This window comes from Schistocerca piceifrons, chromosome X, assembly GCF_021461385.2.
Source record: "Schistocerca piceifrons isolate TAMUIC-IGC-003096 chromosome X, iqSchPice1.1, whole genome shotgun sequence".
Taxonomy (NCBI): domain Eukaryota; kingdom Metazoa; phylum Arthropoda; class Insecta; order Orthoptera; family Acrididae; genus Schistocerca; species Schistocerca piceifrons.
This window is the reverse complement of record NC_060149.1, coordinates 498,426,727-498,498,815: the sequence shown is the minus strand read 5'-3', so window position 1 is coordinate 498,498,815 and position 72,089 is coordinate 498,426,727.

Below are 72,089 nucleotides of genomic sequence, written 5' to 3'. Positions count from 1 at the left end.
AAACACGGATTCTCCATAGTGATAAATCACAGCTTAAAAGCCACGTTCTCTGTAGCTTAGGGGCGTGTAAACATTTCTCTGTTACCTTATGTAGCCACACATATAAATCTTGGTAAAAAAAATCTAGCGTTTTATCCGAATCCATAAGGTAGTACTCTCCTATAGAGAGTCATTGCAATAGTACAGGCTGAGGTTGCATTTCAGCGTCAACAAGTTCTTCTTCAGCGAGTGTTTCTATATTACCGCTGCATCCATACCAATTTCTCCCGATATACAGCCTGTTCGTGACTGTGGAAAATGGTACAATTCCTCTAGAATAAACTTACCTCAGTTGATGTACTGATACGTGACATCATCTTTCTATGTTACATGTAGTGTAAACATTAAGAAACAAGGCACCTTCAACGGCCAATTCCTATTACATCTACTTTGTAATGCTTTATACTAATTATACACAGGAGCATAGGCAGCAGTCAGATTTCCTTTATCTCCAGACAATACACCCCAATACAGAATCTAGGCAATACTAGCTTAAAAGGGTGTACATGTCACAAAGAACTTGATACCGGATTATATGGAATGGAACTGTGTAGCACAGATCTTAACAATAGCACTCTATTGGGGGGGGGGGGGGGGGGAGGGGAGAGAGAGAATGATGTTTTTTAACCCCTTGGCCAAATGCATACTTTGACAAAACGATGGTATTGCATGTCATTTCTATGCTTCGAGACTAAAAAATCTCGAGTCTTCAACACAAATCACAGTGTCAGCATAGCTGCCATATTAGTACCAGACCTTGGAAAAAAAGAAAAGAACGTATTTTAAGGATAATGAATTATTCTTCACAATGTATGTAAACAAAGTATATAAATACATAACAAAAAATAGTATCTCTTAAAACACCATTGCCTTCGTCAAATGAAGCTGTACTGTAGCTACATCAGATATATGACACACAGCTCACGAGGAAAGTGCAGGACCGCATTTAATGCAAACACCTATGTCTGTAGCGAAAGAGTAATTAATACTCCTACTTCTTCCTGGAAGCAGATTTTACACAAGTGAGCATTCTCAGTAGCTCCCACAGTCACACAGTTTTCTGATGCTGCTTTCAGAAGATTTGATGGAGGTTTAATATTAACTGAAGCCTTTGTAGTGATTTTCTCATCTCTGTTCTTAGAAATAGTATCCATAATATCATTAACCATCGCAGGAAGCACAAACGAGCACTTGCAAAACCACACAGGATGTTCAACGAATAAGCTATTCGTTTCACCTCAGTTTCTCAACCCTCCAATACAACAGAAATACACGGTTTCATCTCCATTACCAGTATCAAAAAAAACATTTTTCTCAGTTTGTCAGGATGTAGCTTAATAGTGAAATACCAACCTTTGGGAGATTCCAGTCTCACATTGTGTGTTCTATATATAGAATGAGCTAATCTCATCTCCCACACCTCACACATTGAGCTGTGTAACGATGTTGATTCTGAAGACAAGTGTGGGCATATCTCCATTCCGCATAGGTAACAGCTATATTACAAGATAAAAATTCGACCCACCAATAAACTCTGTCAACATTCTCATACATCAGGTGTGTTACAGAGTGATCTGCTTTCAAAGTTTCCTTATATATAGCCAACTCTAAAGATCCAATATGCCGACACTTCCGCTCATATGATCATGATGTCACTTCTGCCCACAAATTCTAAATTTGCTTATCAATGTAGTCGACTTCTAAACACCTAGCGCAACTGCACTATTTTTTTGTATGTGTGTGTATTGGTTTCGTCTGGTAGGGAGGGGGGGGGGTCCTCAGAGTACAGGGTAGTTCCAGCACAGGTCTGGGTACAGCTCATAGGTGGAGCCAACACTCGTTATGTCCGAGATAGGCTTCATAGTTGGATCAGCTGTGTGCTATGGTTGGGGCAGCATATGAAGTTTGATTCACCAGCTATAGGTCCGAGGTATGTTTTGAAGGCGAATTCACCTGTGATATGACTGGAACTGGCGTCTGAAAGTGGATTCACCAGCGGCACGTCTGGGGTAAGGTCTGGGTGCCACCATGAGGAACTCATACACACGCATGCAGAAAAATAGCACAGTTACGCCAGGTGTTTACCATTACAGTAGTTACATGCAAATTTAGAATATGTCGCCAGAAGTGATATCATGATCACTTGAGCAGAAGTGTCTGCATCTAGGATTTTTAGAGTAGGCTATATACGAAGGGAGATTTGAAAGCAGTTTGCCCTATAACACAGTGGATGTCTAATGGTGTTGGGGAAGTATTTCCCTGGGCCGAACTGTTCGTTTTGTATGATAGGTGTTCCTGTCAGAATGGAGATATTCCCACATTCATTTCCTGACTCAGCATCGTTATGCACTTTAGGATGTGACATGTGGAAGATTAAGTTTGCTAACCCTATGCATAGAACACGCAATGTGAGGTAGGAATCTTTCAAAGGTTGGGTGGCCTTTATCTATTAAGTTTTTTTTTTCCTACACTGGCAACGGAGGTGAAACGATGTGTTTTTATTGTGGTGGAGGGTTGAAATATTGGGATGTAACGAGTAAGCCATGGGTTGAACAAGTTGTGTTCTTTTCCAAGTGTTTCTACTTCTTGCAACGGGTAAGGGTTTTGTGGGTAGTATTTATCAGAGAGTAGATGTAAAAATTACTGAAAAGGTTGCAACCCATATTAAACTTCCATCAAATCTTCTGAAAGCAACATATGAGCACTATGTGACTGTGAGAGCTTCTCAAAACCCTCATGTGTGTAAAATCTGCTTCCAGGAAGAAGTAGTAGTAGTTTTCTTTCCCTGCAGACAAATTACTGCCTGTGTATATTGTGGATCTACCCTTTCTTCATGTACTGTGTGTCAGACTCCTGTTTCAACTACAGTAAGAGATTTTTAACGAAGGCAGCGATAATGTAGGAGACACTATTATTTATGATGCATTTATTATACATCATTAACACACATTGTGAAGAATGAAGCATTATTTTTAAAATGCGTTATTTTCTTGCTTTTTCCGACTTCAAGCACATTAGGACTTCTCTTAACATGATATATATGATTACACTGCGATCTCTGTTGCAGAATCGTGATTTTTTAATGTCAAAGCATAGAACTTAGATTTTGTTTTGGGGTGTATTGCAGGGAGAAAAGAAACTTTCAGTGCTGCCTATTGCCATAGATCATATTACTTTAGTATAAAGCATTACAAAGCACATGTAATCGGAATTGGCTGTTCTAGGTGGTCTGTTTCTTTAGATATGTGCTATATGTACGATGGAAGTGTGATGTCACATATCAGTTTTAGTCAGGAACTGGGTGAATATTAGCAAAAATTGGTATGGATACAGCAAGAATATAAAATCGCTAGCTAAAGAAAAACTGATTGATGTTGACCATCAGCTTGTACTATTGCAGTGGTCTTTTATAGAAGAGTACTAGCTTATGGATTCTTTCTTTTACATATTCGTTGCTGTGCAATGTTTACTTTTGCGCTTGTCGTTTACATTCCTCTAAGTATGTTAATGTTACTATGTTCACAGAGTAAGCAGTCTGATAAGAACAAGAGCAGTACTCAAAGCAGGCGAGCAATAAATAAACATCTTTATGCAGTTGGAACTGTTTTATTATTTATAAAAAATTATAGCAGAACTGCTGACTTTAAGTAGTAGCAAGATAAAACGGTTCACAAAAATCTTGCTATCTCTTCTTCAGAAAAGAAGAGCACTCTTCTGACTTTTCAGTCGTTCTCGGAAATATGCTTAACGATTTGTAGGAGGGAAGAAAGAAAGCATAGTTTTCAAAGTCATTTTACTTCCTCCAGTGCCATTTAAATGACCAGGTGTTCAAACAAGGATATGATGCTGGACAAAGTGAAGAATGTCTTTGAACCACCATCACTTTACAGGTGGATATCCTGAAGGAAGCACCTGTCTGCAGACTCAGACACATTTGGGATGGGGTGGTCTGCAGACAAATATTTTGCTATTGTTCAGAGGGTCAGCCTATCCAGCATTTCTCGAAAACACTTCTCAGAGCATTAGCAGGTGAGAAGACAGGGAGCATATTGTACAACACCCTGGTATCCAACCAGTGACATTTAGGCACCCAGGTGTTATGAGAAAGAAGGACAGCTCTGGACTAGCTGGGGAATGTCTCACAGTATCCACTACAAGTACTGAGGAATATGATTGGTGTTGTCAGCGTCCTTTAAATGTGCAGATGTTCAAGGAATCCCTGTTCTCTTTGTCAGATGTCTTTTTAGTCTGCAGGTGTTCCAGGAATTCCTTCACTCTTTGTTGGTGTTTCAGGTGACAATTAAGAGGGAATTGTGAGAAGCCAGTCAACATAGCAAGCTGCTGACAAAGCTGGGACTGGGGAAAATCCAGGTCTGTAGGTTGGGAAGCATTGGGATGGGCAATTCTGTAGGCAGGTATTTTGCTATTGTCCACATCCTTGGGACCACCCATACAGAACATTTACCGATTTGACAGGAAGTGTGTCCTACCATTTCTGGATACTGCCAATAGAAGCAAAGCAAGTTTCCACCAGTATACGTCAACAGGTGTTTATGCAGTGGGGTGGTTCCTGCTGACAATAGACTGCTTACCTTTGCAGGTACCCAGTGCAAGTCCCCAGGGGTTAACGGCACTCAAAGGCCTGCATTGGTGGCTCAAGGGACAATAGGCCACCAGCCGCCACACTGGTCTCCCAAGGTCGCGACTGTCAGTGCGTAGGCCTCAGTTGACTAGGCAACCACTAGATGGCTCAGACAAGCAGTCTCAGACAACAACTGCAGCGAGAGAAGGCCGCATGGCCTGTTACTTGCATGCTGCAGATTCATTCAGCTGCTGGCTGTTGCGATCACTGGATGGGAGGGCTCAGCACTCAGCCATCTCCCACAGAAGACTCCAATTTCCGGCCGGCCGCGGTGGTCTAGCGGTTCTAGGCGCGCAGTCCGGAACCGCGCGACTGCTACGATCGCAGGTTCGAATCCTGCCTCGGGCATGGATGTGTGTGATGTCCTTAGGTTAGTTAGGTTTAAGTAGTTCTAAGTTCTGGGGGACTGATGACCACAGATGTTAAGTCCCATAGTGCTCAGAGCCATTTGAAACATTTGAACTCCAATTTCCGGTAGAGAGGAGTGTATAGGCGATGTTTTTCATGATCGATAGCTGTGTGGGGACACCGATTTTGTAATATATTTGTATTAGATCTGCAGCTGTACACACAGATTTCTAAAATAGTTTACTATTGACGATCTGTGCAATGTAATTACGTAATTATGAGAATGTAGGTGTTGATCCTTCAGCATGGTAACACGAGGGTTGCCCAGAAAGTGATGTACCACATTGTTTTTCTCAGATGAAACAATGCTACGAATCTGAAATGTTATGTATGTATTATTTGGAGTCTCCTGAGTGAGGACGCCAAGTTTCAGTCACTTCTGACATATAGAGTAGCTGCAGGACAGTTTCAAAATGGCGTCTGTAGGTGATATACGTTACAAACAATGTGCTGTCATTGAATTTCTCACTGCAGAGAAAGAAACTGTAGGGAATATTCACAAACGCTTGTGCAAATGCAATGGTGAATCTGCTGTCAGCAGAAGTACAGTTAGTCACTGGACGCGGAGGGTGAGGTCATCAGACTGCGGTTCGGCGGAGATCCACGTGTTGCAGTGGTCGATGAGACCACCCACGGCTGTCACACCTGACATGTTGCAACGAGCTGATGTTGTCATTCGCGAGGACAGGCGCATTACGACTCGGCATTTGGCCCCCTATCTGTCAATTAGCAAAGCAAGTGTGGAGCCAATTATCCGCACTACTGGATATTCAAAAGTGTGTGCAAGATGGATGCCATGGTGTATAAGGATGGATCACAAATCGCTCAAAAGAAATATTTGTCTTGATTTGTTGGAATGTTTTGAAGCAGAGAGGAGGCCTTCTTGTCCCGGATCGTGACAGGTGATGAAACCTGTGTTCATCACTTCGAGTGTGAAGCAAAACGACAGTCGATGGAATGGCGCCATCCCCACTCCCCACAGAAGAAAGAATTCAAAGCAACTGCTTCCGCTGGTAAGGTGATGATCACTGTGTTCTGGGACACTCGTGGAACGCATTTTGAGGGCGATGAGGAGGTGATTCTGTTGTGGATTGGCAGGAGACCAACCCACTAAATTGAGAGGAAGTCGAAAGGCACGCGTTTAAGCTCACGCAGGCTGGCGTGAGGTCTGGAACAGGACAAAGTAATTAGAACTTAGAAAAAAGGAGGTAACTGGTAGAATACTTAACTTTAATCCGTAAATGGTGAACATCGCTCTTGACGGTACATGTTTTACAGCATCAATAGTAACTGATAATGGCGCCTGGCTAGGTCGTAGCAAATGACGTAGCTGAAGGCTATGCTAACTATCGTCTCGGCAAATGAGAACGTATTTTGTCAGTGAACCATCCCTAGCAAAGTCGGCTGTACAACTGGGGCGAGTGCTAGGAAGTCTCTCTAGACCTGCCGTGTGGCGGCGCTCGGTCTGCAATCACTGATAGTGGCGACACGCGGATCCGACGTATACTAACGGACCGCTGCCGATTTAAAGGCTACCACCTAGCAAGTGTGGTGTCTGGCGGTGACACCACAGATTCACACAGTGAAGCACCGGCTCCACCACCAGAACAAGGATTGATACAGACAGGACACACATGCCCTTGTTTTGCTCTCGAGCGGAATAGTAGGGTGTGTAGATAAAACAGCATTCCTTCGTGTGTGTAATTCTCATTATGTTCAAAAAGGAAATGCTGAATAAGAAAAAAAAGCGGTGCATTAATTTCTGTTACTATTATATCCTCTGAAATTTAATCGAAATTTGAATTTACCATGAAAATTAGAATTTTCCGATAAAATGTGTATTTCCTGCAAATAGAGGTGGGGAGGAGTATGGAGGGAATGGGGGAGGTGTGGGGAGGGGGTCAGGATTTCCCAGGGTGGAGTGGGGTACATTCCAGGTGGTTGAGGGAGAGATAGGATGATTAATTGATCAGTTGATACCGAAATTACACCAGTATCGGATCCACTCCAGTGCTGTTGTGTATGTTGTAAGCATATTACAATCCGCCAATGGGTGTTCGGTTATTTTCGATAGGACAGTGGTATGGTTACATGTGTCGATTTTGTCAGCATATTGGGGATCTATCGATTCAAAGAGTGCTAAAGCAATTCACATTTATGACTCGAAATTCATATTTTTTATTCAATAAAATAATTCAGTGCAATCAAGTAAAACATTCGCTGAATGGTGGATAGGACTCTGTGGGAAATTATCATCATCCCTGGGACTTTCTCACCCACCGCAAAAATGTAGAAATGATTGATCCTTCAGTGAAGAATTTCTTTGCATCTCGTCCATCAATTCCATCGTTTAATTATTCTGTACTGTGCAGAAAAAGTCGATAGAAAACATGAACAGATGTGGTATATGGTAAACTTTTTATAGGGTTTTGTTGTATCTTCCATGAGTTGAGATATTATAACAGTCTTTATCCCACGCTTCCACACGTTCAAATCGCATTATTTCTCCTCCACTTCTTTGTATGTAGGAGACGAAACATATTAGGCAGTGTCGAAATGTTATTGTTGATGTTTCTGTGGTATTATGCTACTTTAGTTCAAAAAAAGTAAACAACTTAGGTCGCACTGCAGAGGCCGGGTGCGTGTCTCAGACTAGCTTGTCAAGATTGTTTTTCTCTTTAAATATCGCATGTGATTTTACCAGCAGACAGATGTTAATATCCGCTAGTGAAAGCTTCGTAATTCCTCTCACGGTTCATTTAATGAAACGTTCCCCTTGCAGCCTTGACCAGCCTGCAGCGATATGTCTACGGGGGTTGGGGCAAGCAGTGAGAACTGGGAGGCAGCTTACATAGGAATCACTATTTTCACGCGCACCTACCTGCACTGGAGTCCAGTGATGGACGGACAGTTTCTCATAGCTCTTTCTTATTTCAAACTGAGCACTTCATGTGGCACCAAGGTGGGCCGTTTAGACATAGGGCAGAAACTATCAGGAGCTCATCACGACAGTACTATGTGATGCACATTCAAGCCACTTCACTGTGCGGTGTGTGTTTAAATATCGGCATTGCAATTATTTGCGTACTATTGTGGCAGTTTGCGTCCTTAAAATTGAGAACAATGGGGTCGGTGACAGTGGAGGTGGCAGTTTTGAGCAGGAAATGACGGCTATATGCTAATGGCATGCGGACACAGACACAGGTATACTCCTTTGGCCTGGTGCAAGCTTCACCAGTGCATATTCCATTCTCTGTAGATGCCATTACTTTCTTTATAAGTTCGGTATAACCATATAGTCATAGGGAACCTGTAGTGATATCGCCTGATAGCCAGCCGCTTGGGTTCTTTGATTTACATCAAGCGATTCTGGTCGCCAATACATCAACATGAGTTCACCATGATGCTCCTCAAACCACTGTATCATGGTTCTGGCTCCGAGTCACGGACAGTTTCTCTGTCGAAAGGTGACATCGCCGACAGGTCAACATGTGAACACACAGGGGTGGGCTGCTGCCAAGCTCAATGTTCAAAGATGTACGATGAACGATGTCCTCCAAAACACTTGTGCGTCCACCAGCATTGTGTTATTTTGGCGGAGATGCCACAATTCGCCATCTGTCCTGCTTTACAGAGCAGACAAGCCTCCGAACCCTATGTTCTGTGAAAAGTCGTGGACGTCCAACCATTTAGCGTCTAGTGGTAGTCTCACTGTCCTTCTACCTCATTCCACAGATGCTCACGACAGTAGCACGTGAATATTCGACCAGTTTCGCCGTTATCGAGATACTCGATCTGAAGCTCTGCGCAATAATAATCTGCCCTGTGTCAAAGTTGCTTTTCTCAATGGGTTTCCTCATTTGCAGCACATATCTTTGTTGGAGTGATCCCCAGTCCGTGTCTGCTCCTCCTACATATTTTTATTACCGCGTCACATGCTCGGAAACCCGCCAGGTGGCATCCAACGTTGCAATGAACGGTGATCATAATGTTCTGGCTTATTAATTTTTAGCGGAAAGTAGTGTTGGGTGTTGAGCATTTTCGAAAAGTGGGCTTATACCTTTTGGTGCTTCTCTGCGCTGTAAATCTATAATTCCTGTTGCTATTGATGTACAGATTATAGATCACAGTCTAAGGATTATGGGGTTCACTAAATGGTTCAAATGGCTCTGAGCACTATGGGACTTTGCATCTTAGGTCATCAGTCCCCTAGAACTACTTAAACCTAACTAACCTAAGGACATCACACACATCCATGCCCGAGGCAGGATTCGAACCTGCGACCGTAGCAGTCCCGCGGTTCCGGACTGCAGCGCCTAGAACCGCACGGGTTCACTAAGGACTGGTGGAGGTGGTGGTAGGCTCATAGATAAAAGCATCACACTGGGGGTGGTGTTGGGTAGGGGGAAGGACCACAGTGAGGGTGACACAGTTTTTTGGGTCATAAATTAGCTATAATGGCAGTTATTACTTTGTGCTAAGAGCATTTGACCATTATGTAATACCTTGGTAAACATGAAGCCAAGTGCCACACTCAGTAGCCACCTTGCCGATGAATTATCTTCACAGTTATTGACCATTAACTGCCATTATCATGACAGTTATTACCTATTAATTACGACATAAATAATGAAAACATGCGAAAAAGTGTACAGTTTGTTTACGTAAGGGGAGCTAGGGCAACTGAGTGGTTGGTGTTCTTAAGGAGAACAGTGGGCCCATTGTCAGACAATGCCCGTACATCCACTACTGTCTCCCAGTTGCCGTACTGGCGTGCAAATTACAGCCTTCTTCGCTAACGAACACAGTCAGCACTGGTGCATGAACCAGGTACCAGTTGCTGAATCCCATACGCAGCGACGTTCGCTGGAGCGTAATTGAAGAGACACTGTTGGTTGCCCCACGGTTTATCTGGGTGGTAAGTTACTGAACAGTTGCACATCTACTCGCACATACACATCTCTGCAGTAGTTGTTCACCCCTGTCATTTATGGTCCATGTTGCATCTCAGTTGCCTCGACGCCAGTTTTAGGTTGTGCATTTTGGCATGTACTGTATACTTTAACGGCGGCAGAATGCGAACTGTTTACAGACTTACCTGTTTCGGTAATGCTTGCACCCTTGGCCTTGAAGGGAATCATCATGACCGTTTGGAAGATAGATAAATCGCTCTATTTCCTCATTACTACAACGACTGCATTGTTTTCCGCACGACGCTAACGCGATTTATCTATCCTGCACTACAAATGCTGTCACCTGCCGTCTGAGAGTGGTTATTTCATACTGACTTCGACAATAGACAGTGGTCACATTAATATGACTGGACTTTGAAAAAAGTGAAAAGTGTAGGTACTGAAACTCCAGTGAGCATCAGGACTGAGTTATGTCTAGGATTGTCCCCAGACGGTGGAATTATACGCAATAATCGAGTGTACATGTCAGTACAGCCATTCATAACCATATTCGTCAATATGTTAAACGTGTGACTTAAGAATAACTGGACAGGCATTGAGCAGTATTGTAACATATCTGTAAGGGTTTCCTGCGGGGGTGGCTACAGTAATATGTTATATAAATTTCGGATGTCAGTTTCTGTGCACAATCTGCAACAGTCGCTATAATATACGAATAGTTTTTAGTTGAGTTATTTATTTTTATCGTATGTCAGGTTCGTACAAATACACTGCGTCTAACACGTGTGCCTCATTTCTCACGGTATCGACTTACTCAAAGGTATGGGCTCGCTATATTGAACTATATATCCTAACATCCTATAACAATTTTAGAAGTTTTTCTCTTATTGTTAGTTGAGGTGACCAATAAATACGATCAGACATCCACAGGAAGGTAACATTTTAGAAAGCTTTTCATATTTTTACTTAGTAATCGGGCTCTACATGGCTTTGAGATCTGTAGATTCTTTCATGGAGCTGAGTAATATGCAGCTGATATTTATATTCTTGATACAGCATGAAGTCTTGAATGTATTATATATGTCTCTGACAATTGCTAATGTTTCACAGTGTCGTGCCACGACAATGTGTTGTCTTCACTTCAGGTTTCCAAACCAATGTTAATGTGTCTTTAGATTCACACTACCTGGGCCTAGCTCTGAACTGCACCTGATTTTTGGCGTATTGCCTGTTGATTACCGTTTCGAGCTCTTCGGCCACAATTGTTTAGTGACTTTTCTGGTGTTTATCGTGTACGAGTGGCTGGCTTTGTTACTGATTCACTCTCCCCTGATGGCGTAGAAACTAGGGGGTGAATATTCGAAGCTGGGAAAACGTCGGAGAAGTGAATCAAGAAACGTCGACCGAAGATCCAGAGCCGAAAATTAACAGGCAGTACATCATTAGGTGTCGAAAAGACTCGATAGTTTTGTTAGAAACAATTATGTACTCAGGAATTTTGTCGTTATAGTTCTGTTGCAATCCTCAGGATAGCGAGTGTATCATGCTGTCACAGGGTTACTGAAAAATACGATCCAGTTAGGAGGGTAGCTGCAGTGACATTGTACTTCCAGCGTTGTAGGAACATATCGTTTTGTGGAATGGAGTTAGCAAACATTTCTCTTTTACAGACAGAAAGTGAGTGCCCTGATACTGAATGACTGAGGTGACATCTGAATCGTCGACTCTTGGACTGCAGCACGATTAGGCTGTTGTTTACCCATCTTGTTGGAGTAATGGCAAGACAGCAGCTTAATTGCGCTGCTGTTCAGTGAAAACTTTATATCGATACCGCTGATGAAACTCAAAGTTGTACAACGCCCGCAGGTCAGAGCGTATCCTTCTGAGGCATGATGTAGGTACATTAATCTTCCAAAGTACTTTCTCATGCTTGCGGTTCAAGTGTGCAACGGGTTATTTGATGTGATGTTTGGGAAATTTGTATGTACTTCTAAAAACGCTTCATAATCTATATTATTTCAAGCGTTTCATTGATTGTAGTTTAGTATTTTTCCTGTAGTCATTCTAAAATAGATGTGGTTTTGCGGGCTCGTCCAACTGTGTATCGATTAACACTTGCAACATTGCCAAAAATGTGTATGAGAAGTGTAATTAAAAAATCCGTAAATTTGCCAACGACGATGCAGAAGACTACATATAAATTCAGAGGACGTTAAAAAGGAGAGGCTTAACAGTTTGACGCCTCATGTGGCGAGAAATGTGTATGGCTGCTTCGAATAATGGTGAGTACTTACTTGTTACCTATGGAACATAAGTGAATTATTGGTAGACTGATTCAGTATATGCGGAATTAATATTCGGTTGCGTTATTCTTGTCCTTTGTGTCATATCATATACGTAATCTGTCATACACAAATAATTTGTTTATTGTCACCCATTATGTTGTCTATTTTTAGATACGTTTATGTGAACAAAGTGTACAAAGCGATAGCTACAAACATTAGTGGGTTCTAAAGAGTCTATTCAGAAACAAATTGAGCGTAGGAACCCATGTTCGGAAAAGTCATTCAGCGATACTGCTTCGAGTTGGTAGCAACGGTTGGTTTGTACGATGGCGTCTATACCGCATTTGCAGTTAGTGGTCTCTCCAGTGTTCATATCCTTACCAAGGTGCTGACGGCCGTCACTGCACTCATCACCCAGCTCATGAGCGCCGAACCCGGGCAATACTGTGCTGTCATACACACTGCCATCACAACACTCTTTCACACTCTTACATGAAGAACGTACCACACCCGGCCCGTAGCGCAAACCCGCACACACTATCACAAAAATGTTTCAAATGGCTCTGAGTACTATGGGACTTAACTGCTGTGGTGATCAGTCCCCTAGAACTTAGAACTACTTAAACCTAACTAACCTAAGGACATCACACACATCCATGCTCGAAGCAGGATTCGAACCTGCGGTTCCAGACTGAAGCGCCTAGAACCGTTCGGCCACTCCGGCTGGCACACTATCACAGATCCTGTTCTGGAATGCAGACTCGATCCACAACAAAAGGGCAGAATTTGCCGCGTTCATGGAGCGGAAGGGAATCCTTGTCGCGCTACTGAGCGAGACTAAACTTAAACCGCACAAACAATTAAACTTTCCCGGCTAGTGCGTCTATCGTACCGATCGACCGGGCGACGCCGTGGCAGATGGAACTGTAATCGTCATACACAAAGACATTGAGCACACAAACATAGAGCTCCCTGAACTGCAAAAAATCGAGGCTACGGCCGTCAGAGTCAAGTTCAACGGAGCCTACACCACACTGATATCGGTATACAACAGTCCTGCAGGCATTTCAACACGAGATATCAGCACACTACTCAACATCTCACTGCGAGTAATAGTCGCTGGAGATCTGAACGCAAAACACCCAGAATGGAATTCACGCGTACGAAATCCGGACGGTAAAAAAGTGTATGAACATTCACTAGGCAGAAACTACATTATACTAGCTACTGAACCGACGCACATTCCGTATCAGAGGGGACACAGGCCAGACGTGTTAGACATGGCCCTCATCAAGGGCATTACATCGACACTCAACACTGCCGTTGAAAACTATCTGCCCTGAAACCACCAACCTGTAATACCATACACTGAGTAAACACTGCAGCACCTGGAACAACGCAGGATGTTGGACTACGGGTGTGCGAATTGGACATTGTTCAAGGAAACACTCGATAGCCACATCCCACCCACACACGAAATTAACGAAACAGTACAAATTGGCGAGGCAGTAGAAACCCTCACTAACGCCGTCCAGGACGCAATGGCGGGCACCATGCCTGGTCGCATCTCACAACAACACAGTGCGGCCCTGTCCCAGGAAATCCTGGGCCTAATCTCAATGAGGAATCGCCTCAGAAGACAATGGCAGCGCACCAGGCGTCAGTATTTCAAATGGCACATTAACAGGCTACAGGGCATCATACACGACAAAATACAAACACATAGAACACAACAGTGGAACCAAAAACTCGAAGGGCTGGACACCGCACGACCTGGCGTGTGGCAACTATCCCGACACTTCACCAGGGAGAAAATGTACGCCCCAACGATTCAAGGGCCTGACGGACCTGTATACTCAGCGGAAGAGAAAGCAGAACTAATGGCCCGCACACTCGCAGCGTCATTCACACCGAACCTGGTACCATCAGATCCAGTGTTCACACTTGCTACTGACCGGGAGGTTACGCGCATTTTAGCCCAACCATCGCGCGACGACATTCGACATGCTAGCACAGCCGAAGTCTCCTAGGCTATAATGCATTCAGCTGCTAGGAAAGCCCCTGGTCATGATGGCATTCAAAACCGTGTTCTCCAGGAGTTCACGGATAAAGCCACTGAATACCTAACACACATAACGAATGCCACATTAAAACACCAACACTTCCCCGCCTTTTGGAAGACGGCCCATGTACATGACACTTATTCGACCCCTGATGACGTACGCAGCTCCTGTCTGGGCATACGCTGCGCCCACACGCCTGCACCGTCTGCAGCTCATACAAAACAAAGTACTCAAAATCATAAGCAATGCTCCACGATACACACGCATCGCGGACCTTCACGGGGAATACCGACTTGAAACTCTTACGGAGGCAATCGATAAACTCACCACAAGACTATACAGAAACTCCAGACATTCACAGAACCCGTTTATTCTGAATCTGGGGAACTACGACCACAACCATAGATGGAAGCATAAGTGACCAAAAGACATACTTGTAAGGACCTAACATCTATGGCCAAGCACACGCAAACACAACGGTACAGGTGAGCCCCTGTTACTCAGACGCCATTACTGGATATCAAGCTGGAACACACTGCCGAATAACTAGCACCACGCAGGGAAGCCGTGCCGTACACTGCATGCAGACAAGCTCCACACCCCCCCCCCCCCCCCCCCCACACAGTGAGATGATCTATGGCCGATCTCCCACTACTATATAACGATCTTGATTGTTCCAGGAGTGCAGCGGCTGCAGCAAACTGGGATACATCGCCATCGCTTGCCACGGTAATTACGCATGATACCCGTACTAACAAATCCAACCACTGTCGCAGAGGTTTTTTTCCCACGGCACGATCCTTGGCACTTTTTTCCCCACTGCTCTTCAAATTGCTATCCTTATTCGCGTTTCGTCCACTATCTATCACCTGATGGACCGTGTTAATGCGTAGTCTTGCCAAGATGCACGGATAACATCACAGCCCAGCATCCTATGATCCATTTATTAGATAACTAACATGTTGACGGAGACGACAGTAGAACTTTTGGTCCGGTCACCACGTTGTTGCGGGCGTGGAGAGGCCCCATCTCTCTTTCCAGTGTACTTGTGGCAGGCACAGACGCGTTAGACGCCATGTAGGTTTCTGAATAGTGAGATGTTAAGCTCACTGTCCGCTAGCGTACAAACACGTTTGTGGGCCAACTGGTGACCTAGTAAGAGGCGTTGACTCTTGCATCTTCAATGCTCCGTAGCAGGCCAGCCACAGCGTTCCAAACTTCAGGCGTGTAACGTGTGCGGAACGCCGGTGGAACAAGGCCCGGTCATTCTCGGATTTGCTCGTTCCTTCCAGAAAGTACCGGGTACAGCTCGACAATTTATTTAGTTTTGCGGTGTGGCATTTTTGGCCGGCACAACTGTGTTCAGTTCGGTGGGTTCGTGGTGTCAGCGCTATTTACCCTCCGCTATTTCTTCGTGACTTGGACGTTCACAGGCCCAGAGGCTCTTTGCATTGTAGCGATCTATCTTCTTAAGCTATAAAATCAATGGGAGTGACAGAAGAGAGGAATGAGAATTCTCGATATATATTATGCAGTCGCACAAGCGACATCTACATTACTTTCCTCAGGTAGTTTCCACGTCTCCACAATGACGTTGTAAAGGTGTTACAAGATTTACACCAACATACTGTATGTATATGAAAGATGTTTCTTTCGATTGTCAAATTTAGTAAGTTATGACCTGAGCGATAAGATCGATGACACTGTCTGTCCGTATGCAGACAGTTTGTATCAGAAGAAAATTATATACCTTCAACTTGCCAAAAATAAATCATCTATACTTAACACTTGATTTGCTTTTGATCTATGTTGTTGAGAAATGTGAATTATAAAACCAAGTCGTACGCTCTGCGACTGCATTGCCATTTAAATGCGGCTCATTCGCGCTTCTCCTTCATTACGCTCACACAATTGGATGGGGGTAGGGGGAAATACGTCAGCCAGACTGAGAGCTATGGCACAGCCCACGATCATGTGGCTTTAGAAAGAGCTCTTCATATAGACATGACGGTTACCACAAGGCACTGCACGGGATCCACAGGTAAGACAGTTAATTTACTTGCAAATATGTGTAGCGTACTCCATGCCCAAGTTTCAACTAGGTTCGTTTTTGCTTCTAGATGATGTAGAAGAATATCCCCCAACGAAGACGTCTCAACAGGTGTAAATCACGATAGTCATCACAGATTTCATCCAATATTCAAGTGGAATCGAACGTGTCAGAGTCGGGATGTAGTTTGGTCGTGAAATCAAGCCAACTTTAATTTTTGAAAGCCCTCGTCATTTTTCTAATAATGCCATATTGTCCCATGTGATGTGGTATATCTTGTGTACTAATTCACTTGCGACTCCTGGCAGTTTGTATCATATTACTCAAACACCTTCAGTGGTTTCAGGAATTCACAAGATCAGTGCAGGCGACTTCCCAAGAACAAACCTTTTAACGAAACGACATCGACTCACAAGTTGCAACAGACCATCAAGAATTTAATGTACAGTAATTGTCGTAACCCGACGTGGGTCGAAAAATACTTATCTAGAGGCTCACGCTCAGATCAGTGGTGGCTCGATATTTAAGGTCGTCTGGACCTTGGTACACAACCAGCTGCGTATAACAGTGAGACAGTGACTGATTTTTGAGATATCTGTGGCTGGGGACAATACACAATGGCTTCCATGTTAGGCTAAGGGCGAATATGTGGTGATAAAAGAAAATGAGACTCTGGCTAGGCTTACTGGTCTGTTTTTTATTGCTTCTTCACCGTATTTGCAATGAACATGCAAAGAGCACAGACACTTGTTTATAACTTCAGTAAGTGGAAAACATACGGAAGGCTTACTAGATGCTCGAGTCAGTTACCAGAACAAGTGGTCGCCCCGGCCTATAACACTGTTAAGGTTCAGGTATACACAGTAACGTATTAAAGGTAAGTAAGGCGAAGTTCTGCAAGTCCTTCCTAGTGTAGAGACTTAACTGAATACAATTCTCACTCACTTACTTTCTGCTGCTGGCTTAGTTATCCGAGGCTGGCTGAACTCTTCTCTGACTAGAACGCTTCTGCTCGCTGGATCTATACCTTGATCGACCTACCAGGAGCTCTATATGCGGAACTTGTTGCTGTTTGCTTGCATATGGTACATTACTGCGTCACTTTTTCCCTCGCATTCACCATTAGTGAACGTGAAATCCACAATTCCCTAGTCAATGCGACCTTTTAATGGACTGACGAAACAGACTTCCACTGTTGGTTTCTACCTAGGTTATAGTGCTTACTGCTAATATTCATACCTAGAAGATTTATGTTTTCTTTCTGACAACCCTTTATGATTAGTTCATTACGTTTCCCATGTACTAAGAAGATTTATCCTTTAATCTTAGCCGGCCGAAGTGCCCGAACGCTTCTAGGCACTTCATTCTGGAACCGCGCGACCGCTACGGTCGCAGGTACGAATCCCGCCTCGGGCGTGGATGTGTGTGATGTCCTTAGGTTAGTTGGGTTTAAGTAGTTCTAAGTTCTAGGAGACTGATGACCTCAGATGTTAAGTCCCATAGGGCTCAGAGCCATTTGAAAAATTTGAACTTCAAATCTTAGACGCTAATTTTACAGCTATTTTTATACAAGTTAATTTAATGACTACATGGACTCACATAAATAACTGGGTTACTGTTTTATTTTAACCTACATATAGACGTATATAAAGTTTTACGTTGATTTAATAAACACGTCTGTAACACACATATGTACAATAAGTAATCAGATTTTCTCCATCTTTCATTTGCGAAACTTTATAGATGCTGACGAAGTACTGTGGTTGGGAATAGCCCTACTTAAGGGTGAGGGGGAGGGGGCACTTCTTATAAGATTTTCCCGTGAGTTGGATCATCATCAGACGCAGACGGTCGTAACACTTCGCTTCTTTCCACTTGCCGCACTTGATGCTGCATCTGAGTTGTCCAAGCATCACTCCTACGACTGCGAGGGTAGTGGTGTTTATTAACACATAGCAGGAAATCTGGGTTTTCCAATTGAATCCCTCAGTCTCTGCTATTCCTTAAATTGTCACTAATTATTTTCTAATCCATGCATTCACTGTCTTATCCCTCCTGTTTGAAAACACTACCAGTGACCGGGTGTTGCCATGTCTCCCAGGACCGATAACAATGTCTCCCTCACTCTCAACTTCTGAATTCCTATTCGTTAACACTTTTAGTCAGTATTAGGAAAGAATTTATACTGTTCATCCTTGTCACATGTACTCAGTTTTACCACATTCCCACATGTCTAAAGTTAAATGAACCACTTTAATCTGTTCACACGTACTGTTATGAAATTCTTGTTTGTTAATAGGAGTACAACATTTGATCATTTAGTACATCAGTCTTACGCAACCTCCAAAGAGGATCTTGACTTATTTGACCACCCTCTCCTCACACGTTCATCGTTTAACGATACGTTGTCTACTGCGTTGAGTTCCTTGGGGTTTTGAGTGCGATAGTAATATTTCTTACTAAAGAATCTACTGTTATTTATCTAGTCGTAACTTTTCACAGAAAGCTTAAGAGAATGGCCACATAAAACACAGTAAGAAAAGCACATGCCAGGAATGTAAAGCAGATACGAGGCTGAGATTCATAGGAAGAATATTAAGGAAATGTATCTGAATCGAGAAATGAGTGGCTTACGAGGTGTTTACTAGAGCATATCTTCAGTATTGTTCATGAGTCTGAGATCTTTACCAGGTAGGTCTGATAGAATTGATCCAACGAAAAGAGGCGCGTTGTCTAACAACCACCGGTTGCTTTTGGTTTTTTTTCTTCCGCATTGAGCTCTTCCACATTCCTAATAACTGTAGCTGGACCTTCTTTTATGTGTTACAATCGATCAGCTACTGTGTTTTGCGATCTCTTCTTGTATTGTATTTATGTATCGTATTCTGCCAGTTTAATTCTGAATTTCATTAATCTTGGCGATAGACAACTTACACGCACCAGCTATTTTACGGGTCTGTGATAAGTACATACCGCGAATCTTCTTCTGTACATGTCTGGTCGGTAGTGCTTCACTGCCCACGCTATCGCTAAGAACTTTCGTTCAGTTGAACTATATGCTCTCCTGGCGCGGTTCGTCGTTCTGGATGCAAAGACTGCTGGTAAATCCTGTCCTGATTCTCCATGGCTTTCTAATTCACCAGTCGACTACCTGCTAGCGTATTTTGTGATGATGAACTGTTTCGTAAAATCAGGATATTGTAAGAGCGGCGGGATAATTATTTTCTCTTTTAATTTCTGGAAAGCTGTTCCCTGCTGAGTTGACTATTCATAGTTTTCTTCTTTCCTTGGTAATTCATGTAATGGTTCCTCTATCTGACTGAAATACTTGAAAATGACTGTAAAATGGCATGCTCCCTAGAAAGACCTTTAACTGCTTCTTGATAATGTGACTTAGATATTCTTTTATCGTGGCCACCTGCTGTGGGTTAGGTTTTAACTATTCTGTCGTAATTATGTGCCGTAAGTAAGTTACCTACTGCCATAGTTCCGCACAATAGGCAGTCTCCAATTTTTAACTGTGCTATCGGAACCTCTCAGTCACTTCTCGAAGTCTGGCATAATGTTCTTCTAACGTAACTCTGAGCACGAGCACATCATCTAAATACACAAACACCATGTGTTCGTGAAGTCTAGGTGGTACATTGTTCATCAGTTTCTGAAAAGTGATACCACTATCTGTTATTGCCATCCGGAATCTTCTGTATTCGTAAACCCCTCCTGGCGTAGGGAGGGATGTTTTCTCACTATCGTACTCGTTCAACAATATCTGGTGGCAGCCCTTTATACACTATTACCTGGAGAAGTGTTTGGCTTTTCGTAAACTACCTCAAATCACATCAGTATTGGGAAACAGAAAAACAGTATAAATATACTCGTCATTCGGCCTCCGAGAGTCCGCAACTATTTTCCGTTTTCACTTCACTGAACAGTCCATCTTTTTCAAAGTCATCGCTAATGGGAAACAGCGCACTTGTGCTCGGTGTAAAGATACATTCCCCTAACATTACATCTGTCTTGTTTTGGAGGAATACCTTTTGCGCCTTTGGTGGCTGGTACGGCCCAATATTTATCAGAGTTCCTTGTTCCTCCAGTTTCAAACTAATTTCATGCTTCACCGTCTCATTGTACGTTAATCTATCTGCATGCAGGTGAAATCATCATGATTTGCAATACACAGTTCAATAACCGAAAACCTTTCGTCTTTGCTTTAATGATCCACTCTAATCATTTCCAGTAATCTGGTAATTCGTGACCTCTTCTCTCCATCTAGTGAGAGTATACTACGTATGCGGCGCTCCTCGCCTTCTATAGTGATATGTACTGCTTCCGAGTTCACTTAGGGACAATCCAGTATAACTTCTTTTCGCTACGGTCGCAGGTTCAAGTCCTGCCTCGGGCATGGATGTGTGTGATGTCCTTAGGTTAGTTAGGTTAAAGTAGTTCTAAGTTCTAGGGGACTGATGACCTAAGAAGTTAAGTCCCATAGTGCAAGTGCCTCCATGCTTGGTTACAAATGCTGTAGTCAAATAGACTTCCGTTTGCAATTGGCGCTTCTCCTTGCCTCCTTTCGTCAGATCTGTGTTTTGCTGTTTAATCCTTAAAAGATCTTTTCGTCTCGTGGACCTATTCATATAACGTCACACAAACTCTCTTTCCTTACGATTGCTGCTTATCTTTGTTCCTTGTTCCCTCAGATGCAGCACCGAAGCGCGGGGTAGCCGAGCCGTCTCTGGCGCCTTGCAACGGTTCGCACGGCTCCCCCCGTCCGAGGTTCGATTCCTCCCTCGGACATGTGTGTGTGTGTGTGTGTGTGTGTGTGTGTGTGTTGTCCTTAGCGTAGGTTTAAGTTAGATTAAGTAGTTAGGGACCTATTAACTCAACCGTTTGGTCCCATAGTAAATTACCACGGATTTCCTAAATTTCTATGTTCGACTATACCTAGACTCCTAGTGATACCACTGGTGTCGCATTTGTCTTCATGATCCGTTGATCCGTTTCTCTCGACTGCCTAATATCCTTTTTATAGGAGACTTCTCCTGTCTGCGTGGCTCTCTTCCTGTCCACAAAATTCCACGGTTCCCCACCTATCCTGTCAGTGAACGTAATGGCTTACCGTTGACCGTAGCATCTTCGTTTAACAGTCTATGATTACTTCTGAACTCTCGTAGAAGTCTCTGCCTAAGATTCCTTCATACGGGACGTGCAATTCGTCCTCAACTCTATGAAACTTACGTTTCATACACACATCATCATCTGTCCTCAGCTTTAACATTGCAGCTCCGAGTGTCTCTGTTATTTGGTTAGTGATTTCTTTAGGTTCTATTCTTACCTCGAAGTTACTGATACAGTATTCTTCATTGCTGATTTCCTTACAATGTTCACCTGAGCGTCACTGTATATTACGAATCTCGTGGCTCCTGCGGTTTCCTGCGAGCATCTTATTTTTTGAAATTATTCCTGCACTTGTAACCAATTAAGTACAACTATACGGCACGGTCGACTTCTTACTCATACCATTATTTCTTTTCCCGATTTCGGAATCTTCTTACTTTCTAGCCTAGCATCGACAATCACCGTCCAGATTTTTTACAATAGCAAAATTTCGTGTGTCTCGCCTTATCATATGGCCTTGGATGCCCTTGAAGATCGCATCGATGACACACCGTTGGTTACATGCTTCCAATTCCCAGGTGATGACCTCAACATTGAGATTCACCTATACTTCTCGACGGCAGTAGAAAATGGTTCAAATGGCTCTGAGCACTATGGGACTTAACTTCTGAGGTCATCAGTCCCCTAGAACTTAGAACTACTTAAACTTAACTAACCTAAGGACAGCACACACATCCATGACCGAGGCAGGATTCGAACCTGCGACGGTAGGGGTCACGCGGTTCCAGACGGTAGCGCCTAGAACCACTCGGCCACTCCGGCCGGCGACGGCAGTAGAGTTTAGGGTGTACATTTTTCTACTCCACATCATATCCGCTGTTCGCGTCTAGTTTCCTGACCTCTCTATCTATAGTGCAATTCCTTGCCTGATGGTTTGAACTGGCACACTAACTTTTCTTTACAGCAGGTGATGGATGCTTCTTCTGTTCAACATCTACATCATACTCCGCAAGTCATCTAACGATGTATAGCGGACAGTAACTATTTCTCCCTTCCACTCGTGAATGGCGAGTGAGACGAATGATAGTTGGTAGGCCTCTGTATTAGCTCTAATTTCTCTAATTCTCTCGTCCCAGTAATTTCGCGAGATGAACACTGAAGAGTCAAAAAATCTGGTAGACCTGCCTAATATCTAGTAGTGGCCCTACGAGTACGCAAAAGTGCCGCAACACGAGGTGGTATGGACTCGACTAATGTCTGAAGTAGTGTTGGAGGGAATTGACACCATGAATCATGTAGGGCTGTCCACAAATCCGGAAGACTAAGAAGAAGTCTAGATCTCTTCTGAACAGCACTTTGCAAGACATCCCAGATATGCTCAATATTGTTCATGTCTGGGGAGTTTGATGGCCAATAAATGTTTTTAAACTCAGAAGAATGGTCCTGGAGCAATTCTGTAGCATTTCTCGACGTCTGGGGTGTCCTGCTGGGAATGCCCAACTTCATCGGAATGCACAATGGACATGAATGGATGTAGACGAGGCGATCAGAAACGATTCTTATGTACGTGTCACCTGTCAAAATTATATCTAAAGGTATCAAGGGACCCATATCACTCCAACTGCACACGCACACACCATTACAGAGCCTCCATCAGCTTGAACAGTCCCCTGCTGTTCATGAGGTTGTGTACCTACCTCTACACGCCCATCCACGCGATAGAATTTGAAACGAGACTCGTCCGACCAGGCAACATGTTTCCAGTTATCAATAGTCCAATGTCTGTGTTGAAGGGCTTTGTGTCGTGCAGCCATCAAGGGTACACGAGTGGGACTTCGGTTCCGAAAGCACATACCGAAGATGTTCCGTTGGATGATTTCCCCACTGACACTTGTTGATGCCCAGCATTGAAATCTGCAGCAGTTTGCAGAAGGGTTGCCTTCTATTATACTGAACGAGTCTCCTCAATCGTTGTTGGTCCCGTTCTTTTGGATCTTTTTCCGGCCGCAGCGCTACCGGACATTTGATATTTTACCATATTCCAGATATGCACGGTACACTTGTGGAATGGTCGCACGCAAAAATCCCACCTTCATCGCTACCTCGGAGATGCTGCGTCCGACCGCTCATGCGTCGATTACAATACCACGACCAAACTCACTTGAATCTTGATAACATTTCATTGTAGTATCAGTAATGGATCTAACAACAGCGCCATGCACTTTTCTTACATACATCAAAAATGTTTTGCATCACCTCGGTTCTGAGAGTTCCGGAACATGTACAGCCTGACCAGGTTGCCTCCAAACACGTTTCCGATGATTGTCTGGTTTAAGGCATATGCGACACTCATTGGTGAAGAGAACGTGATGCCAATCCTGAACGTTCATTTGGCATGTTGTTGGGCCTATCTGTACTGATCTGCATGGTGTCGTGGTAGCAAAGATGGATCTTGTCATGGACATCGGGAGTGAAGTTGTGCGTCATGCAGACTATTGCGCACAGTTTGAGTCGTAACACGACTGCACGAAAAGCATTATTCAACATGGTGGCGTTGCTGTCAGGGTTCCTCCGAGCCATAATCTGTAGGTGGCGGTCATCCACTGCAGTAGTAGCACGTGGCCGGCCTGAGCGAGGCATGTCATCGACAGTTTATCTCTCTGTATCTCCTCCATGTCCGAACAACATCACTTTGGTACACTCCGAGATGCCTGGACACTTCCCTTCTTGAGAGCCCTTCCCGGTTAAAGTAACAATGCAAATGCGATCGAACCGCGGTATTGACCGTCTAGGCATTGTTGAACTACAGACAACACGAGCCGGGTACCTCACTGCTGGTGGAATGACTGGAACTGTTTGGCTGCCAGACCCCCTGTGTTCAAATGGTTCAAACGGCTCTGAGCACTATGGGACTTAACTTCTGAGGTCATCAGTCCCCTAGAACTTGAACTACTTAAACCTAACTAATCTAAGGACATCATACACATCCATGCCCAAGGCAGGATCGAACCTGCGACCGTAGCAGTCGCACGGTTCCAGACTGTAGCGCCTAGAATCGCTCGGCCACCCCGGCCGGCACCCCCTCAGTCTAATAGGCGCTGCTCATGCATGGTTGTTTTCATCTTTCGGTGGGTTTAGCGACATCTTTGAACAGTAAGAGGGACTGTGTCTGTAAGTGATACAGTATCCACAGCCAACGTCTATCTTCAGAAGTTCTGGGAACCGGTTGGATGCAATTTTTTTTTTATCTGTGTATATAAGCGTTTCCGATCGCAGCGCCGTATTCTTCCTATTTACTACCTCTGTACTTGAAAACGCGTGGCTAAAGCAGTTTCTTTGACGTTTCAGTGTATGTGGAAATAAATAATATGCTGTCTGACAGTTCCCAGAAAGTACTCTTTAGATGTTCAATAGTAAACAACCCCTTGGAGCACAACGCCTCTCTAGGTTCATGAGCTACTGGCGTTTGTTGAAAATCTCTTTAACGCTGTTGCACTCACTAACCGATGCCGTGACGAACCGCGCCTCTCTTCGTTGGAACTCTTGCACCAAGTCTACCTGGTAAAGATCTCAGTCTGTTGAACAATACTGAATGCTTGGCCGAACAAACACCTTGTAAGCCACTGCTTTCTTGAGTCATATACATTTCCTTACTATTATTCCCATGAATCTCAGCCTGGCATTTACTTTCCTTACCTTGAATGTGCTTTGTCATTTTTATGAGTCTGTTTTATGTGGTCATTCTCTTAAGCTCTCTCTGGATAGTTACACCCAGATATATAACGGAAGATATTGTTTTCAGTAATCTGTCATCAATAGCGTAGTTGTACAACAGTGAATCAAGGTCAACTGTCACATGTTTCACTATTCATCAATGCTATGCAGGCCATTTTGCCAATCGATCCTGGCTTCTGGCGTTGCTACTTTGTTTTAGACAACCGCATCACTGCGAACAATCTTGAAGAGCTTCCGACCCTTTCTGCCAGATCATTTATATACATTGTAAACAAATCTTTCCCGTACTCCTGAAATCAACATTACATCTGTCGATTTTGTTCCGTTGAGAGCGACATGGTGAGTTTTGCCTGCAAGGAAGTCGGGAAGCCAGTCGCAAATGTTGCCATATAATCACTAAGCTCTTTTATTTTTCACTAAATCGCAGTGCGGGGCGGGTTCAGATGCGTTCCTCCAAGTCAAGGACATGGCATCAACCTGAGCGCAGTTGTTTACAACCCTGTGGATCTCGTGAAGGAAAAGACCGAGCTAAGTTTCGAAAGTTCTCTGATTTAAGAACTCATGTTTATTTTTATAGAGGATAGTTTCTCCATAAACGTCATAATTCATAAGCGTATAAGACATTCCATAGTATTACAACAGACTGCGTCAACCATACATGTATATAATTGTGTGCATCTGTCCTATGATCCTGCTTCAAAATTATCCAGTCGCTAGCAACCTTTCATCGCTCCAGTAATCAGCGGTAAATTACTGACAGAAGGGTAGTAAGGTCTTTGGCATAATTTTTGTACAATTTGACAGGTATCTCATCTGGTTCAGATCCTGTTCCACTGCTAAGCGATTGTAATTAATTCTCTATTCCGCGATGTGTTATCTCAATATCTGCAATCTGAACAACCTTAATATAAGTGAAAGTAAGAACTGTGTTCCGATCTTCCGCGGGGAAACAGTTTCGAAAGACCAACTTTAGTATTTCTGTAATCTCTCTCTTATCTTCCGTTTCGGTGACAGTATGGTCACTAAGTGAATAAAAATAGAATTTAGAACCTCTTACTGATTTTGTAATTTTAAACGCTCTCCCCTTGCCCTCCCAACTTTTATAATCCTCTCACCTTCCATTCCCTGTATATATCAAATGAGTATCGCAGTTTTGATGTGTTGGCTGTTCCTTTCCGTTTCAGGCCTTTCGGCAACACTTCTTTAAGGATTTTTCTGGTGTTTATCGAGTATGAGTGGCTGGCTTTGTAAACGATTCACCCTCGACTGGTAGCGTTGAAGTAGAAAGTGAATATTCGAAAAGGCAGCTACTCTAGCTGGTGAACTTCAGAAAAGTCAATTAACATACGTCAGCCGAAGATCCTACGACGAAATCCAATTGGCAATACTTCAGTAGGTGACCATGAAAGCCTCAGTAACTTACTACTCGAGAATTTTGTAGGTAAAGTTCGTTGCGACCCTCAGGATAGCAAGTATATCACACTGTCATTAAGATACTGAGAAACGCGACCCAGTTTGGAGGAGAGCGCCACTGACAATATATCATCAACATATGCGACCCTTGCTGGGATAGCAAAAATGACACGTTTATCTTGTTTTGTGTCCTGGAGGTATAAAACACTTTTCTTTTCCAGTCAGAAAGTAAGTGATCAGATACTGAATAACTAATGTGACAGCTCAGTCCTGAACTCTTGGACTGCAGTCCGATTAGGCTGTTGTTTATCCATTTTCTTGGAGTAATGGACAAGCAGAAGTTTAATGGGGTTGCTGTTCAGGGATATCTTCTATGGATACAGCTGATGTCACTCAACATCGCACAGCACCTGCAAACCAGAACGTATCCTTTAGAGGCGTTATCTAGCCACATTAATTATACAGATTACTGTTTCACAGTTGCGGGAGAAGTATAATAACGTATTATTCGTTGTGACGCTTTGAATCTATTTTTAGACTTCTAGAAAATAGTTCATAGCCAATTATCGTTTCAAATTTTTCGTAATTACATCTATACTCGTTTGCAGTTTAATAAGTATACATTTCACCATGAACAAGTCCGCACACACAAGTCCGGCTCTTCAAAATCGAGGGGATAGGTGTGTATAAACAGAGAAATCATCTATACATAGAAGGAAAATTTCAGCCTCTCAGACACTGATCAACCAATTAGATGCTACGGTTTTGCCACTTGAAAAGAATGTACAATACTTAACTGTAAAGGCTGACGGAATTGAACAGAAAGCAGATGACTTACATGTAAAGGTTGACAGAATTAGGCAGAGTGTATACAAGGCACATCCTGCGAAGGAGCTGCTTAGTATAAAGCACAATGTCTCCTAATCATAAGGTCATTGTGGCGTGTAAGGCTGTTTGAGAAAAACTACGACTTTTAATTTTGGGACATTTGGATCGAGAGCAAACACTGTGAGAAACCTTTAAACCATTTATTGATGAAGTCACAGTGAAATTACACAATGACAACACGGCTGCTGATGTCATTAACCACCACAGCGATAACAGGATAGACAAAATATTCGATTTCAGTGGTGAAAACCCATACATGCTTCACATGCAGCCTGTAACTTTAAAGGAAACAACACTACATATAGGTGATAAGGAATTTCAAAGAACAGATGGTGTAGTGAATCTCATTTTCCTAAATCCAGCAACACTTGTAAATTAATTACCCAAAGAACTGTAGATTTACGGTGAAATGCTGCTAATGACGACCTACACAGGAAAGTGTGAAACCTATGCAGTTGATATACAGAACCATTATAAAAACTATATTAGATGCTCGATATAGGTCTTGTGATGGGACTGACAGCCAGCAAAAAAGCCAGCAATCGACGCCTACAGTGTGTATACTACGGCAATACCAGTGAGCTAATAGATCGACGGCGAGGGTGCATGGCATCAGCTGCTGCCGGTAATACCGCTAATTCGAACAAGGTTGAGTCAATAATTTCAGAGCTCAGAGACAGAAGTATCATGGAATAAGTATGTAGACAGTAGTTGGCGAACTGCACAAACCAACACGCAAATCATAGGCATGTTACGTTTAGAGATCTGGATGACTTATGCAGGCTGATCTTGTAGATATGAGAGAGTATTCAAATGCAAATAATGGATTCAAATACATCTTAATGGTCATTCACATACTCTATATTCACCTCGGCATTACCTTTTCAAACAAAACCAGACAAGAATGTTTCACAGGTGTTTGAGCATTTGTTGTACACAGGGACTAATCGATGTCCTGACAACCTGCAAACTGACCACAGTATACAGTTCCACAATAGCTCTTAAAAGACAGTGATGCGGAAGTATGGAATACATGACTACTCAACATTTGCCCACCTGAAGGCGAGTATGGTGGGACATCTGAACAGATTAATAAAAAGTAATGCATTTTAACCTCTGTGGTTGATACAAATGGACAGACATCCTCTCAGAAATAATTGCAGAGTATAATCGAACCAAACATAGCACAATAAAAATGAGACCATGGATATGGTATACTATCGTATTAAAACGCTGGCTCGACATAAGCAGAAATTTAATGTAGGTGAGCTGGTACATATCTCAAAACACGACAGCATTTGAGAAGTCATAACTACCCAACTCGACGAGAGAGCTATGTACACTCTTTGACATAAAACTCGACCGGCGGCCGGCCGCTTCTGAGGCTAAGTCCGCGCCGATCGCGACATGGGACAAAAAAACTGGCCAACTCGGTAATTCTCTAAGTCCGGTTATCTGCACAATCTGGCAACACTGTAGACTGCAGCACTTCCTGCAGGAAAACTTGTCCCATGATAGAGAAACCCTACGATGGTTACGCCTGTGGTCTAGCGGTAGCGTGCCTTGTTTCTGTTCCTAGTGTCAGTGGATCGAGAGCAGCTGGCATAAAATATGTTTATAGCCTCTTCTGTCTGAATGCTGAAGACGTGAATGTACGAGGGTCGGTCAAAAAGTAATGCCTCCCATTTTTTTTCTACTTAAAGAAATTAAGTTAAGTGAAAAATTTGAATTTGGCGCCATTCCTCAAACCTTCTTCTGCAATCCACTGCAGTAGTAACTTTCTGTGTCAACAGGTGGCAGCACAGCAGAAGTTTGTAAGATGGCCGACATCGATGTTCGTTTGAGACAGCGTTGTGTGATTGAATTCTTGAATGCAGAAGGTGAAACGCCCATACGCATTCATGAAAGACTGAAGAAGGTGTATGGTGTTGTGACAGTGGATGTCAGCACTGTTACACGATGGGTTCGTCGTTGTAAGGAAGCTGAAGGGCAAACACCGTTGACTGACGAAAAGCGGAGCGGCAGGCCGGTGAGTGCAGTGACTCCACACAACATTCAGCAAGTTGATGACATCATTCGTGGTGACCGTCGGGTGACTGCAGATGAAGTGTGTCGCATTATTTCTCTTAGTAAAGGCAGTGTGATCACGATTATTAAACAATTGGGGCACTCAAAAGTTTGTGCACGGTGGGTTCCAAGAATGTTAACCGATCAGAATAAAGAGGCAAGGAAAACAATAGCCTCCCAACACTTGCAGCGCTTCCGTTTGGAGGGAGATGAGTTTCTGAAAAAAATTGTGACCGGGGACGAAACATGGGTGCATTTTTTTGAACCCGAATCAAAGAGGCAGTCAATGGAGTGGCGTCACACAAGCTCGCCGAGGAAGAAAAAATTCAAAACTGTGCGATCGGCAGGGAAAGTTATGGCAACAGTTTTCTGGGATACAGAGGGTGTGATTCTGGTTGATTTTTTGGAGCAGGGATGCACAATAAATTCTGTTCAATACGTCACAACCCTCAACAAACTTAAAGCACGTCTTCAGCGAGTTCGCCCAACAAAATCAATGGCAGATGTTCTTCTTTTGCATGACAATGCAAGACCACACACCAGTCGTCACACCTCTGACGAGATTGTCAAAATTGGATGGGAAGTTTTGCCTCATCCCCCCTTCAGCCCTGACCTGGCACCATCAGACTTCCATCTGTTCGGGCCACTAAAAGAAGCTCATCGTGGGATTCATTTTGAAGATGAGGAGGCCGTCAAAACATCCGTGCGTCAATGGCTTAGGAAGCAGAGCTGTGATTTTTACCGTGCTGGGATACATGCCCTTGTTCAAAGATGGACCAAAACTGTAGAGATGGGCGGAGATTACATTGAAAAATGACAAAATGATCCTCAATGTTGTGGTTTTCAACCTATGTAATTGCATTTAAATTTCCTGACAATTAAACATAGAAAAAAAAATAGGAGGCATTACTTTTTGACTGACCCTCGTAATGGTAGCACATATTCAATCTATTTCGTTTTCTGACACACCGATATCAAAATTTTATCCAGTAACCATTTTGCGGCAGATTTCCTGCAGACTGTCCTCCTCTGGACGCCGTATGCGGCAAAGCTCCGGGATCCATTTGCTGGCTACTGGCAGCGGCCGTGGCGACAGCAGCGGCGCTGCACTCCCCCGTTCTTTATCGAAAGCGCCTGCTACCGCTCATAGCTTTTGATGATTTAAAACGCTTTATTATTAAATGTTGCTCCACAGAAAATTTCTACAATTTCCATTCACGCTCAAAAGCAACGGGGACAGACGCCCTGATTAGTAGGCGGGTATTATATTACATTAATAGGCAAGAGCTGAGTATGGCCCGAAATTAATTTTATAGACTGGGACGAAATTAAACCACCTCACTACATTCGATGAATTTATAAATGCTTCATACCTCGTTTCTTTTCCTTTCAAACTCAATTATTTGTGCAACTTTTGGTCAATGTTCCGATGTTTTCGCCAAGCCAGAGTGAGCGTATGTGGTGTAAGGTGTATTACAGTTCTTGTTCAATTCCTTATGGTAGCTCTATGCGATAAACTGTGTGAATACCTTGCAATGCATGCTCTGTAGCAGTGCAGGAACACTGCACATTTGGAGTTCCAGGTATGGGTTCTTGAAGTATTTAATGTTGATCGGAAGTGATAGTTAAGGTCATCAGATTTAAACCAGAAAAATTTGTCGTTTTGGAGGTTTCAGAGAACGGAAAGGAATTGCTGACGCCGGTGTTAGAAAACGTCTACAGTTAAAAGCAATTGCAAAAATTTAGAAGAAGGGAACTATATTAATCAACATGTGCACTTCATAAACAACTTCCTGACATGTTAGACCTATATGACGAACAAAGCTCAAGTTTATATCGTTGACAGTCGGTTTGAATCTTTTCAGGATCTATTTTACAGTGAAGCACCTTGACATTTGCAAAGCAGACATCCATGATATTAACTTAATTTACTAAGTCGAAATCGGACGAAGATTGATGTTTAAAGGCATTCTTCAGATTTCGTATAAGGAATTTTTACTAGCAGTTTGCAACTCCATTAATTAAAATGGAAAATAAAAGGTTGTAGTCAGCGGCTTCCACCGAGATTGGAACTGCTATGTCATACAGTAAGAGCAACGCAACGCACAAGGGAACCTCTTTTTTTTCAATTTTGCTTTTTTTCTTTTACTGTTTTTGACGATTACCCCTTTTTTTCTCTCTTATTTTAAAGCCCCTTAGGAAAATGGCACTAAAAAAAGAAACTAAGTGCCACCGCCACTTTTCATCCTATAACAAAAAAAAAAAAAAATCTTGTCCACTTGAGGCGTTGGCTCCTGACTAAACCTCCCCCAGAGAGCTGCCTATATACCAGGGGAATTATGGGAACTCAAGGTTAGGGCTATCCTTACAAACAAAACAAAATCTTCCTTTTTCTGAATTTTATTTTTATTTTTTTTGTTTATTTTTGTTGTGTAATTGATCAGACGCCTTCTGCGCCCCGCTGGTAATGTGTTGAGTCACGTCTTCTCGAAATTGATGTGTTCCGTTCAATAGTTCAGAAATGATCATTGGTTGAAACAAGAAACCTTCTTCACTCTTGGGTTAACACATTCCAGCTACGAGGAGGGTCGTGGAAAGCATTCCGAAGGAAGTTGAGGTATGTCCAAATATCGAGAACAGAGTCTACTGTTTGTCCAAATAGGTAGTGAATGGCATGTCCGCGAATCCAGTTCACAGCATTGGTCTTAGTCCGAGGATAATAGTCACGTCCCGGAACTAATAATGAAAGGGGAGGAACTAATAACGAAAGGGGAGTATTCCGATTCAGAATGTCCCGCGTTAGAAAAGCCACAATAACCTCTGAGCTAACGACACATTGGCGACAACAGACGGACTATAGTCACTGCGATGTTGCCTGAGCCTCAAAACGCAACCTTAAAACACACAAACAGGTGTTACTTATGTGAAGAACGCCGTTCTTGGAGTCCAGAAATTAAGTATACTTTCTAAATGTCTCATCTTACAGTGGATTATATCGTATGAGTCTTCGATGTGGAAAACGAATGTCAAGTGAATTTAGCGAGGTAATGCCGGCCTACACCCGGAAGTAAATGCACTATCAGAGTGTTGACAAATACTTGCTACGACGCTGCCATTTCTCGGCTCTCTTACGAGGCAGCTCTTCAGCCAAATGCTTGCCGTGATTCTCCGATACGGTTCTTCAGAGTGGAGACGCGCGCGCACGTTTGGTTTTCATGCGGCGTTCTCCCCTGATGGTTTCTGACGTCGCCTTGTGGGCTATGTATACATTTGAGACATTCAATTATCATTAATCCAGAATGATACAAGTTTCAGCTTCCGGCGTGGAAGAAGGCTGTTGACGCCGACTTTATATCATTTCAACGTAGGGAAAGCAAAACGGGTCTTTGAATGTTTCTCATTCAACATAAAGCATGTGAGATAATTTTCCGTAACGTTCATAATTATCTAAAAATTCAAACGAAGTAAAAATATATGTGAAGCTTATTCGAATTGAATATAATGTAAGATACCAAACGCTTTGCACCTCGATGTCGAATTTGTCCACGTGCAATCTTTTGCAGCATACACATAGAATGTCATGATTACCACGAGAATGAAGAAATATGTTGGTACGGATGGAAGCAAGAAGAGACGCAGTCAACAAATATTCGATTCCTCATGGCATTCATTTCATTTGAGACGTAAGAAGAGGTAAAGCGGGATATTACTTTCGTTAACACGAAAGATATGCCGCACATATTGATAACGAGGAAGTCTGCGTCTTCATACGTTTCCTCCTTGAAATCTGCATTCTCTATTATGTACTAAGTAGCCTGACCATTGTTTCAGTAATGTTACCCTCTTGTTTGACCCCGTAACGATGAACAGATTCCAAATGCATGTCTCTGCATGAAAGTAGCTGTTCGAACCCTTCCTGGGTTGCTTTTTGTGTTTTATTGCTTGGAATTCCTGAACCAGACCACTGTGCCTTCCCCCCTCGTGGGTTAGGTCTCAAAACTAAACCGCTTTTTATCCAATGGCATAATTTATTCAGACAGCATCAGCACAAGACTATCAAACAAAGCCCTCCATTTACAGTTGCAACACTCTAACCAGCACTGACCGAAGTGTAATCCACGGTCATGGTCCGAAATTAGCAGCTGTCGGCTACTGTGGCAAAGTCCGTACTACACTTTCGATTCTGCAGCACCATTTTATCTGGTAACACTGTGTAGTTGCAGAGTTGTGCCAGCATGGCTGTCCTCACACTGTCAACTTTATGTATCTCACTTCTCCTGTAGCGTTGATCACGAGGAGCCGAAGTAAATGGGTGTATTCTGCATGACGTAACATTCAGTATTCCCTTCTTTCATACCCACTCCTCATGTGCATCGATACCAAATAGGAATGTGAAAACTCTTGCGAGTGAGAGAATGACAATAACAATCGTAACAAGAACAATCAAATAATGAATGATGTTTATTCCAACGCAGAACGGGAATGGCTTTAAATATAAAAATCTATATCTATATCCACATCTATTGATCTTTGAGTTGGCACAATGCAAATATATTCTTAGCATTTAGTTACTGAATTTAGTTCGGGATGCTTGCAGAGAAGAGGAAAAGTCGGTACTTCTCGCTAGTGTAATATAATGTGAACCAGCAACTACCCTTCCCATAGAACACGACTCAAGCAGGTCCCCAAGTAGGTACCAAGGCACTGCTGCATTCTGTTCCCTGACATTGCTCTGATGACGGTTAATGCAGATAGTTCCGATTATGAAATACAAAACGTATTGCAGGTTAGTTCCTAGGATAGTAAAATTAAATTAGCGTTGTAGGCGGCACATGAACGTGACGACTATCCATATTACTCATCAATATAAAAAGACAATATTATGGGAATTTAGCAGGATTACTCAACATGAATTCTGAAATTGGGAGACTGACCGCACAGGTGCTAAACGTCGTCAAGAGTATACGATGTCCTAATCGTATTAGGAATATGAAGATCGTCTTCGACAACCCGCAACTTTCACATTGCTATCTCCACCCTACTCCAGACAGCCCTCGGTGGAGTCGCACAACGTTGCCGAAGTATTGGAAGGTCTTCAAACCGACAACAGACCATATATTGAAAAATACAAGCGAGTTCTCTTGCAGTGTAAGCTTATTGTAACTAACCTAAAAATTATTGGAGAGGAACATTGTTCTATTCAAAAAAAGTAAAATGTTACACACTGTTGACGTCAAACGGACATTACCTATGTCCTGTCTTGTGTCCTACTCATCTATAATATCAAGTGTACCATCAAAATTATTATATATAATGGATGATAAGGTAATGCATTGATACCAGATGGTGGGTTCACAACAGTACTGATGCGAAATTAAACAGAAGTTCGCAAAAGTGCAGTTGTGCATTTTCGTACGTTTTCACCTCGAGATGTACAGTCGTGCTCAAAAGTATCCGAACGACCTGAATTGCATTTCGCCTGATTCGCATGCAACCGGCATTACGCAGCTGTCTAGCAGGTCCTCTAATCGCTCCTTGGTACAGTCGTTTGACTATTGAAAATGGTTCCAATAAGTCACCACTAGAAAACACTGCTCTGTACCGCAATAACTCAAGATGAAAAGTAATACCACGATACTACAAATATCAGGGAACACCTTATCGCAGATAAGACAGTCCTTAAGGCTTGTAAGCTCACATTTATTACAATAAATGACATACCTGAAATGTAAATTTGCAATCTTTTGGTACCCTTCAAGCGATAATAACTCAGATTATTCAATGGAAATGACAAGTAAAATCAAGTGAACTTTGAGGCTTAATTCCGTGCACACCAGGAAGTAACTCGTCGATCACAGAGTTGCCAAACATACGTTGCCTTGTTGCCAAATCTCAGTTACAGTACCAGCAGGAAGAAGACGAACCGATGTGATCCTACAGCGGGCTGGAAAGTGACCATAGCTGGTGTCTCCAAGTCGCGGTTGCTACGGCCTGGAATACGTAATGCGTGTGATTCGCTTACTGTAACTAGGTTTAGGGACTGGAGCGTAGTTACTAATAATACTCAGAATTGACTGCAAACTAAGCATCATAAATCAGTAACTCTCATTGTTGTTTTTATATTTCTTTCGTAAGTGTACTCAAAACTAAGAAACTCATTCACAGGCGTTTTCGTGCCTCGCCGATAGTCGAGCACAACACAGAAATAAAAATAAAAAAGAATGTGTATATATATATATATATGTGTGTGTGTGTGTGTGTGTGTGTGTGTGTGTGTGTGTGTGTGTGTGTGTGTGTGTGTTTGTGTGTGCGTGAGAGAGAGAGAGAGAGAGAGAAATAAAAAAGAATGAGAGATAGTGTAAAAAATTGTTCTAAAGAAATTGAATCATGGTATTTAAAGAAATCTTTCATTATAATGACACATTCCACATCATTACGAAATGTCGTATTCATGATCTATGGAACAATAATTAATCTAATCTAATCTAATCTAATCTAATCACATCATATTGATGACTAGCCATAAAGAGTCATGAATTACCGAAATTTTTGCCAATACCAGTAACCAAATCTAAACTTGTATATAAAAGACGACAATTTTTGTAATAAACCGTGACTCCTATCAAGACCCTTTCGTCCGTGTTATCTAACCACGAAAGATGTCTGATATACCTCAAGTGCTTGAAGATAATTTAATGCCTTTTGGTTACTATAGAAGTAGTTTCCCAAGAACAGGTTCTTTCCATGTCTACGGAATCCTTTTCATGTTAATATCAAACAACAGCAATTACTCTTAGATTACATTAAAACTAAAGTAATTGACGAAGACGTTACTTGATGACAAAAATGCGCTGCCTTTCTTCATTTACTTGCACCTAGAAATGGCTATCGAGTACTGACAAACCAAAAGACAAGAGATCTCACTGCCTGCCGATAAACGTCGCTGTCAGTTCTTCCACATGATTTGGTCGACACGACCTGTTTCAAGTTGTGTATGACACAGAATGTTTTAGAAAATCTATTGTTTCCCTTTGAAATAAACAGAAGTATTTTCATTCTAAGCTGTCCAAGTACAAAATTTTCGCAATATTAGTTCAAATTTAATATTCGCTTCTATAATGTAGGGAAGTATTTCACAGTTTCAAAACTCGCATCCGAAACATTGACCTTACACTTAGTCGCTGACCATAAATTCTAGCTCAGAGTGACACCAGTTTAAATAACCTCATGTAGCGAAGACTGTTTGCCAGTGCTCTTTCTCACCGGAAAATACACAATCCACTCATTTGGCACCATAAGTACACTGTAACAGTAATTTCTGTGTGAAATTTGTCAGTAAGCTTTTGCCTTCCAACCGGCGAAATACGGCAGAGTACGGCCGGTAAACAATTCACAAACCACGATTTAGTGCCGATAAGACGATTTCTTTAAACATTAACGAAGCTGAGGGAATTTAGTTTCTGCTTAAGTCGTCTTAAGCAGCAACGTTCACAGATATCTCAAATAGGAAAAACCTCATTATCCAGGTACGAAGGTTGTAAAACAAACTTCCCACAGTTTGTGTTAGGTTGATCTTTTCGTCTGATAACACTGTTTAAGTATTTTGTCTAAGAGGTATCACAAGTAGTGTTCCTGTAGCTGTGGGAATCATTGGTTGAAAACGATTTTAACACAAATTGGTACAGTGCTGCTAAATATTCAAAATTATTATTAACCTAAGTCTGAGTTCATCCACAAACTGAGGCATATTTATAATATTGAAGCTAGACTGTGTATCCTTGTCTTCCTTGAGTGGTCATTGGAAGGTGTTTACATACACGTATACAATACTATGAAGACTTCGAACGCTATGGTTAACGTTGCTCTCATAAACTACTTTTGTTTTTTTAATTCTTCTGGGCCTTCAGCGTGCAATATGTGTTGTAGATACAGTCTTAGACCAAAAAATTGACCGCCGAGTCGTTCACGTAAGGTGGACAATACAGTCGTGCTCCTCTCCGAATTCTATGTCTGGCAACATGCTCGATCTGACAACATTTAGACTGCGGCACTTCCCACAGGAAGTCTTGACTCCAGTCTTAGTACATTACTCTTGACTACGACCGTAGTCTTGAGGTAAAACGCGAGACCAGCTAATATGATATAGTAGATTCGCTTGAATTACACTCATAGCTTCAGCACCGAGAGGAAAGGGGCGATAAAAATTTTGTCGATATGTGCTTTTGGTCGCCAGACGTCATATTAGCTGGTCTCGCGTTTTACCTCAAAATTACGGTCGTGTTCCAGCAACGGTATAAATAAAATGATAGTAATAATAACAGTAATAATCGAATTATCCGGCAACTTCACACTTCCCAGTGGATTTCCTCGAACTAAGAAATTTGCTGAATTTGTGAAAAATCAAAATGGCTTCACATCCAGCCTATGATGCCTAGATGAGTCTTTACATCCTGCTGACATGGGAATAGCATAATCTCTGCGTCAGAAGCTTGCTTCTACTTAACGATGTAATAGACTCGCATTTTTTCCACCGTGATTAATTTTGTAAGGTAAGCACATCATCCATTACAGCACACTCCAGGGGCTGGGAAATGTGGCCACAATGGTCTGGTCGAACGAACTATCACAGGTGCAATGAGTGGGTTCAGGCATTTACTTTTAAGAGGCACAAACAGATTTATTTTACCTCTGGTAACCTCAAGAGAAAGACGTTATAATCCAGAATCCGCATTAAACATCACGTTCCTTCATTACCAACTGGGCAGAGCCGGTTTACGTTGGGAAATGACATAGCGGAAGTCATGGTAAACAGAAATTCAGTCGCCAGTAAGCTTACTTACATTAGCAAATTTTATTTTATTTGATGAACCGATAGCCATTTAAAGGGACAGGGCTCTTATTTTATTTGTACTTGATTGAACTAGAGACGTTGAAAAATTTGGTGCTGGACTGTGATTCGAATTCGAATCTCCTCTTTCTAGGATCTGAATCTCTCGGAACAGTATAGTTCAATCATTTCGTTCCTTTTCCTAAGACTGCAATGTTCTCTAGGTCTCCTCCGGAGGTAAGTATGAGGGTCTGAACCCTGATCCAGTACAAAAATATTCATAATTTCATTTCCAGCTCTATCAAGTGCACACCCATCTGCTAGTGAAAATTAACGCGCATTTTTAATGTCTGTTCATGTGTTGCCAACAATCGCAACAGGTGTCGTTATTTCTGAACAAACACGCACACATCTTACTGTTCGTGAGTAGGAAACTGATACTTAAGCTATATTCGTGGATGCACGGTAGGTGTGCAGTTCGATTGTCGCTTAGGCACAAATGTTTGTATCCTTATTTTAGATTCAGACACCTAGCGGCTCGTAAGAAAAACCGATACGTAACATTTGATTTTTCTTAGCTAACAATCCTAATCTAAGAGTAATTGCTGTTGTTTGATATTAACATGAAAAGGATTCCGTAGACATGGAAAGAACCTGTTCTTGGGAAACTACTTCTATAGTAACCAAAAGGCATTAAATTATCTTCAAGCACTTGAGGTATATCAGACATCTTTCGTGGTTAGATAACACGGACGAAAGGGTCTTGATAGGAGTCACGGTTTATTACAAAAATTGTCGTCTTTTATATACAAGTTTAGATTTGGTTACTGGTATTGGCAAAAATTTCGGTAATTCATGACTCTTTATAGCTAGTCATCAATATGATGTGATTAGATTAGATTAGATTAGATTAGATTAATTATTGTTCCATAGATCATGAATACGACATTTCGTAATGATGTGGAATGTGTCATTATAATGAAAGATTTCTTTAAATACCATGATTCAATTTCTTTAGAACAATTTTTTACTCTATCTCTCATTCTTTTTTATTTCTCTCTCTCTCTCTCTCTCACGCACACACAAACACACACACACACACACACATATATACACATTCTTTTTTATTTTTATTTCTTTGTTGTGCTCGACTATCGGCGAGGCACGAAAACGCCTGTGAATGAGTTTCTTAGTTTTGAGTACACTTACGAAAGAAATATAAAAACAACAATGAGAGTTACTGATTTATGATGCTTAGTTTGCAGTCAATTCTGAGTATTATTAGTAACTACGCTCCAGTCCCTAAACCTAGTTACAGTAAGCGAATCACACGCATTACGTATTCCAGGCCGTAGCAACCGCGACTTGGAGACACCAGCTATGGTCACTTTCCAGCCCGCTGTAGGATCACATCGGTTCGTCTTCTTCCTGCTGGTACTGTAACTGAGATTTGGCAACAAGGCAACGTATGTTTGGCAACTCTGTGATCGACGAGTTACTTCCTGGTGTGCACGGAATTAAGCCTCAAAGTTCACTTGATTTTACTTGTCATTTCCATTGAATAATCTGAGTTATTATCGCTTGAAGGGTACCAAAAGATTGTAAATTTACGGTTTTCAGCCCAGGAAAGTCGTTGCAGGTGGAAATCGCAACTAATCTCGACCTTTAAATAGCGGTTTACGAGTTCTAGGCATTATTGCCCTCGTAAGAGGAAGCTCAGACCCATACCACTTGGCCAGCTCTGTGGTAACGTGCTGACCTGTGGAAAAGCGTCTGTTATGGTTCGCAGTTCCAGACTGCAACGTTTTTATCCCTTCTGTGAAAGAGCTACAAGCAGTCGGATCAAACATCAATAACGAAATCGCAAGAAAATACTTTCGGCTCATAGCGCAAAGTTGAAAAACTTACAATGCTGCACAACGGGTAACGCCTCTTTCCGCTGCTGACAAGCGAATTTTGGGATTCTAGGAATACGTAACTATATTTATGAAATGCCACATTTGCATACCTCTTGAGTATGACACAGCATACCAATTAAACACAGACCCAATCAAAATCTAAGTGAGTAGTATTTTACTAATTCGTGTCGATAGAGGCACGTTTGTGTACAGATACTCGGTTTTATTAAAACATACTTTCGTCGTAAGGTTGTCGTGGTTAGTTTTATTGCATTTCTTATAAAACAGTGCACAATTTTCGTAAGGTTTCCTTTAGTGTTGTTAAAACAATAGTAAACATGAGAGAGAAATTAATCATCAACGATATATGCGAATTCTCTGATGTTACCTATGACAGTATGACAATGCACGTGCAGTTTATTGATTACATGCATGTAGAAAACTTTGTCTGAGTTAAAGCTTTCAAACAAAGTTTGAAGAAGAATAAAATCTCACTACCACACGACAGCTAATGTAGAAAATACTTTTCTGACATATTATGGCACGATGCGCTCTCCCTACACATCTTCGAGATGCATCTGCTGCCTGCTGTCTATTAAACCTGAATAGAACAAAATGTCACAGTAGTTAGCCCTTCTTCCACATGCGACTACTTTGGGTTGAGAAGTGGAGAGAATTATGTTCAAAGTTCCATTAGATTGACAACTTCAGCAGACAGCAGAATTGCGTTTTAGAAAATGTAACACTGAATGTATTCGAACTCGCGACATCTTATCTACGCTACTAGCTGACACGTAGCTACAACAGCTCCAGAGCTCGACAACTATTCCTCCAGAACTTTTGGATTCCACAGCACTGTGAGATTATGCTAATGGCCAGGTCTTGACTTCTGAGAGACAAACAGTTACAGCTTTTCTTTTTTTTTACTGAACGACGTTTTCTACAAACAGATAGCGCAATAGAATAGCTCAAGTGGAAAGGAACACTTCCTATTTAAACTTCTGCATCCTACACTGTTGGCAGTTCTGTGTAGGTGGCAGTTACGTGATTTTATTTCGGTGATTACAAAATAGAGTGGAATGTATGCACTGGGTAGCCGAGGCAGCTAGTTCATGGTGATTCGCTCAACCAAGTAAATGAATTTACTGAACATGGTGCAAATTACTACAGGACGCCTGTGTGTCAGAATTCTCATCCAGTGTGGTGCAACGGCGTTACGATAGAAAAATGAGAGAAGAGGATTTCGTGGTCTGTTGGACGGATGGTAGGTTGTTATACCTATGGTCTGGGTTCGATTCCCACTTCTGTCAATGATTTTAGATAGGGGGAGACAGATTCCATTCTATCCTGGCTACACCAAGTGAAGAAGATATAATGGTAGTGTGGTCTGAAAATTCACATTAAAGATGATTTTCCTTTTCTACCAAGTAGACGGTAGGTTGAACCACAATAAAGTCTGGAGTGGCGACATGTAGAAACTCTATCACCAGTAACCTTTCTTATACTAGTTATTTATTTCAAGTGACGAAACAAACGCTATGTATGGTCACAGGACACTTATTACATCTTTTATCTGAGCTTCTGTATGTCGATAAAATTGGTTCTGAACTGGGAATGCAACTCAGACCGCCCTTAACACGGAATTTGATCCCTTCGTGACAATACAGCTCGGTTACAATTTGTTGTTTGTTCAAAACTACAGATTCCTCAACATCTCCACATATTACGCGTGAATGGGATCGAATCCTGGCCCGGCACTAAAGATTTAACTATGTATTATCAAGCTCTAGCGTGAGAACACCTATCTGCTGGTGGATAAGAATTTTGATTTGTAATGTATTTTCATTCGTTGTCAACACTAACAATATCTGACGTTTTTAGCTCCCAGTGAGACACAGAACTAGTTGCGAGATGGCAGTAAATTCAAGATGTTATTCTGACCAGCTGGTGGAGAAAAATTCTGTATCTGACGTCTCTTTGTGTGTAGTCAACTACGATATGTGTGGGGCTCTATTCCCAGTGAGCGCTGAACTATTGGTCATATTACTTCTAGTTCAAACACGCTCACATATCACTGCTGGCGCAACAAACCCACATTCAACGTTCGTTTTCTCTACAATATAACAGCGATAGGTGCCGGGTTGGAGTCCTGGGAAGGAAAAAATTAATGTTTCGTCTCGTCATTTCAGTTAAAACATCTAGCTACTGCCGCGAAAATCCGATATGTCACATATGTAACAATCCGATTAGGTTCTGGGTTCGAATCCGTATCCAACACAAAGCTTTACCTCACGGTATTTCAAGTAAGTTACTTGTGAAGAAGCAATATTTAACATCTCTCGTAGTTCGTTAACAGGGACAATAGATGCTGGGTAGGAATTCGCGTCTGTTACACAATTTAAAGTTGATATTTGCTAACTGATACTGTCTAAAATCGAGGTATATCACTCTCTGTATGCCTAATCAGGAATGACTGTTAGTTTCCGTCAGTAACGAAATCTTTGCTTAGTCTGCATGAGCTGGGTTTGAATCCATATGCGGAACAAGACGGTTCGTCGTGTCATTTGAAGTTCATACATATTCTCAACTAGCTGCTCGTGAATAACTTAAATTTTTAATGTCATTTTGTGTTAAATAATAAGTACGGTATGTTACTTTGAAGAGGAAATCATGAATACGACGAACTTACTACGTGCATTACCAATCTGACGTAATAATGAGAGTGGTAACATTTCAGGTATGTCATTTATTGTAATAAATGTGAGCTTACAAGCCTTAAGGACAGTCTTATCTGTGATAAGGTGTTCCCTGATATTTGTAGTATCGTGGTATTACTTTTCATCTTGAGTTATTGCGGTACAGAGCAGTGTTTTCTAGTGGTGACTTGTTGGAACGATTTTCAATAGTCAAACGACTGTACCAAGGAGCGATTAGAGGACCTGCTAGACAGCTGCGTAATGCCGGTTGCATGCGAATCAGGCGAAATGCAATTCAGGTCGTTCGGATACTTTTGAGCACGACTGTACATCTCGAGGTGAAAACGTACGAAAATGCACAACTGCACTTTTGCGAACTTCTGTTTAATTTCGCATCAGTACTGTTGTGAACCCACCATCTGGTATCAATGCATTACCTTATCATCCATTATATATAATAATTTTGATGGTACACTTGATATTATAGATGAGTAGGACACAAGACAGGACATAGGTAATGTCCGTTTGACGTCAACAGTGTGTAACATTTTACTTTTTTTGAATAGAACAATGTTCCTCTCCAATAATTTTTAGGTTAGTTACAATAAGCTTACACTGCAAGAGAACTCGCTTGTATTTTTCAATATATGGTCTGTTGTCGGTTTGAAGACCTTCCAATACTTCGGCAACGTTGTGCGACTCCACCGAGGGCTGTCTGGAGTAGGGTGGAGATAGCAATGTGAAAGTTGCGGGTTGTCGAAGACGATCTTCATATTCCTAATGCGATTAGGACATCGTATACTCTTGACGACGTTTAGCACCTGTGCGGTCAGTCTCCCAATTTCAGAATTCATGTTGAGTAATCCTGCTAAATTCCCATAATATTGTCTTTTTATATTGATGAGTAATATGGATAGTCGTCACGTTCATGTGCCGCCTACAACGCTAATTTAATTTTACTATCCTAGGAACTAACCTGCAATACGTTTTGTATTTCATAATCGGAACTATCTGCATTAACCGTCATCAGAGCAATGTCAGGGAACAGAATGCAGCAGTGCCTTGGTACCTACTTGGGGACCTGCTTGAGTCGTGTTCTATGGGAAGGGTAGTTGCTGGTTCACATTATATTACACTAGCGAGAAGTACCGACTTTTCCTCTTCTCTGCAAGCATCCCGAACTAAATTCAGTAACTAAATGCTAAGAATATATTTGCATTGTGCCAACTCAAAGATCAATAGATGTGGATATAGATATAGATTTTTATATTTAAAGCCATTCCCGTTCTGCGTTGGAATAAACATCATTCATTATTTGATTGTTCTTGTTACGATTGTTATTGTCATTCTCTCACTCGCAAGAGTTTTCACATTCCTATTTGGTATCGATGCACATGAGGAGTGGGTATGAAAGAAGGGAATACTGAATGTTACGTCATGCAGAATACACCCATTTACTTCGGCTCCTCGTGATCAACGCTACAGGAGAAGTGAGATACATAAAGTTGACAGTGTGAGGACAGCCATGCTGGCACAACTCTGCAACTACACAGTGTTACCAGATAAAATGGTGCTGCAGAATCGAAAGTGTAGTACGGACTTTGCCACAGTAGCCGACAGCTGCTAATTTCGGACCATGACCGTGGATTACACTTCGGTCAGTGCTGGTTAGAGTGTTGCAACTGTAAATGGAGGGCTTTGTTTGATAGTCTTGTGCTGATGCTGTCTGAATAAATTATGCCATTGGATAAAAAGCGGTTTAGTTTTGAGACCTAACCCACGAGGGGGGAAGGCACAGTGGTCTGGTTCAGGAATTCCAAGCAATAAAACACAAAAAGCAACCCAGGAAGGGTTCGAACAGCTACTTTCATGCAGAGACATGCATTTGGAATCTGTTCATCGTTACGGGGTCAAACAAGAGGGTAACATTACTGAAACAATGGTCAGGCTACTTAGTACATAATAGAGAATGCAGATTTCAAGGAGGAAACGTATGAAGACGCAGACTTCCTCGTTATCAATATGTGCGGCATATCTTTCGTGTTAACGAAAGTAATATCCCGCTTTACCTCTTCTTACGTCTCAAATGAAATGAATGCCATGAGGAATCGAATATTTGTTGACTGCGTCTCTTCTTGCTTCCATCCGTACCAACATATTTCTTCATTCTCGTGGTAATCATGACATTCTATGTGTATGCTGCAAAAGATTGCACGTGGACAAATTCGACATCGAGGTGCAAAGCGTTTGGTATCTTACATTATATTCAATTCGAATAAGCTTCACATATATTTTTACTTCGTTTGAATTTTTAGATAATTATGAACGTTACGGAAAATTATCTCACATGCTTTATGTTGAATGAGAAACATTCAAAGACCCGTTTTGCTTTCCCTACGTTGAAATGATATAAAGTCGGCGTCGACAGCCTTCTTCCACGCCGGAAGCTGAAACTTGTATCATTCTGGATTAATGATAATTGAATGTCATAAATGTATACATAGCCCACAAGGCGACGTCAGAAACCATCAGGGGAGAACGCCGCATAAAAGCCAAACGTGCGCACGCGTCTCCACTCTGAAGAACCGTATCGGAGAATCACGGCAAGCATTTGGCTGAAGAGCTGCCTCGTAAGAGAGCCGAGAAACGGCAGCGTCGTAGCAAGTATTTGTCAACACTCTGATAGTGCATTTACTTCCGGGTGTAGGTCGGCGTTACCTCGCTCAATTCACTTGACATTCGTTTTCCACATCGAAGACTCGTACGATATAATCCACTGTAAGATGAGACACTTAGGAAGTATAATTAATTTCTGGACTCCAAGAACGGCGTTCTTCACATAAGTAACACCTGTTTGTGTGTTTTAAGGTTTCGTTTTGAGGCTCAGGCAACATCGCAGTGACTATAGTCCGTCTGTTGTCGCCAGTGTGTCGCTAGCTCACAGGTTATTCGTCGTATTGTGGCTTTTCTAACGCGGGACATTCTGAATCGGAATACTCCCCTTTGATTATTAGTTCCGGGACGTGACTATTTTCCTCGGACAAAGACCGATGCTGTGAATTGGATTCGCAGACATGCTATTCACTACCTATTTGGACAAACTGTAGACTCTGTACTCGATTTTAGGACATACCTCAAAGACCGTCATTATGACGTTGTCCGCCGCCCAAAATACAGACAATTTTTCTCGAACTTCCTTGGGAGTGCTTTCCACGACCCGCCTCGCAGCTGGAATGTGTTAAGCCAAGAGTGAAGGTTTCCTGTTTGAACCAATGAACATTTCTGAACTATTGAACGGAACGCACCAATTTCGAGAAGACGTGACTCAACATATTACCAGTGGGGCGCAGAAGGCGTCTGATCAATTACACAACAAAAATAAACAAAAAAAAATTCAGAAAAAGGAAGATTTTGCTTTGTTTGTAAGGATAGCCCTAACCTTGAATTCCCATATTTCCCCTGGTATATAGGCAGCTCTTGGGGTAGGTTTAGTCTGGAGCCAACGCCTGAAGTGGACCAGATTTTTTTTATTTTGTTATAGGATGAAAAGTGGCGATGGCACTTAGTTTCATTTTTTAGTGCCATTTTCCTAAGGGGCTTTAAAATAAGAGAGAAAAAAAGGAGAATCGTCAAAAAAAGTAAAAGAAAAAAAGCAAAATTGAAAAAAAAGAGGTTCCCTTGTGCGTTGCGGTGCTCGTACTGTATGACATAGCAGTTCCAATCTCGGTGGAAGCTGCTGATTACAACCTTTTATTTTCCATTTTAATTAATGGAGTTGCAAACTGCTACTAAAAATTCTTTATACGAAATCTGAAGAATGCCTTTAAACATCAATCTTCGTCCGATTTCGACTTAGTAAATTAAGTTAATATCATGGATGTCTGCTTTGCAAATACCAAGGTGCTTCCCTGTAAAACAGATCCTGAAAAGATTCAAAGCGACTGTGAACGATATAAATTTGAGCTTTGTTCGTCATATAGGTCTAACATGTAAGGAAGTTGTTTATGAAGTGCACATGTTGATTAATATAGTTCCCCTCTTCTAAATTTTTGCAACAGCATTTGACTGTAGACGTTTTCTAACACCGGCGTTAGCAATTCCTTTCCGTCCTCTGAAACCTCCAAAACGACATATTTTTCTGGTCTAAATCTGATGACCTTAACTATCACTTCCGATCAACATTAAATACTTCAAGAACCCATACCTGGAACTCCAAATGTGCAGTGTTCCTGCACTGCTACAGAGCATGCATTGCAAGGTATTCACACAGTTTATCGCATAGAGCTACCATAAGGAATTGAACAAGAACTGTAATACACCTTACACCACATACGCTCACTCTGGCTTGGCGAAAACATCGGAACATTGACCAAAAGTTGCACAAATAATTGAGTTTGAAAGGAAAAGAAACGAGGTATGAAGCATTTGTAAATTCATCGAATGTAGTGAGGTGGTTTAATTTCGTCCCAGTCTATAAAATTAATTTCGGGCCATACTCAGCTCTTGCCGATTAATGTCATATAATACCCACCTACCAATCAGGGCGTCTGTCTCCGTTGCTTTTGAGCGTGAATGGAAATCGTAGAAATTTTCTGTGGAGCAACATTTAATAATAAAGCGTTTAAAATCATCAAAAGCGATGAGCGGTAGCAGGCGCTTTCGATAAAGAACGGGGGAGTGCAGCGCCGCTGCTGTCGCGACGGCCGCTGCCAGTAGCCTGCAAATGGATCCCGGAGCTTTGCCGCATACAGCGTCCAGAGGAGGACAGTTTGCAGGAAATCTGCCTCAAAATCGTTACTGGATAAAATTTTGATATCGGTGTGTCAGAAAGCGAAATAGATTGAATCTGCGCTACCATTACATTCATGTCTTCAGCATTCAGACAGAAGAGTCTATAAAAATATTTTATGCCAGCTGCTCTCGATCCACGGACATTACGAACAGAAATAACGCACGCTACCGCTTTTTTTTATGAAAAGAGTGTTCAGTTATGAGTAGGTGGAGACAAGGCGGGCAGGGGTCGGAACCCGAGGCCCGGCCGCGATGTCTCCCCCCTCCCGTCCCTGAATCACTCCCTCAAAGTAGCTTTTATATTTATTTTTATTTTATTATTAAGATTTTTTTTGCAGGAACAGGGTAAATTAACAAAAGATCTTTATTGGTACAAACTTAAATACAACAGAAATGCCATCCTTCCAGCGAAAATAACATAAGACATTATACTCGTGCCAGGCGAGCAATTTTTTTTTGTTTTTATGAACAAGGTGTAGCAAAAAAAGAATAATAATCCTGATGTAAGCAAGAGGTGTGAAGCAATATACAGTGGAGTGAGGGAAAAACCACTGTGTTCTGGTATAGTGCATAAACGAAAGGAGGCGCGTGTCCATGTGCCTACTCCACTGTGGGTTACAATATATAAAGTAGCGCGGGGAGTCTCAGCTGTCAGTAGGGGGGGCGGGAGTATTGTCGGCGTGTGGCACCATCCAACTGAGCGGGGGTGACGTAAAGATCGCATGTAGGTAATTGGCGAAGGAGGCGCGGTAGCGCGGTCGGTGTTCGACTTGACTGTGGGCGCTTTGTAAGTACTGCCAGAAATCAAGGCGTGATTTGTCGCCATCACTATACATGTAGGTGATTGTCCATCCCTTGACCCATACAATCGCATGATTTTTGGCGGCGGGGAAATAAGTATTCTCAGGATGGATAAAAGTCCATGGGTCAATCGAGTCCGGCGGAACACGGAGGTAACAGGCAACGAACTGTCGGGCCAGTTTCCAGACGTCACTGGTGGCAGCACAAGTCAGTTGATGGACATCGTCATCGACGAGGTGGCAAATGGAACAAAGTGGACAGTCCAGTAGTCCGATGGCGTGAAGGCGATGATTTGTGGCGAATTTTTCATTTGCGACTTGGTACCATGTTGCCCGGACGTGGGAGGGAAGAAAAGGCTGGTGGATATGACGCCAAACCGTGGGCCACCGCTTGGACGGATGTCTCACTTCAATATTGTTGCTGGATATGGAACGAAGCAGTGGGGTGTAAAAATCTTTAGGTTGAGGAGAACGCGTGGTCGGTAAGTGTGTGTGAGCGTAACTGAAGTCGACGATGAAATCAGAAATGTGCGCCAGATGGTGCTTGATGTGTCCTACTGGTACTGGTGGTGTTATGGTTGCGGGTACAAGAATTTCCAGCAAGCTGCGCGTAAGGGAGGTGCCCCCGTACCACTGCTTGTGCATGGTGGACATGTACAAGGACGCCGCTCGGAGTCGCACGTTGACAAGGCCGAGGCCTCCCGCTCGCGTGGGAAGGGTGAGCGTGTCATGGCGGACCTTAAAGAGCGTACCGGCCGTAAGGAAGTATCCGAAGGCAGCCTGGAGGCTGCGTCCAATTGTTGATGGCAGCGGAAGGACCTGTGCGATGTGGACCATTCTGGACGCCACATGTTGATTGAGGAATTGGACACGTTGTAAAGAATCGAGTCGTCGGAGAAGATTTTGTCTCACCGTCGTGCGGATAGTTTGCAGTGCACGCCGAAAATTGATGGCAGCGGAGCGGCGCACGGTGGAGGTGAAAATAATACCAAGGTATCGTAGTTTTTGTATACACGGGAGAGGTGCTAAGTCGGCGTGTGAGAGGCCGCGTCCAATGGACATCACCGCGGATTTAGCCACATTCATGGTACTGCCCGCTGCAGTGCCGTATGTTGATATCAAATCAAGTACCGTGTGTGTTTCACTCCGTGAGCGGATCAAGAGGAGGAGGTCGTCCGCATACGCACGACATTTAAAACTGTGCTGTCGCAAAGTGAGACCAGAAAGGTGGCTAGTCAGACTCCCGATGAGTGGCTCCAGGCTCGTGGCATAGAGTAGGATCGAAAGTGGGCAGCCTTGCCGTACGGAACGCCGGATCGCCACTGGTCCCGCTACACGGCCATTAACCTGAATCAGCGATTCAGCTGTGCCGTACAGGCGCCGGATAACGTCGATAAAGGCTGGTGGAAAACCCATACGGTTCATCACTGAGAAGAGAAAAAGATGCCGCACTTTGTCGAATGCGCTGCCAAAATCAATGGCAACCACCGAGGCGCGGAGTTTGCACGCCGCTGCCAGTGCAATTAAATCGCGACATTCTCCTGTGGCCGTTTGTATATTAACTGAGCCGCCCGGAGTTGTCTGTTGCGGGGATAGAATGCTAGGCAGGACCTTGCGGCATCGCGTTGCCAGTAGGCGTGTAAAAATTTTATAGTCTGCGTTTAGCAAGGTCAGGGGACGGTAATGTACTGTCGTCATGCCTGGTGTCGGTTTGTGGATGGGTATAATAAGTCCCGTGACGAAGGACGGCGGTACGGCGTTCCCCATCGTCAGCACTTCGTGGAACATCATTGTCCACCGTAACGCCATTAGTGTGAGGAAAGCGCGATAAAATTCTATCGGCAATCCGTCGACACCAGGTGACTTATTCAGAGCGCCTTTTTTGATGGCATCGTGGACTTCGTCACGCGTAATTGGCTCCATCATCTCGTCCGCTTCGTCGTTGGTGAGGGTGCGAGTTACGTGTAGTAACACAGACTCCTCAGCGTGGTTGTCGGTGGTCTCCTCCTGGTACATTGTGCGGTAGTGGTCGACAAAGGCACTGACGATTTCGGCCTGGCAAGTGACGTGCTGGCCGTGACAGGTGTTGATCTCGGTGATGAGTTGTTGTCGTCGATGTTTCCTATCGGAGGCGATATGATGCATGGTGGGATGTTCTTGTTCCGCCGAATCTTGACATCGGGTTCGCACCATAGCCCCCTGCAGTCTACGGCGTGTCAACGTTACAATTTGCGCCTTAATCCTGCTGCGTTCCCTCTGGGTGTCGGGGGTGGGCGGTTGGGCGTCCAGGTCGCGGAGAACGGCGTAGAAATAGTCGGTAGTGTGCTGGCGCCACGCAGCTACTTCCTTTCCATACTGAATCAAAGTACGGCGAATGGCAGGTTTGGCACATTCCAGCCACCAGGTCAAGGTCGTGCAGTATGTAGGTAAGCGACGTTCACAGGTGGCCCATGTCTCGGTAACACGTTGAAGACATTCGGGATCATTAAGATGGGTGGTGTTTAGCTTCCACGGTGCACGACTACGCCAGACCACTTGCTTGGGGAAGAGAATGTTGCAGATGTAGGCGCAGTGGTCCGAAAAGGCCAGGGGCCAAAGTTCCGCACCTTGGACTGCAGGTGTGAGTTCCCGAGAGACGTAAATTCTATCAAGGCGGCTCGCGGAGTGACTCGTCTGGTAAGTATGTCCAGGTGCGTCGCCGTGCTGAACTTCCCAAGTGTCGCGGAGCAACAGATCTCGGACGACAAGACGCAGTTCTTGACAGGTGTTGTAGTGGGGCACTTGATCTTTAGGGTGCAAGACACAATTAAAATCACCCCCAAGCAAGTAATGGTCGCAGCGTCCAAGAAACAAAGGAGCGATTTCTTCTGAATAGAAGAGGGCCCTGTCGCGTCTGCGGGTGGAGCCTGACGGAGCGTAAATGTTGACGATACGCGTCCCCATGACGGTGACGGCCATGCCTCTGGCAGATGGAAGGTACGTGAGATCGGTCACTGGAATGCCTTCTCTGGCGTACATGCCTATGCCGCGTCCCAGGTGGTCACCAGGAGAAGGATAAGTGTTATATCCCGCGACGTCTGGAAGTGTGGCCAAGTGTACTTCCTGTAGTAGTGCAATATCGACGTCTGACGCCCATATCATCTCTCGCAGCAGTTGAAGTTTCACGGGTGAGCTAATGGTGTTAGTGTTGATCGTTGCTATTCGGTAGGTTTGGAGCCGTACCCCGCCGTGGAGGGGTACTCCACCGGCGGAGAACGATGAGGGGCGAGGCAACGGCGAGTCGTGCCGTACGCCACCTGACGGCGTTATCAGCGGCGTAACGATGCTTCCGTCTGGAGTAACTCTGTCCCCAAAGTATGGTCCGGGTCCTCATCGACGTCCTCACTCCACACCATTGAAGGCGCTGTCGTGGTGATGGTCGTATGTTCCACGTCGGTCGTAGGGGCGGAGGACGTCTCGGCGGCAGTCGCAGCGGTGGAGTCCATTGGTTCAGGAGCACCTGCGCGAGCCAATAGAGTAGGCATCGACACAGCCACAGTCGGCGTCATGTTGTCGTCATTCGTGTCGTCGTGTAGGTTCTCCGAGCCCTCGTCGGGTCGGACGGCCTCTGCAGCATCAGGGGGAGGTGATCCGTCTCGTTCCGAGACCGTATGGCGCCGCCTCTTGCGCCTCTTAGGTGAACGTTGTTTGCGGGTTCGTCCCTCCGTGTCGGAAGACGGAAGAGAGTCGCGTCGCTCCGAGAGGAAGGCCGTCGCGGGAACGTCAATTGACGGGGCGTCCATATGGTCGGGCGGGTGGGGGTCGGAAGTCGTTGCTGTTGGTGGTGGCGCCGGAGTAGCGTCAGGTTTCGAGCGCGACGTGTCGGCCCCGGTGGTATCCGTAGCAGCTGGAAGGGTCACCGGTACGTGGGCCGACGGGTGGCGGCCGGTGGGAGGAGAAGTGAGCGCCGATGCGTAGGTGACCGGTAAAACCGTCGTCGGAGCCGGAGGTGTCACGGTAGCGGCTGGCAATTGGGTGATTCGTCGCTGAAGACACTCAGATCTGAGGTGGCCTTCTTTGCCGCACCCGGAACAGGTCTTGGGTTGGCCGTCGTATATGACAACCGCGCGGCACCCGCTAATTTGCAGGTAAGATGGCACGTGGCGATGGAGATCGATGGTGATCTGCCGTACACCGTTAAGAACGGGGTACGTTTGGAATTGCGCCCAGCGTTCGGCAGTGTGGCCATGTACAGTTCCATATGGGCGGAAAGCCGCAATAACGTCGTCCGCCGGGAGCTCGAACGGGAGTTCGAAAACTCGTATGGTGCGCATTTCTAAGCCGGCATGGTCGACGGTGACCGCTCCGACATTACCGTCGGCGTGGCAAAAGCGTAAGCCATGCTTGGTGTCACGAAGTATTCTTTCACACACCGCGTCATTGACGACTTTGACGTACACCGTACTGCTTAATATGGACAAATGGATGCCCAAGATATCGGAAGCTGGGATCTTAGCAACGTCGCGTAGGAAGCGTTCCACTTCCAAGGCCTTTGGTCGTGCGTAGTCGTTGCAGGAGGTGAATCGTAAAGTTGAGTTTCTAAAACGGTTGGCCATGGTTCTAGTGCACGTAAGCGACACGTAAGTGACGGCCGCGGAAATGCAAACAACAGCGAGCGCGCGCGCTTCGCAGGCGGAAATAGCAACACGCCCGCACTGCACGGCGGCGAAAGCCGGACTGGCTAGACCACAGGCGTAATCAACCTACGGTTTCTCTATCATGGGAAAGGTTTTCCTCCAGGAAGTGCCGCAGTCTACAGTGTTGCCAGATTGTGCAGATAACCGGACTTAGAGAATTAGCGAGTTGGCCAGTTTTTTTGTCCCATGTCGCGATCGGCGCGGACTTAGTCTCTGAAGCGGCCGGCCGCCGGTCGAGTTTTATGTCAAAGAGTGTACAGTCGTGCTCAAAAGTATCCGAACGACCTGAATTGCATTTCGCCTGATTCGCATGCAACCGGCATAACGCAGCTGTCTAGCAGGTCCTCTAATCGCTCCTTGGTACAGTCGTTTGGCTATTGAAAATGGTTCCAATAAGTCACCACTAGAAAACACTGCTCTGTATCGCAATAAGTCAATATGTAAAGTAATACCACGATACTACAAATATCAGGGAACACCTTATCGCAGATAAGACTGTCCTTAAGGCTTGTAAGCTCACATTTACTACAGTAAATGACATACCTGAAATGTTACCACTCTCATTGTTACGTCATATTGGTAATGCACGTAGTAAGTAGTAACACCTGTTTGTGTGTTTTAAGGTTGCATTTTGAGGCTCAGGCAACATCGCAGTGACTATAGTCCGTCTGTTGTCGCCAGTGTGTCGTTAGCTCAGAGGTTATTGTGGCTTTTCTAACGCGGGACATTCTGAATCGGAATACTCCCCTTTCATTATTAGTTCCTCCCCTTTCATTATTAGTTCCGGGACGTGACTATTTTCCTCGGACAAAGACCAATGCTGTGAATTGGATTCGCGGACATGCCATTCACTACTTATTTGGACAAACAGTAGACTCTGTTCTCGATTTCTGGACATACCTCAACGACCGTCATTAAGTCGTTGTCCGTCACCCTAAATACAGACAATTTTTCTCGTCAATTGCCACAGCCTCCACCATTCACCAGTCCTCTGCAGGTAATTATGCAAACAGATACTATCTTCTGGTGTAGATATTTCTTATATACAAACACATCATATAGCGAGCCGACTTTCGCAACTTCTCTGATTGAGGAATCCATGTTGATGTTTATAGAGCAGATTGTCGTTCTCCAGTAAAGTCATAATTTTTAAGCATGAAACTTATCCCATAATTCTACAACAGTTTGACGTCAACAATATAGGCATTCAATTACGGGCATCTTTTCTATGGACCGTCTTGAAAATGGGAATGATCTCCGCATATTTCCAGTTAGTAGTTACCCCTCGTTCCTCCAGCGATCAGAGATGAAGTACTGCTAGAAGAGTAGCAAGCTCTTTCACATAATCTTTGTAGAATCTTGTATGAATTTCATCTGATCCTGATGTATTTCCGCTACTAAGCTGCTGTTGCTTTCCCCGGACAATTGTGCGGTAAGAGAGACCATGTTCCGATCGTCTGCGGTGAAATAACTTAGAAAGACCAACCTCATTATTTCTGCTATCAGTTTGTTATCTTCCGCTTTGGTGCCTGTATTATCACATTGAATGCTGTAGGTTCTTCTCTGGCGCTGAGTTGTATGGAATTGATTGTAATGTTCTTAACAGCATAATATAGTCTTGAATGACGATTCACTGACATAAGTCTGTGGGTGTTACAAATGTTCACCAGTGTACTGCTATGACGATGTATTGTCCTCACCGCAGTCTTCACACCAATGTTAATAAGTCTATAGATTCACTGTATCTGTAACTGGCTCTCAATTGCGACTGCTTAAAAAGATGCGCCGGCCAACCAGAGTCTCTTGTAGCGAGGCCATGTGAATTCCGCATCCTATGGTGGCGTGTATCCACCGGAGAACGGCTACCGAGAGAAGAGATTGTTAGCGTGTGGCACGCTAGCGGGGGGTACAAAAGTGGTGTCCCTCGCCTCGCTGTGAGCGGCGCGCGGCGCGCCGTGTTCAGTCTGACAAGAAGACGTAGGGCCGCAGTTTTGACATACTGTCTGTTGGTTTCCGCCTCGGGCCCTTCGGCGACATTTCTTTAGTGATTTTTCTGACATGCATAGAGCATGAGTGGCTGGCATTGTCAATGATTCAACCTCCGATTCTGGCGTCGATCTGGAAGTCTATATTCGTAAACACCAGCCGCTCAAGCTGACAATACGTCAGGAAAGATAATTAAAAGACGTTAGCGAAGATTCAGAAACGAAAGCCAAGAAGAAGTACCTCAATAAGAAGTCACATTTGTCTCAATTATTTGGTATATAGGAATTTTGTCGTTAAGGTTCTTTCCAACCCTCAGAGTGGCAACCGTCACTGTCTCATTGAAGCGCACGACCCAGTCTGGAAGGGAGTTCTAAGGATAGTATACTGTCGCCGTCTACGACCCATGCTGGGATAACCAGAAATTACAAATTATTCGTTGATTCGTGGAGTGAAGTTATCAAACATTTCTCTTTTCCAGACTTAGAGTAAGTTAGCAAATGCTGAATGACTAGTGGGATATTTGAATCTTGACCTCTTACACTGCAGCTCGATTACACTGTTGTTTGCCTATCTTGGAGTAATGCCTACACCTCAAATTACTCTTACTTTTCTCTTCATGGATAACTTCCTATGGATATCTCTGGCACCACTAACATCGTCCAGCGTCCACAATTCAGAACGTATCTATTTGAGGTATGGTCTACTTACATAAATCTCACAAATAACTGTTTCACAATTGCAGTATAATAACATATTATTCGTTGTGATGCCTTGGAAACTTGATCGTACTTCTAAAAAAACACCTCATTACCTATAATTATTTCAAGTATTTTTTTTTAATTGTAATTTAGCAAGTTTCCGCTGGTCATTGTGATGCAGACGTACCTTTCTGGGCTCCGGACATATTTGTGTCGATCAATAGTTATAACGATAACACAGGTATGGACAACTAATGTAGTTCTAAAATTCGCAACTGTGTCAACGACGATGCCAAAACTGTATACAGATACAGTGAACGGCGTCTGCGGATGTCAACAAGATGGGCCTTCAATTAAATTATTTTTAGAATAGACTAACTCTTTCAATTTTAAAAATAAATAACTCATTAAAACACAAATGTTTCGACTGTTCAACTGGGATATGAGAAAAGTTTCGGCAAAATATTTTGAGAGGCGTCCCCAGACGTCAACGTCATAAATCATTTCTGTCGCTCTCAGAAAGCCATTTTCCTAAATAATCACACTTTTAAGCATCTGTAACAAATTGCGGTGGTGCTGACCATCGCTAACGTGACCGCCCGACAAAACCAGTTGTCAAAGTACAGTGTTCAAGATGGATTCCCAGTCCACCGCCGCTCCGAACTAGCTGGGAGATCGCGGTCTCAGAACCCCAGGGCCTCAATGAAACACAATATTTCTTATAGAGGCGCATAAAGTTTTCACGGACATTACCGACAGTGTGACCAAAATGAGGTATTCCTTCCCTCCCCCCTCCTCATTGCCAACATACTGAATTGTGTCTGTACCCAGTCACACTGACCCTGAGGCTTACACGTAAATGTGTAGACATGTTAATCCTTTAGTCATTTGCTTTTACTGCGACGTGGTTTATCTATCAGTTACTCACTCACTAAAAATTTCACCCACGACCAGAGTGCTGCAGTGATTCCTCACACATATCTGTCGCTACATTCAAGTTTTACCACTATTTGGTAGCTTAGACTGTTTAGTAGTAACATGTAAATGTAAATCCCACTCACAGATTAAGCCTTTGGCCTGCTCCGTCTTTGCGAATTGCCAACAAGGCAGTACGGGAACAAATCTATCGTCGTGGAACGCTTAATCATCATGCCACCAATCACTCTAGCCTGTATTACCACCAGATGAATCCTCATGATACTATTGCTTCATTATTCAAGCATCTCTTAATTAGGGCATCTCTTAATTAGAGCATCTCTTAATTGGGGCTAAATAGACCTCCTCACGTATCTCCCCACTACATAAAAAGACTCGGGAGGTCCTGGGAATGTAACTTGTTGCAACCTGCACCGAAAACAACGACAGTGACCGTTCGACAACAAAGTCGCTTATTGTTCACTACCATAGATAGAAAAATTTAGTTTGTTGGTTATAGGTGCTCTTAGATACAATGTGCGACGTGGACGTCCACGTACTGAGGCAAATTTTAACAGCGGACACTACAGATGGAACATGCTGCAACACACCAGGAAAAATTTAATATATGAGAGTTATCTTGACAAGACGTGGTTCGCAACATGCTTACCTAGAGGTTCAGACTCAGATCTGAGGTGGCACGCTATTTAAGGACATCCGACCCTTGGTGCGCGATAAGCTATGTACAAAAGTGAGACAGCGACACTGTAAAGCTGAGATTTTTCAGGAGCCTGTCGTTAGAGACAATACAGACTGGATCTGATGTTAGGCTAAGACTGTAGATATAATGATGGCAAAGAAATTAAACTATGCGTTGGATTACTGGTGTGATAATTGTTGCTTCTTCACGTGTTTGCAGTAATCATGCAGAAGAACGCAGACAGTAGTTTATAACTTCTGTAAGTGGAAAACAAACGTCAGGCTTTCTAGATTTAAGAGTTATTTTCCAGTACAAAAGACGACCCCTTCCTGTAACTTTGTTATGATTCAGGTGCACACAGTAACGTATGGTGCTACAAACCACGGGCCAAAGAAGTGACAGATTCTGTTGCTGTAATCTAACTCCCAGCTTCAAGTACTCGTCACAATTAAAGTAACATACAGAGGTAGGTATATGCAATAAAATGTACTATAGAAAGAAGTAGCCTTAGCCCTGAGGTATGTAAAGGCAAACTTTACAAGTTCTTCTTATTGTACAAGCTTAATAGAATATAAAGCTCACTCGCATAGTTTCTTCTGCGGGCTTGCTTATCCGACGCTGGAAGGAACTCTTCTCTGACTGGAAGTCTTCTGCTCGCTGGAACTCTACATTGGTTGGTATTTGAGGGGGACTAATACTGAATTTGGAGGTGTGACTGTCTCACTTTTTCCTCTAATTCTCAATTAGCAAGCGTGAAATCAGCGTTTTCCCAGTACGTGTCACAATGTAATATACTGGCAAAAGGGACTTCCACTGTACGTCTCTACCTAAACTGCAAGGCTGATACTAATACTCATACCTAGAACACTTATCTTTTGTTTTAGGTATCCCTTTATCCTTTATTCATTACTTCTCCCATGAAGGAAGAATATTTCTCCTCAGATCGTAGACACTATTTTTACATGCCTGTTTTAAACAAGTCACTTTTTTGTGGACGTATATAAACATAAATAGATTGGTTACTCTTTTAACATGTATACATGCATACTTAGAATTTTTTCCAATACAATTAACACTTCTGTGTTAATATGTACAATACAATACGTATTAATATTTACAATACAATCTGTTAATATGTACAATACGTAATCACATAACCTCCAATCTTCATCTGTGATCCTGCATATCGGGTGACTGAGCTTTAGGGTTAGGAATAATTTTCCCATAAGATGGTTCACAATTCACAAGCATGTGGTCGTAACACTTCCCTTCTTTCCACTTCCTGCACTTGATGCTGAGTCAGAGATGTCTGAGCATGGTTGCAATGGTTTTGATGATTGCTAAAGGCATAGATGGAAAAGCTGATATTCCAGCTGAATCTCTAAGGCTCCCCTTTTAATTTATAAAACGCTACATTATTTTCTAATTCATGCACAACCACTATCCAGGTGAGGTTAACACAAGCAAAGTGACCGGGTATTGTCCTGTCCCCGAGGACTGATCCCAATGACTCTCTCACATATACTATTTGAATTCCGATACGCAAGACCTTCTTTAATCAACTTTAACACAGATTTTAACCTGTTATTACTCGTCGCACGAACTCATTTTTATTACATACCTACGTCTCTAATACTAAATGAACTCATTTAATCTATTTGTGTGTATATTAAGGATAGCTCATCGCACTGTGAATGTTTTCACGAAACTATAAACTGATTCAAACTGTCACCGTGAAATATCACAGTAAATACTCACTATTAGCCGAACAAAGCGACATAACTCCCAAGAGCTATAATATTGTGATCGACCAAAACAGGTGAAACATGTGTAAAGATACTAGTGAAATATTTTAAATGTATGTGAAATGCATTTGACATTTGCAGATCCTGGCAAAACCGCGGAGAAAAAGCACATACAAACCACACGGAACGATTTCAAGAAAATTTGGAAAACACATTAGTTATTCCTTGGAAAGAAATACTTTTAAAGTATGAAACACCAGCTGTTGGAGCCGAGATGATAACCTGGAGAAACGAAGAGATGGACGAGGAGAGGGAGGACGAGGAGATGAGTAATTGCAGGGTAGAAGAGAAGATGGAATTAAAGACATGGAGGGGGAGATGGACAAAGGGGGAAAGAGGAGATGGGCAGAGGTGAAAAGAGTAGATGGGCAGGAAGAGGGGAGAGGATCAGAAGGGCCGAAAGAGAGGGAAGGAAGAGATTGACTAACAGAGGAGTGGGAGGAGGTGAGCCTTGAGAGGAAGATGGAATACGTAGACCAGGAGAGGGGGTGGAGGAGATGAACAAAGAGATGTGGATGGTGGAAATGGACAGAGAGAGTGGGAAAAAGGAGTATGACTAATAGAAAATGATTTGGAGAAGAGAAAAATTTCTGCGAGAGTTGTTCCACACTGTTTGACTGCTGAACGCAAGCAGAAACGCCTGGACATTGCAACATTACTCAAACAACGATTTGACCGTGAAGATCATATATTCTTGCTTCGAAATGTCGCTATTGATGAAACGTGGTCTGGAGACTTTTAACCGAGGTTGAAATCACAGTCCGATGAGAGCACAGATTCAGATTGTCCACACCTAACAAAATTTCGACGTGCTCAATCAGTCCTCAGGCAAATGATGATTTTTGCTTATGGGCACCAAAGAATCATCTTGACAGACAGAGTCCGATTTGGTACATGTGTCACACCAGCGTATTATCGTAACTTCATTCAAAACCCACGCAGAAAAATGCACGAAACCAGACCTCAGCTGCTCTAAGGTCGTCCGCATATTGGTAATGTTGTAGCTCATAAACTGAGCGAATACGCGTGGGAAAAGTTGCCACATCCTCCCTACAGCACGGAAATAAGTCTACCAGACTTCAGCTTGTTCCCGAAGTTGAAAAACGCATGCATGAATGTCGTTACCTTTCTCTACAAGACCTTTCTCCCACTGTTACTTGAACCATTCGAAAGACGAACAACAGTGATGCCCTGGATGGACAATAGAACTTCCGAGGTTGGAATTCAGTCGTAGAAAAGCAGGGAGATTATGTTGGAGGACTGTAAAGAGATATTTTTAAAAAACGTGTAAGTAAAAAAATTAGCTTCTATTATTTATAAAATGTTCCTCGTACAAGGAAGGAACAAAATGTTTCAGTTTGGTTTAAGTTCCAGCGAAGAGGACAAAATGTCAATTCATTCCGCAGGTCATCACTAAGGAAAGAGAAACACAATAAACATTTATTAAAAGACTTACGTAGCCATATAAAACATTTTAGGTACACAGGTATTAGTGATATGTGTAGGCAGACAACAAACATTCCATTTGACTATAGGGTGCATGTGCCATACTGAACATATGTGACGTTAGGTTATATATCTGACAGCGCATAGGATCTCTCTAGCCAATAGGTCAAAGTTATATACACAACACCAATACGGATACAACTGGTTTTTAAATATTAGTCGCCACATAGTATATATTTCATAGTATGTGTTTCACATGCATGATGAAAGGTGCCTCTTCTGGACTGAAAATCATTTTCTCTGTCTCCCGTATTGTTTAGCAAAGTAATCATGTCATGAATTTACTGATAAGTGAATCACAAACCACTAGTGAAGTTCACACCATTACCATCATAGAGCAGGTCTTTGAAAATGTTTTCTACGTTAACCGTCAAATGTAAACTACTACTATCACTGACTCTGAGGTAACATACAGCACATCCAGAAATGTGGAAACGAAACTTTTTCAACCTTCGGTAATCAAGAGTGATTGCCAAATACGACCCACACAACTACAGAGCCATCTGAAATATGTACAGAGGTAACACTGACGTTTCTTCGGATCCTGTGATGAAGTAAAATGTAGTTCTCAGAGAAACATCTAAGCCCACTCTGCTTAGGATGCTTGTGTTTCAATGTCACTGCTTATTAACTCAAGTAGCTTTTTCCTTTACAACACAAGGTGAATCGACTCCCTCCCACTCGTTTCTACGACGGAATATTAAGAGTTGTGACCGAGAGTGAAATCCGGCACCCAGTGTCCTTTCCATTGTGGTGATGCCATGTGAATTCCGTGTCCACTAGGACCATTTACGTGTCGCGCCACCACTCGGAGAACAGCGAGCGAAGGAGGAACGTTCTGGGCAAATGCGCTCTGGCAGGAGGTTTAAACTGCCGCCTGTCGCTGAGGCGTGACTGGCGGACGACGCGCAGGGTGAGTTCGATCAAGATGACGTCGACACCGTACTTGTGATGTATTTCCTCTCAGTTTCCGCCTTTGACTCTTCGATGACGTTTATCGAACACGAGTGGCTGACATTGTCAGTGACGTATCCTCCACTGCTGGTATCGAGCTGAAGGGTGAATCTTCGAAAATACCAGCCACTCAAGCTGGCAAAACGTAAGAAAATTGAATTAACAAACGTCGGTCGGAGATCAACATGTAATATGTCATCAGGTGCCCAGGAATTTTGTCGCTATACTTCGTCCCAACCCTAAAGATAGTAAGTATATCACATTGTCTTTGTATCACTGAAAAACAGAACCCAGTATGGGTGCCACAGTGACATCATACTGTCACCATCTACTTCCCATAGTGGAATAAGCAGAAAACGATTGTTATATGTTTTGTGTAGTGTAGTTATTAACATTTCTTTCATTTCCAGACAGAAAGTAAGTGCCCAGATGCTCAGTGACTCATCTGACATGAGAATCCTGTACATCTGAATAGCTGCACGATTAGGCTGTTGCTTATCCATCTTAATGGAGTGATGGCTAATCTCCAGCTTAATCGTGTTGCTGTTCAGGGATAGCTAGCTACGGATATTGCTGATGGCACTAACGTCCTCCAGAGTCCACAAGTCAGAACGTATCCTTTTGAGCTACATTAGTCTCACAAATAAATGTTTCACAATTGCTGGTGAAGTATAATAACGTCTCAACCTTTGTGATGCGGTAGAAATCTGTTTATTTTTCTAGAAAACAGTTCATGACCTACAATTATTTCAACTTTTTGTAATTGTATCTTCATTTGTTTGTAGTTTATGTAGTTTTTGCAATCATTCTGAAACATATTTGGCTTTCTGTGCTCCGGTCACAAATGTGACTGTCAACAGTTACCACATCTACAAGATCTAAGACGCCACTGGGGTTAACACTCAAATTAGTTTGATTTTCCACTGGTATACAGTGAGTATCCCCATTCGAGGTGCTAGTCACCCGCTACACTCCATGTGTATGTAAGGGATTGGTGCGCAAAGAAAGGAAAGGAGAGGCTCGGCCTTGACGCATGCACTACACTTTTGGACCCTGATGAACGTTACTAATTACTATGTAGTGATGGGGACTATCAGTTACTGGAGTGAAGCAAGGGTTACAAATCACATATATTTTTGGTTTTAGATTTAAATTACTGCTCAGACAAAAAAATGATCAAATACTCGTGACGGGAGAATGAGTGAATATACATGTATAAACATTTGATTTCATATATCTTCAGTAAGGAAGACACCGGAAAAGTTCTCACAGAATAAATTGGACGGATAAGAAATGTTAACTGACTACTAATCGTGAAATTAGATTGGTGGTGATGATTACATTGAAAGGTAGTGAGTAGAAAGACAGAAATCACCAAAAAGTAAAATCATGGCAGAGGGGTCACCATAAACTGACTAATTAATTAATATGAATCAATGTGCCCATCATCCTGTACGAATTTCGCACGCTGTTCCCTGAAAATCTTTTATAATTTGATGGAGATGAGGCAAGTTGAGGACGTAGGCGAGGACTAGCGCAAACGTCCACAAATCGACTTTTGTCCTCCAAGTCCAAATTCGTGCTCTGCACCAACTCCACACATTGACTACCTCTCAAGTGAAGATGAAACTTGCGCTCACCTGCTTCTTCGTTGTGTGAGGGACCAAAAATACCGTTTGACTAATCTAGATTGCGTATGTTATTCCTGTAATCAGAAAATTCCTAACAGTTTTACTCTGAAGGTTCGGCAGCGCTTTTTGGAAGATTGCAAGTGACAACCAATCAAAAATACTTATCCCAAAAATTTGCAAGTGTCACCTTATGGTAAATCGCCGCTCCTAAAGTAGTGAGCGCAGACCAACAAAAAGCGATCCGACCAAAACGTCGTGTAGCTCTCTGTTCTCAACATTTACTCTCGAGGTGCCACTATCACGGCAGTATGAGACAAGAGAGACAACTGTTAAAGCACCCCGTGGCTACTTTACAACAATGAGATATTATCTTTTGTGGCAGACTGTTTATGTGAGTGGTCTGGTTCCTATGGAGAAAAGTTCATATCCGTATTCTCATCTACAGAGAGTGCTGCTTGCGTTCACTGAACCCAGCACCCAAGTACATTCTTCTGCGAGAGTTGGTAACGCTGTCAAAGACGCACGCCACCCTATGCAGCATTGAATGGGATGCAGGAGTCTGCTCCCATGGGGCTTCTGTGGCCAGTGTTTGTCTCCCGTCATACACATCGGGTTTCTCACCCCACCCACGGAGGGCAAGCTGAGGCCAAATTCTATTCGCGATTGACTAGCGGAAGAATGTATTCAACACGAGTTTTAGAATTAAAGCAAACTAAAAGCAAACTCTACAGTCATTACGCACAACCATGGACGCTACTGCGCTTTTCCATACCCACTGTAAATTATCGATTAAGTAGATCTACCGTATCAGGGAATCATGCTTTCTGGGTGAAAAGGGAATCTAACACGGGTCTTAGTAGGGCCTTGTACGTTGTAACATGCCTATCACAAGTGTAGCTGCAAAAATCATACTTTTTCTACTTGCGATGCGCGAGGGTACACACAGATTCCGTTGCCGGCTTCTGCGGTTTGCCAACAGTAAGGACCACCACTTAAATTATTTTTACAATTGAATAATCCACCCGTTTTTATAAATGAATAAATCATTAAAAGACGAATGTTTCAAGAATTCAACTGGGATATCAGAAACCTTCCGTCAAAATAAATTGAGAGACATGCCTAGATACATACTCTATGAAGCATCTTCCCCGGATTATCGAAACTGCTTTGTCTTGGTTTCTAAGGTGGCCTTCCAAACCACCACCACTCCACTCCCTGCCAGCTAGAAGGTCTCGTTGTCAAAAGCTCTGGGCCTCATTTAAAGGGACTACTTGTTGTAGAAGAACATCAAGTTATCACGGATATCGCCGACAATGTAACCAAACACCCAATTGAATTCTGTCAGCTGGAAACAATATCATACTGTAGTTAACACATTACTAGAATGAGTGATCACCTATTACTGTGACTTGGAACAAATCGGAAGGAGCGATATATCTATCCACGGCTGTTATTTATGCATTACTGCTTCATCTTTCACTCCACACCAAGTATCAAGCAGATTTTATTTTGTGAGTGGTTGACTGCTTGAAAAAACATCTTTCGCTGGCATCTACCCATCAACCTTCAGGTCTTGGGCACGGTGTAGACTGAGGCACAGTATCCACGCAGGAGAAGTAATGTTGTTTACAATCTAACACTGACCCAGCCGGCCGGAGTGGCCGTGCGGTTCTGGGCGCTGCAGTCTGGAGCCGAGCGACCGCTACGGTCGCAGGTTCGAATCCTGCCTCGGGCATGGATGTGTGTGATGTCCATAGGTTAGTTAGGTTTAATTAGTTCTAAGTTCTAGGTGACTGATGACCTCAGAAGTTAAGTCGCATAGTGCTCAGAACCATTTTTTGAACACTGACCCATTCTGCGACTGACTACTGAAGTCCGGCACATTGGAACACCATTTCGAATGTGGAGATCAAATCACCATCTAGAATTTCACCCGTATAAAACTGGGACTGATTCCAGGCCGGCACCTCATGTGATCACATTTCCCATCTCTTACTACCAGACTGGACTAGCTTTACTCCAGAAGCGTGCAGCTGGTAGGGCACATTGTGGATTACTCTCTTATGATGACACGGCTCACCATAAGTGACTTTATGTTGTCAGTTACCGCTCAATATGGTATTCTAATTAACCGCTGTCCTTCCACAATTACAGGACAATGACCCTCCTTTGCCGACCTCGACACTTCGTAGTACTCTCAAGTCCTTCTTCTTCTCCAATTAATTCACTAATCTCACAAAATAAAAGTTTTGTTCAAGCTTTGTCTCGTTTTTTATACAATTCTCTTCTGTTATTAAGTTCATGCCACACTGAAGAAGAAGACTGATTCTGCTTCATACATTACTTCACGAATAAATTCGAGGACAAAGTGTGTTGACTAACTCATACAAAAACAAACTTTTTTTCGATGTACTAACAAAACTGGAACTGAACCAATACATAGTACGGCTTAGTAGCTACTGTCTACTCGTACGTGAATGATACGGTTAGGACAGAACTGATATTGAGCTAGGGACGTAAGCAATTCTATTTTCAGATGGCACCCTGCACTTTGAAGTACAGTGCAAGATGCTGAACGTTTCCGACACATTTAGTCAAAGAGTATAGTGCAGACGCATGTAAGATAATCAAAAGTTGTATAATATACCCACAACGAAGTTCTTCTGCCATTTACTCAACTAGTCAAAAATCATAATAAACGCATACCAAAGCGCTACCTAACGATGAAGAAGAAACATCCACAGTCAGCAGCTGTAGGAGAAACGCAAACTTTTGAATCTCTATCTGGTACTCGGCGTCTGTGAAATAACTTCACTAAGAAGGGAACTCGGAGCTCGTTGAGTTTCTGAAGCCTACCAGGCAGCTATAACGTCTGACACAACAAATGCCTCCGGTAACTACGACTGTACATCTATAATTCAAGTATACAACAACTCAAAATTTCACCAGTGTTGCTGGTCCCCTATGTCTGGTTCAGTAAATCAGTTGCAAATATGGAGGAAGACAACGGCACACGACCTCCAATAGAAACATGCATACAACAGTACAGTGGTGTTCAAATCAAATCTATGATAAAGCTAAAGGTAAAGTCTCGTGTTGTGGAGAAGCATTCTGAGGCATGAGTGTCATAAATTATAGATGATTATGTTGGAAAGACTTTAGAGCGGCAAAGTCAGTCGATTAATCGCCAATGTACGTTGTGCCGTTTCCCCACTTTGTCTGAAGTGTATTTGCTGATTGTAGGTGTCTACAGTGAATGTCTGAATAGTGACGTATCGTATTTGTGCTTGATGATGATGCTGAAGGGAGACACTGAAATCTGGTACTGGATAATAACCAGCTCCTCTCCAACAGCAACAAGGGGCCCGCTGGAATTAATTTCCGCATCCCGCTGATTGATCTCCGTTATCAGTATCTCATGGCCTCACTTCGCTGGACTCTGTGGAGAGGTCTGGTGCTGAACGCATAGAAGTGGCACCATGTTTTGTGATCATGAACTTTAAACTTTCACTTCTCCTAACCTCGCTGGACAAGTACTGGTAGTTGTAAAATTTCGTCGCCGGATCCTTAGGACACAACTGGTATATGTTATTATCCCTAAAGTCAGAATGGAGGAGTTTAACTGAAGCGTTTGGCTATTTCAGGAAGGGTTTCCTGTCTAAAACCTGATGGACAGGAAGAGGGATGCCACGAAGTCGCAACTACTGTAGAACATTTGACTGAGTTGCTGCTATTCCGCTACATGCACGAGGTTTATTGTACGGTGGCCGTTTTGTTGAGAAGTTAGGAATGCAGACATACAGTTGAAGTAAATAACTAGCGATTTAAAAATCACTGGGCGGATTGAAGGCAGTGCACAGATCTGCCTCAATGAGGTATCAGCTTGAGAACAAGACAGGAGTTCTTTAATTACACACTAGATGCCACAAGATTAAATATTTTCACGTTGTACGAAGAGCGGGAGACGTGGTTCTACAGCGTCTATTGTTCACTGGATGTGATAGTAAATTGGGCTCCCGATGACCGAGACGATAGGACGGAAATTTCAGCATCTTGGACAACAGACAGTTTGGGACTATGGACAAAACAGCCACTCCTGGACAACGAAGTAAACAGTCAGACAGGAGATGCTTCGCAAGAAAGCCAAGGGAATAGACATTCAGTAGGTAGTGCGCAGACAGTGGTAAGACGGTCGACAGTCCGTGATTGGACGATAAGAAGGTCAAAATCCCGTGATGAGACGGGGAAGCAGTTCCAGGTATCAGAAGAGACAGTGAATTTGCTGTCTGCTGGCACGCAAACCTACAGTCGACACAGTCTCCAGACTGGAGAATAATCGCTGAGAGCACATACACACGAATACCATATTGGTCAGCAACCTGTGTCTCACCAGGAAGATTAATACTAGTGATCAGCTAGTGAGGAAGAAGAAATGTGTTGAGCTGCCCAAGATTTTGCCAGGAAGTTGCAGGGCACAGGTGATGAAAGGTGCTGGACGTCAGTCCACCACCGCATAAACAACGATGGGTGACACAATTTTCAATGCTGCTCGTGCCTTCATGGAAATAAGGCTTCTTACAGTGGCAGAGATGAGCCAACGCATTCCCTCGCCCTCCCGCCTTGCCATCAAACTGAATAGTGCCCATTCCCAATCAGACTGGCCTGAGACTAATATTTGTACTCATGATACAAAAATAAACGTAAATGTGTCGTTGTTTTAATCCTTGTATCACTTTTTTTTAATGTGACTTGGTTTGAATATAAAATACATCAGCTGCTTACACACTGAAAAGTTATGTCGCGACCAGTAACCTGCACAGATACCTCACGCGTATTAGTGGTTGCCTACCTAGATTACCACTGAGCTGACGTACAATCATTGAGAACGATAGTTTTCTCAAGAACCTATCCTGATCATCTTTGATTCTGCGTCACAAGGCTCACATCCTCCGACTGCAGCACGTGTCGGCTTTACACCATTGTGTTTCGGCAGATTCAGAATTATTAGTTGCTTGTGTTACTCTAGTTCTTAAGATATTAAAGCGCAGGTAATCTGTGGAACAAATTTAACTTTATTCAAGTGTATCTTTTTTTATGTAAATTTTTTTAGACACTATGTATTTCCAGTCGTATTACCGCTGTCATTCTTTTCCAGACACAGAATATGAAGCATTTCATGAAATACGAAGAAATCATTTTCAATTGTGTTTCGCTCTTTGTTTGCTGGGTGACCGGAGTTTCACTTATTGTTATTATTAGAACAATGTCGCACCTTTTATGCAGGTTATCATAGAGCTCTTCATAAACACGTGATCGTCGCCACAAGATGTTCTACAGGATCCACAGGGGATAAAGCATCCTTTGAAAGTTAAATATATAAGGTGATAAAAAGCATATTTTCCTCTTTGATTTAGAATATTCTTATTGTTAATTCCATCTATGACTACGATGCAGACAAATGTCAACATTTTCAGTAGCTGTGTCAAAACAGCAAATATAAATCTTGTTTTCTCACCCTACGATTGTGTCTGTTATTTATTAGATATAGTTATTTGCTGTTCAATATCAAATTTGTGTCTTCCAAAAAAAAAAAACTGTTTCTGTTCATGAAGCACCGAAATAAACGTGAATCTCGTAGAAATATGATTGCGCAATGCAATGTAGTGCAGTAGCGCGACGTGGCGTTGACTCAAAATGGCTCTGAGCACTATGGGACTCAACTGCTGAGGTCATTAGTCCCCTAGAACTTGGAACTAGTTAAACCTAACTAACCTAAGGACATCACAAACATCCATGCCCAAGGCAGGATTCGAACCTGCGACCGTAGCGGTCTTGCGGTTCCAGACTGCAGCGCCTTTAACCGCACGGCCACTTCGGCCGGCGCGTTGACTCAAAGAGTCGTTGCGAGACTCCTACAGAAATATTGAGCCATGTCGCCTTTACAACCGTCCATAACTGCGGAAGTGTTGGGTGAAAACTTCGTGCACAAGCTGATCTCTCGTTTATGACCCATAAATGTTCGATCGGATTCATGTCTAGGGATCTGCGTGGCCAAATCATTCGCTCAAATTGACCGCAATGTCCTTCAAGTCAAACACGAACACCTATATCCCGGTGACTAGGTGCATTGTCATCCATAAAAATTCCATCACTGTTTGGGGACATGAAGTACACTATTGGCCATTAAAATTGCTACACCACGAAGATGACGTGCTACAGACGCGAAATTTAACCGACGGGAAGATGATGCTGTGATATGCAAATGATTAGCTTTTCAGAGCATTCACACAAGGTTGGCGCCAGTGAAGACACCTGCAACGTGCTCACATGAGGAAAGTTTGCAACCGATTTCTCGTACACAAGCAGCAGTTGACCGGCGTTGCCTGGTGAAACGTTGTTGTGATGCCTCGCGTAAGCAGGAGAAAAGCTGGGTGGTGCAGATAAAGGCCGGATTGTAGCCTATCGCGATTGAGATTTATCGTATCTTGACATTGCTGCTCGAGTTGATCGAGATCCAATGACTGTTAGCAGAATATGGAATAGGTGGGTTCAGGAGGGTAATACGGAACGCCGTGCTGGATCCCAACGGCCTCGTATCACTAGCAGTCGAGATGACAGGCATCTTATCCGCATGGCTGTAATGGATCGTGCAGCCACGTCGCGATCCCTTAGTCAACAGATGGGGCAGCATCGACTATCAGCTCGGAGACCATGACACTGCATCACAGACAGGAGCGCCTGCGATGGTGTACTCAACGACGAACTTGGGTGCACGAATGGCAAAACGTCATTTTTTGGGATGAATCCAGGTTCTGTTTACATCATCATGATGGTCGCATCCGTGTTTGGCGACATCGCGGTGAATGCACATTGGAAGCGTGTATTCGTCATCACCATACTGGCGTATCACCTGGCGTGATGTTATGGGGTGCTATTGGTTACACGTCTCGGTCACCTCTTGTCCTCATTGACGGCACTTGGAACAGTGGACGTTACATTTCATATGTGTTACGACCCTTGGCTCTACCCTTCATTCGATCCCTGCGAAACCCTACATTTCAGCAGGATAAAGCACGACCGCATGTTGCAGGTCCCGTACGGGCCTTTCTGGATACAGGAAATGTTCGACTGCTGCCCTGGCCGGTACATTCTCCAGATCTCTCACCAATTGATAACGTATGGTCAATGGTGGCCGAGCAATTGGCTCGTCACAATACGCCAGTCACTACTCTTGATGAACTGTTGTATCGTGTTGAAGCTGCATGGGCAGCGTTACTTGTACACGCCATCCAAGCTCTGTTTGACTCAATGCCCAAACGTATCAAGGCCGTTGTTTCGACCAGAGGTGGTTGTTCTGGGTACTGATTTCTCAGGAACTATGCACCCAAATTGCGTGAAAATGTAATCACATGTCAGTTCTAGTATATTTGTCCAATGAATACCCGTTTATCGTCTGCATTTCTTCTTGGTGTAGCAGTTTTAATGGCCAGCACTGTATATCGATGGCTGGACCGAACATAACCATTTCCAGTCAACGATCGGTTCAATTGAACCAGAGTATTCAGTTCATTTCACGTAAACACAGCCCACGCCATTAAGGGAACACCATCAAGTTGCACAGTGCCTTGTTAACAACTTGGGTCCATGGACTAGTAGTGTCTGCACCTCACTTGAATCCTACCATCAGCTGTTACCAACTGAAATCGGGACTCATCTGACCAGGCCACGGTTTTGCAGTCGTCTAGGGACCACGCAATGTGGTCACGGGCCCAGGAGAGGTGGTGCATTGGATGACGTGCTGTTAGTAAAGGCACTTGGTCGTTTTCTGCTATAGCCCATTAACGCCAAATTTCTCCACTCCATTCCAAGAAAAACATAACTCGCACGTCCCATACTGATTTCTCTGGTTGTGTCACGCAGTGTTGTTTGTGTGTTAGCACAGACAACTCTAAGCAAAGCCGTCTCCCTCTACGTTGTCCGTGGAAGAGGTAACGCCAGACATTTGGTATTCTCGGCACACAGTTGACACTGTGTATCTAAGAATATTGAATGACCTAACGATTTCGAGGTGGAAGGTCCCATGCGTCTATCCCCAACTACCAGTCCGCTTTCGGACTTTGTTAATTCCCGTCGTATGGCCATAACCAATTCGGAAACTTTTACACATGAAGCCCTTGAGTACAAACGATTGGCCCGTCAATGCCCTGTCTTTTATACCTTGTGTGCGCGATATTAGCACCATCTGTATGTGTGCATATCGTTATCCCATGCCATTTGTCATGTAGGTTTACGTATTTGTTCACAGTCCTCGTGCACAAATACCAGTTCCTCGTAAGAAGTTGCTTGAAACCTGCTATTAACAATTAACAGACAACTATGACTATGTTCAACATTGAAAGTAAAAGGAGAATAGTAGCAAATAACATAAGATTGGCGTATTCCAGTTGTTCGAAATCAGATGGAAGGCAACGACTTTGTACTTAAAATGCATTTACAGTATACTAATTTTATCAGTTGCAACAGCCGACAGCTTTAGGCAAGAGGGTTACACTCAACCCTCCTGAGGCAAACTGAGGAGCTACTTGAAT